The following is a 70,695-nucleotide window of genomic DNA, read 5'->3' on the forward strand; positions in this document are numbered from 1 at the left end:
TTTTTCCTTCCCTTTTTTCTCAATTTATATCCCCTGGGCTTGCTTGCTTGTGCACTTACTTGGCAAACATCACTAACATTCTTTGTTCAGCTTTGCTTTTGCCCTGAGGGAGACAGAGGATCCAGGCCAATAAAGCTGACACTGGGGGAGGCCACATGAAGGGGATGGGGGCAATGGGGAAACCAGAGAAAGGAAGAGACTTTCTAGGAAAAATCAAGGCACACTTTCTGGGGCAGGTGCCTGATCATTGGGCCTCAAAGGTGTAAGGGGGGTGCTTCCCCCTTCAACTACTTCCTGCCCAATCCCTCGCTTGAGCCCTATGATGGTGAGCATGAAGACTCAGGCCCCACCCTAGAGATGAGGAAAATGGGTCCACACTCACCCTAGGGAGACAGTTAAGCACAGAGGTGATGCTGACAGCTCCATGGTGGGCGGGGCTGCCTGCCTCAGATGTCCCAACCACAGCTGCACGTCATGGTGCTCTCTGGCTGTGGCCTGAGCCTTCCTCAGGCTGCCAGACTTTGTTTCCTCTGCCTGGAGGGAGGTTACGGAACTATTCCAACCCCCTCAGTGTGAAGAGGAGTTCAGAACACTCACTGTGACTGCTTGCCTAAGTGACTTCAACTTGTGGAGTCTTAGATTCTGCATCCACATATCAGGCATGATGGTGTACCAGAGCTGCAGAAAAGATTCAGTGACTGTGACAGCTCACCTTTTTTGAACACTCACAGTGTGCTTGTCACTGCTTACAGCAAGCTTTCAACTTCTGTTTGAGATCTACTATTATTCTCATTTAACAGATATGAAAAATGAGGCTCAGAGAGGTGAAGCTGCTGGCCCACAGCAAGAAATTTGAGTTGAGGCGGCAATATTTTTTCCAGAAACGGTCTAGAAGGAGTAAATATTTTGGGCTTTGTGGGTCAATCTCTGTTACAACTACTCAGCTCTGCTGCAGTATTGCAAAAGCTTCCATAGACTGTGTGAATGAAGGGGTTTGGCTGTATGCCAATAAAACTTTATTTGTGAACATTGAAATTTGAATTTCATATAATTTATCCATCAGGAAATAGTCTTCTTTTGACTGTTTCCAGCCAGTTAAAACCAAAAACAATAAAAAATATTTATAATTTTCAGACTGTAGCTTGTTGATCTTGAGAGCCCATGCTTTTCATTGTTATGTTATAATTAATTCATCTATTCAGTCACTCAATAAATATTTATTGAGGCCTGCAATTTTCTAGGCACTGGAGGTAGAACAGAAACAAGACAGATGAAATGTTCTTCTTTAGGAGATAATGCTTTTGTGGGGAAAATAATTGTAAGCAAGTACACAAATACACAAGAATATTCCAGATGGCAGAAGATAGTAAGGAAATTTATGGGGGCCAAAGGCGGGATGTTTTTATTTGTCTGAGATGGTAACCTTTGGAGTCCTCAGGTGATCTTAGGCTGTTGCCTGCTATGGGTTAGGACTTAATACCAAACACATTGGCTTCTTGGCAGGGCAATGCTATCAAGGGGTGAACCCTTTGGCCTCAGTATCTTTAAATCTTTCCTCCTGGTTGGTCAGATTCCTTAGAGATAGATCTTTCACCATCCCATCTTCTGGGTCCAGATGCTGAGTGGGGTGAGGGTTGAGGTGGGAAATTTTAGCTCCATATTCAAGTTCACATGTTTGCTTAATATTCCTGTATTCAGAGTGATACTTTTATCATTTACTGCTGTTCCTCTGACCAGTAACGGTACCATTTCCACTCTCTGGAGGGAAAAAAAAAAAAAGACTTTTCCATCCTGATGGGGAGTGTCAAAAAAAAAAAAAAAAAAAAAAGAAGAAGAAGAAAGAAAGAAAGAAAGAAAGAAAGAAAGAAAGAAAGAAAGAAGCTACTTTCAAATGGAGCTGGAGCTGCCATCCCAGAGGAACTGCCTTGCACATCTCATGCCTCAAACCCTTGGAATGTTATAACTGGGCAAAATAACCTTTGGGCTGGGCTTAAAGCACCCTTGTTTCCAAAAAAAACCCTGTTTAACTGTAGAGAGCAGATTGATGACTTCTAGACTGAAAACTTAAAATATTGTTTAGAATTAAGATCACTGTTATGTTATCTGCACCAATAGAAATGCCTTTCGTCTGTTGATATAATTGTTCCCCTTCCTTTCTCATAAACACCCCTTGCCTTTGTCTCCCAATAAGAACACTATTTGGGCTTCTGCCTGAATCAGTGCATCCTGAATAGCTATTCTTTTTTATTTCAAATAAATGCTGTTGGCTCTCTCTTTGAAAGGCCTTTTATTTTTTTGGTTAACATGAAGAAAAGCTGGTGTCTCTTTTGGGGAATTTACTGTCAGCAAACTCTTCTTTTTTTTTTAATTTTTAATTTATTTATTCATTTTAGAGAGGAGAGGGAGAGACAGAGAGAGAAGGGGGGGAGGAGCTGGAAGCATCAACTCCCATATGTGCCTTGACCAGGCAAGCCCAGGGTTTCAAACCGGCGACCTCAGCATTTCCAGGTCGACGCTTTATCCACTGCGCCACCACAGGTCAGGCCAGCAAACTCTTCTTTTTTAGCTGCCACCCATCATAACCTCCTTTGGAGTTGGCAGGAATCACCAATAACAGCTTTGGGGGACAGTAGTGGTGAAATTCCAAGATGGAAATAATATGTAGCTTTCCACATAGCTAGCTTAGAATTTTGTTCTGGGGTTAAAACAATCACTGAGCTGTCACTGCAGTGGGGTTTCAGAGGAGATTGAAAGTAGAGGCTGGTGCTCCGTTAGCAGTCTTTACCTAAAAGGATGGTTGGAATCAAGGCTGGCTGTTGATCTGGGCAAAGAACATTCCAGTCAGAGGGGCCGCAGGAATGAAGGAACAACCTTGGTATAATGCAGTGGATTTTCCAATTTTGGTAAGAATCAGAAACTTCTGAAGAGCTCATTCAAACAGCAATTGCTGGGCTATTTCCGTTCCCATAGTGTTGACAGATAGATTGAGGTGCTAGAATTTATAGAGCTAACACAGCAGGTGATAGTGAAGCTGTTGATTTGGACATCACACTTCATAAACCGCTCACATAACAGAAGCATTTAGCACCTGTGCATCAGTATCATTATGGGTTTCTCTCTGTAATTCCCCAGCAAGGCCCAATGCAAGAACTTCAAGCACAGGGAAGCATCTTATACCACAATCCCCCCACATTTCCTAGCCTGCTGGTGATAACTGAAGACCAATTGCCTGATCCTCCTTCCTGTTTCACACAGGGAAAGTGAGGTCTGGAGCAGGTCAGGGAGTTGGCCAGTGTGCCCTCCGGCTGGTCTGGGCAGAGCAGGGCTTCTATAGGAGTCCAGAGCTTTCTTCCCATCTCTCAGACCGGGTTTGTGGGGTTGCTTCCTCTTTTGGGTGGCATTTTGGCGGCTTCTCTGCTCCTCCTCCCGCCCCCGCCTGAGTGAAAGGGAAATTTGAATTTCCTCCATCTTTTCCTACAAGGGGAATTTCTTTACCTGGACTCTCCAGCCTTCCGCTTGTGGGGTCCAGAGGAGGCTCCTGACAGGAAGCAGTCTAGGTGGGTGGGTGGGGGCAGGCCAGGGAAGGTCCAAGGGGTCCTGGAGAAGGTGAGAGAGGGTGGGCATGGCACTCAGGGTTCCACTGGGGTTTTCTCAGGGGCTTACACTCCCAAAGAGAAGACAGCTGACGCCTGACTGTCCTGTGGCTCCTCTGCTGAATGCTGGTTTTAGGGGAGGCCCGGGGGAGCCTGGGTAGGAGTGACAAGAGTAGAGAGGAAAGAGACAGAGACACAGAAATTCAGGAAATGAGAGCAAGAGCGAGAGGGAGGGAGAGAGAGGGAGGAAGGAGGGGAGGGCAGGGAAAGACTAGGAGAGACAGAGACTGGGGAGAGTCAAAGAGACAGGGACGAGAGAGACACAGAGCGAGAGAGAGACACGGAAATAATGAGGGACAGAAAATCCCCTGCGACCCACACAGAGACAATCAACAGAGACAGGGACGAATTGTAAGAGACGCACAGACAAAAGGAGAGATACAGAATTTACGAAGAGGCATCCAGAGAGGGAGAGAGAGAGAGAGAGAGAGAACTCGGGAGAAAAAAAAGAAACAGTAGGGCGGGGATTGGAGAGCGAGAGACAGAAAGGATACTGAGAGATGGAGACCCAGGGAAGAGAAAGGGAAAGTTCGGCCTGGGAGGCGGGCGCTGGGATCCCCAAGTCTCCGCCCCGGAAGACGGGGCTTCCGGGTTCAGTATAAAGCGCGGAGCCCGAGACTGCGGCTGCAGCCGCCGGACGCCGGCCATGAGCTCCAGCTCGGACGCGGTCCCGGACCCCGAGGCCCCGCGGCCGCCCGCGCCCGCCGGCCACTCCTGCCGCCCGCTGCTGTGGGCCCTGAGCGCCTCGCTGCTGCTGGTCGCCGCCACGGGCGCTGCCTGCGTCGTCCGCGCTTGGGTGGTGCCCGGGGCGCCCGCCTCGCCCGGCCCCAGCCCCGCGCCCAGCTCGAGGCTCCCCGAGGCTCCCGAGCCTTTGCCCGACGCCCGTGCCCGCCTCCCTGACTCTCCGCAGGTGAGATACGCCCCTGCTTGGGACCCCTTCTCCATCCGGCAGCCTTGGGGCGACACCCTTCTTCACCCGGCCGACTGTCTCTTTGCTCTCGGACCCTGGGAGCACCCCTGCTTTATCCAGGACTTCGGGAGTCACCCTTCCCTTCTCCTCTCTTACTCCCACGAGACGCCCATCTGCATCTCGCACTCTAGGGGGGGACCTTTTTTCTCCATCGCGGACCCCGAGGGGCACCGCTCTTTCTTCCTCAACTCCCGGAGAACCTTGTTTTACTCTCGGACCCCGAGAGTGTCTCCCTTTTCCTCTCAAGTCCCCATCCCCACCCCAGTTCCAAGAAGGCCACCTGGAGGGATCTCGCTTCTTTTCCGTCCTGAATCCTGGCAGTGCGGTCCTTGCAGACTCGGAGAGCTGGGGCAGGTTGAGCCTTAGCTTCTGTGTGCATGTGTGTTGGTGTGTTCTTTTGGAGCAGGAGAAAAGGAGGGCCTCCGTTCAACGCCTTCGCAGAAGCTGGGGGTCACTTTTCAGGGGGCCGCGGGAGCGGTTGGGGGACCCTCTATCCACTTTCTGCCTTTCCTCCTCAGGGCGTGGGTGTGTTCGCGCAGCTGGTGGCTAGAGATGGTGAGTATTGTGAGGATGCTCCAAATGAACTATCCCTCCGGGGCTTCTCTTTCTGACCTTTGGGCATCTTCTACTCCTTAGCTGACACCCATCTACCCACCTAACACCCACCCTTTCAGCTCTGAGGCTGGACTCCCAAACCCCAGCCCCCTCTGGTCTCTCACACGGGGCTCTGGGAGGTTTATACTCTCCTTCCCACCGGCTTTCCCTCCCTCCTTCCAGAGACTGTCCTCAACATCCCTTCTCTTTCTTCTCGTTATCCTTCCTGAGACCACCCCACTCTCGTTCCCCCTCCTCCTTCTGAATCCTCTTCATTCTATCTTGTCCCCCTCCTTCCCTCACCTCCCTCTCTAAACTCTTCCTTCCACCCCCAAGAGTTCCCTGCCCTATCCCTATCTCCTTTTGCATTGTATCTTCTTGTGCACATGTCTGTTTCTGTAAATCTTTCGCCCTCTACCTACTCTTCTCTGAGCACCCCGCTTCCTGACTGCCTTCCCCCTCCCTCCCTGCGTTCCTTCCTCACTTCATCCCCAGCCCCACCTCCCTCTGGGAACCTCTTCCTTCTCAGATCCCCACCACCACCTCCCCAGGGCTGGGCTCCTGCCCTTAGCCTTGCTCAGAATGCCTGCCCCCCTCCTCCTGCAGCACTGCTGACTGAAGGGCTCCTGCACTGGTACAGCGATCCTGGCTTGAAAGATGTGTTCCTGGCACCGGGCCTGAGCTACGACGAGCACACGCAGGAGCTGGTGGTGGCTGAAGCTGGCATCTACTACGTCTTTTTGCACCTGAAACTGCAACGTGTGGTAGCTGGCGCTGGCTCTGGCTCTGTCTCCATTGCCCTGCACCTACAGCCACTGGGCACAGGGTCTGCAGCTCTGGCCCTGACCTTGGACCTGCCCTCTATGTCCTCTGAAGCCCAGGACTCAGCAGCTAGCTTCCGGGGTGGCCTGTTGCACCTGAGCACTGGCCAGCGCCTACGTGTCCACCTCAGTGCTGCAGCCGGGGCACACCCTGCCTGGCAGCTTGCACAAGGTGCCACAGTCTTGGGCCTCTACCGAGTGGCCACCAAGGTCCCCACTGGACTCCTTTCCCAACAGCCTTCATGACGTAGGTGGGGTTGCCACACCCTGCAGGGAGACTGAATCCTGCCTTGCTTCCTGGGCCCTCTAGTGATGGGCCCTGGTTTCTCTACCTCATAAGGCTGGGCAGGGGTTCTGGCTGCTGACCCCCTCCTCAAAGACTCTCCTGGTCCCTCTACCACTCCTACCCCAAGTCAAATCCTTGGTATTTATTATGAGCTTGAGCTCAAAAAGTAAGTAGACTTTATATCAGTTTGTTCAACTTATATTTATTGAGCACTTACTACGTGCCAGGTACTGTGTAGGGCTGGAGAAGCATTAGCAAGCAAAACAACAACAACAAAAAACAACTTATTTATGTTAATATGGGAGAAATAAAGACTCACTCCTAGCCCCACTCTGGGATTTGTGGGCTAGCTTTTGAGGATTCATAGAATTCTTTGTTGTGTGAGTTTCATTCATTCACACAACCTGTATTTTGAGCATCTATTCTCTGTCAGGCACTGTTTTAGGTGTTGAGGATACAGCTGTAAACATGACAGAACAAAACGCCAGCTTTTGCCAAGCTGATGTCTAATAGGCTGTTTTGACACTGTGACTGTAATTGTGTGTGACCTGGTATGACTGGGCCAAGGGAACAGTGTAAGATAGTTTATGGTGGTGGATAATAAAGTATTTATACACTTAACAACGACTATGTCTTGAGCATTCACTAGTGTTATTTAAAACTTATAACTACCCTAGGCTTTAAGGATGTTATTTCCATTTTACTATTATGTATGCTCTTGAGGTTATTTTCCTCTGGTGTAAGTATGCAGTGGAAATACTGTAGAATGCAATTCTGCAGGACATCCGCTCGCTAACTCTGTTCAGTGACATCACAATCAACCACGGGAATCAGCAAACACTACAAATCAGGGCTTGATTTATGTTGATCATCTAGACTTAAAGTGATGGAGGAACTGATGTTAAGTATCTAGACTAGACCTAAAAGTGTATCTTGTTTCTACATATTGCATAGTGAATATCATACACAAAAAATCAAGAAAGTAATGTTTTCAAACCATTATCTGATTTAGTGAAGGAGCTGCTTATGTCATATACACAGCAAATGAAATGTGGACAAACATCTTTGGTCCATTTTATCTTGGTCTTTAAAGGAAAATGAATACAATCTATATTCACTTGTTTGTCACTTGCACCCAAGGTTTGCTATGGGTACAAGAGTGGGAAAAATTAAGGCATTCTGTAAGAGTCAACTGACTATATAGAATTTGCAATAAAATGAAGAGTATCTTCTATTTTATTTGTAAATGGTATGCTACACAACCATTTTGCCTGTAAAATTCATAATAAATACACAATCCATTTTCCTCCTCTGGAAAGCTGCTTGTTAAATATGCACCAGCATGCTGTTGCTCTCTCCAGATCTAGCCAGTTCCCCCAGCCCCATAATTCTTGTTACCATGCAGAACTTCTGCTCATTGGTCCTTATTAACTGGCTGAACCCTGGCTCTCCTTACAGATCTAGGACAAAAAGGGCTAGGTGGTCAGAGACAGAGTACAGACTTTGAAGGACCTTAAGAAGAGGGATGAGGCCCTGGCCGGTTGGCTCAGTGGTAGAGTGTCGGCCTGGCGTGCAGGAGTCCCGGGTTCGATTCCTGGCCAGGGCACACAGGAGAGGTGCCCATCTGCTTCTCCACCCCTCCCCCTCTCCTTCCTCTCTGTCTCTTTCTTCCCCCTCCCACAGCCAAGGCTTCATTGGAGCAAAGTTGGCCAATGGGTGCTGAGGATGGCTCTGTGGCCTCTGCCTCAGGCACTAGAATGGCTCTGGTTGCAACAGAGCGCGCCCCAGATGGGCATCGCCCCCTGGTGGGCATGCCGGGTGGATCCCGGTCAGGTGTATGTGGGAGTCTGACTGCCTCCCCATTTCCAACTTCAGAAAAATAAAAAAAAAAAAAAAAAAAAAAAAAAAGAAGAGGGATGAGTCTGAGTGAGGCAGAGGTGGGGAGTTTGGCCTGCAGTGATCAGACAGGAAGGTGTGGGATGATAAGTGAAGACATGGAAGTGGCAGTGAATAGCATTTGCCTGGCCCATCTCTATTCACGGGCTTTGTCCCTCTTGAGTGGGAAGATCTGACACTGAGCTGACACCCATGAATATGGTCATACTAATCATTATATAAATATTATTAAATCAGTTCCGTGCTGGTTGGCAAGTACCTGTTATTTCTAGTTCCTGTTCCTGTGTACTTCCTCCGGACCCCTAAGGTGGCCCTTGTGACCAAGTATCCAAAGCCTTAATCCTCGAGGCTTTTCTAGAGTTTGTGGGTGAAATATAGTCTCCAGAATTCTTGGTCCATGGGTCTGGGTCAAATTTGATCGGTCATTGTCTGGTTTAGGCTGATTGTTACCTAATGAATAATCACCCTTGGCACTAGGTGATTCCTCCCTTCTGCACAGCTGATTGGGACAGGATGGACAAGTGACTCAAGCTGGGCCAATCTCCATAGAGAGTGGGTAGGTCTGGCCTCACAGAACTCAGGAAGTCCAACCTCCACAGGAGAGAGATACAAGAAAGGGCCCATATGCAGAGAAAGAAAGTGAGAAGAGAGAAAGATGTGTAGGAATTTGCAGGTGAGATAACAGAATCCTAGAAAGACAGAGGAGGGACCTGGGTTTTTTACTTGCCTCTTCCTGGTAACATGGGATACCCAATGCCTATTGGAAAACCCTGTTATGGGGAGAGGCAAAAGTAGGTTTACAGTTTGAGTATGAGAAACATAGTTTATTCTCATATTATTATTGATTAATTATTGTGTTATTTTCTTTAAAAATTTAAAACGATTTTTAAAATTAATTTTTAGAGAGAGGAAGGGACAGAAAGAGAGAGAGAGACATTCATCTGTTGTTCCTCCCATTTATGTATCCATTGGTTGCTTCTTGTATGTGTCCTGACCCGGGATAGAACCAACAACCTTGGTGTATCTGGAGAATGCTCTAATGACTGAGCTAACTGGCCAGGGCTATATCTGTTGTTTTAAACCACCCAGTTTGTGGTGCTTTGTTAGGGCAGCCCTAGGAAACTGCAGGGTCAGCCAAAGGTAGATTTACAGCTGTTTGTATGGAAAATAATACAGGATAATAATAAAACAACTGACATGGTCCTGGCTGGTTACACAGTGGATAGAGCTCTGTCCTAGAGCCCCGAGGTTGCCAGGTCAGTCCCAGGGTCGCTGGCTCAATCCCTGAGGTTGTTGATTTGAGGCCCAATCAGAGTACATGAAAAGCAATCAATGGCACAACTACGTAGGATGATGCTTCTCTCTCTCCCCTCTCTCTCTTTCCCACTTCCTCTCGCTCAAAAAATAAAATAAAATAAATCTTAAAAAACAAACAAACCAATCTAAAGTCATACCAACCTGAAAGAGCTCAATCTGGTCTGATCTAAAAAAACCTCCAGATTTGTATAGTTTCTCAGTTCTGGAGGCCAGACATCCAAAATCAAGATGTCCACAGGGCCATGCTCTTTCCAAAGGCTCTGAGGAAGAATCCTTCCCTGCCCCTTCCAGCTTCCAGTGGTTGCCCACAATCCTTGGTATTCCTTGCTTTATAGCTGCATTACTCCAATCTTTGCCTCCATCTTCACATGGTTGTCTTCCCTCTCTGTGTCTCTGTTTCTCTTCTCTTCCTACAAACTGAAGTCATATTAAATGTGGGACCTACACTACTCCAGTATGACCTATCTTAACTTAATTACAAAGACTCTTAATTTGCAAAGACTCTTTCCAAATAGGGTCATAATCTGAAGGAAGACATCTAGTGTCTCCTCTTGGGAGCCATGAGAAGCTTCAGTGTCCTGCTATAATTTCCCTTCTAGGGTGAGTGCTGTTCTGTCACCACCACTGGTTGGTGTGAACCAGTTGTCAACCCAGAAAGCTGAGGTCACATGTTTTAAGCCCCAAGGTGACCAGCTGTGAATGTGGCTAATCATCTTGAGTGTGGCGTGGCTGGCTTGAGCAGGGAATTGTCCACATGACCCCACAGGTCACCAGCTTGAGCCTAAATGTCACTGGCATGAAAAGTCCAAGGTCAGCCCTGGCTGGTTGGCTCACTGAATAGAGCATGGGCCCTACATGTGGACATCCCGGGTTTGATCCCTGGTCAGGGCACTCATGAGAAACAGCCATCTACTTCTCTACCCCTCTCTCTCCTGCTTCTCTCTCTCTCTTCCCCTTCTACAGCCAGTGGCTTGATTGGTTCCAGCATTGGACCCTGGCACGGAGGATAGCTCGGTTGGTCTGATTGCATCAGCCTCAGGTGCTAAAAGTAGCTCAGTTGATTTGAGCATCAGCCCCAGACCAGGATTGCCAGGTGGATCTTCGTCTGGGCACATGCAGGAGTCTGTCACTATATCCCCTCCTTTCACTTAAAAAATATAGAAAGAAAAAAGAAAGCTCAAGTTGGCTGGCTTGAGCAAGGGGATACTGGTTGGGCTTGAGCCCAAGGTCCTATTTGTGGTCAAGGCACCTACGAGAAGCAATCAATGCACAACAAAAATGAAAGCAACTGCAAGTTGATGCTTCTCACTCTCTCTTCCTCTTCTCTCTCCCTTCCTCTCTCTCTCACTCGATCTGAGAGACTGTCCTACTTTCTGGGTTACGTTGAGTCTGGGGGTTTTCCAGAGCAAGAATGCTTGGGTCCCAAGTATTTATTGCAGAGGTAGTCAACCCGGTCCCTACCGCCCACTAGTGGGCATTCCAGCTTTTATGGTGGGTGGTACCAGAGCAACCAAAGTATAAATAAAAAGATAGTTTTAATTACAGTAAGTTGTTTTATAAAGATTTATTCTGCCAAACTTAGCAAAAACCTGACATAAAGTACTTGGTAAGTAATTATTAATATATGCTTTAACTTGCTGTAACTCTGCTTTATAAATTTTATAAAGTAAAGTTACTTCCCTACTTTATAAATCACCATTACTGTAGAACCAGTGGGTAGTTAGAAAATTTTACTACTAACAGAGATACAAAAGTGGGCGGTAGGTTTAAAAAGGTTGACTACCCCTGATTTATAGGATGTTACCAAGACTCAAAGTATGCAGATAAATTCTACAGTAGCAACAATAACTATAGTTGACATTTAGTTATGTTCACTGGACTCCATCAGGAAAGTACTATTCTGGTTTTTTTTGTACTATTCTGTTTTTATTCTAATTTTATAGGCAAGGACACTGAGGCTCAAGTTATACAGTCAATAACAGAGTGGTTGACAGTAGTTCTAGAGCTGGACTTCTAAAACCCTGGAGAAAGGGTCTTTACAGAGGTAATTAAGTTAAAGGATGTCATTGGGCTTGGTCCTAATCCAATATGACTGGTGTCATTGTAAAAGAGGAAATTTGGCCTGATCTGTGGTGGCACAGCAGAAAAACTGTCAACCTGGAATGCTGAGGTTGCTGGTTCAAAACTCCAGGCTTGCCTGGTCAAGACACATATGAGAAGCAACTACTATGAATTGATGCTTCCTGCTCCACCCCTACCACCTTTCTCTCTCTCTTTCTCTCTAAAAATCAATAAGTAAAATCTTTTTTAAAAATCCAGTTTGGGTGCAAAAAGAAATTTGGAGACACACACACACAAACACACACACACATGCACGCACAAGGAGAATGTAAGGAAAGTGTGAAGATGGCTATCTACAAGCCAAGGAGTCAGGCCTGAAACAAATCCTTCCCTCACAGCCCTCAGAAGGAACCAACCTTGACAACACCTCAAAATTCTTTGGTAGCCCAAATTGACTGAATCTATGTGGATGTAGTTTTGGTCTTAATTTATTAGCTGGAGTACTCATAAAGCAGAGACGTTACTATGCCTGATTTTGGGGGCTGTTCCAGAAGCTCATGGTAGGGTGATATATGTGTAAAGCTAAAATTCACAGTTTCTTATTAGGGAAAAACCCGGTTCTTCCGGAGTTGATGTGTTTCTCATGCGAGGCTCCTTTACCACCCACACAAAGCATTTTGTTTCTAACAATTCTGGATTACCAGATATGTCAACATTTTTCCCCACACCGACAAAAAATTCTTAGACACCAAGTGGGTGTCCAAGAATTCAACTAATTCTGTCACTATTTACCTGGTGATAGCATCAGATTAAGGGCTCGATCTGGTAAGACTGCTCCCCCTGCCTCACCTTCCTCAGAAGTCGGTTCAATTAATTTGCTGGAGCAGCTGACAGAACTCAGGGAAAACACTGACTTACACTTAACTAGTGTAGCAGAAGGAGGTATGAGAAAGAGGCCCAATGAAGAGGTCTGGGAGGGTCCTGAGTGCCAGAGCTTCTGTTCCTCTGGAGTTGGGGAGCATTATCTTCCCTGTGTGGATGTGTTTGCCAACCTGGAATCTCTCCAAATCCCTCACTATCAGTATTTATGGATAGTAAGGCTTCTTCACATAGGCATGATCAACACTTAACTTCGTTTCCGGCTCTCTCCCTCTCTGGAGGGTGGGGGTTGGAAACTGGAAACTCCCAGCTTCTAATGATGGCTTAGTCTTTCTGGTGACAACCCCATCCAGGAGCCACTCAGGAGCCCACCCAGAGATGTCTCATTAGACCAAATGATGCTTCTTGTGTCTTTGTTAAATTTATGGGGATTTGGGAGCCTTGTGTCAGGAACCAGGGACAGAGATCAATAGGTATATTCTGTCTCACAACATGCTACATACATTATATTACCGATGTTAGATTCTGGGCTCTAAAATATGTCTGGCTTCTAAGGTTTGGGATCAAGGATTGTAGAATTATATGAGGCATTGGGATGTGAATCAAGACACAGCTTCCCATGGGAGTATGTGTATGTTGGCAGCAGTCCAATGAAGAAGGAGTGGAGATAAGTCTTCCGAGGATGCTTTTAAAAAAATAAACTGTGTTAAGAACTCTCAATGTGAGATTTACCTCAACAAAGATTTCAGTGTACAGTACACTATTGTTAATTATAGCCACAACGTTGTATAACAGATCTCTAGAACTTACTCATCTTGCCTAACTGACTGTACATTGAATAACTCTCCCAGCTGTCTTTTCTCGGCCTTTGGCAACCACCATTCTAGTTTCTGTTCTGTGAACTTGGCACTTTAGAAACTCATGTAAGTGGGATCCTACAGTGTTTGTCCTTCTGTGACTGGCTTATTTCACTGAGCATAATGTCTTCAAGATTTGTCCGTGTTATTGGAGAGAAGGGAGAGGAACGGAGAAAGGAGAGAGAGAGAGAGAGAGAGAGAGAGAGAGAGACAAGCATCAACTTGTTCCATTTAGTTGTGCACTTACTGATTGCTTCTCCAAGGTGCCCTGACCAGGGATGGAACTTGCGACCTTGGTGTGCCAGGACAACTCTTTAACCATTGATCCTGAGCCACCAGCCAGGTCTGGTTTCCTTCTTTTTTAAAGCTGAATAAAATTACATTGTGTGGATATATACCACATTTCCTTTATTTCTTTATCCATTCATCTGCTGATGGACATTTAAGTTGTCTCCATATCTTGGCTATGGTGAATAATGCTTCAATGAACATGAAGTGCAAGTAACTTTTTGGGACCCTGATTTCAATGCTTTTGGATATATTCCCAGAAATGAAATTGTGGCTTATATAGAACAGGAATATTAGAGTCCTACAGGGCCGAGTTCCAACCCTGGTCCTGCCATTGCTAGCTAAGCTGTGCATTCTTGGGCAAGAGCCTTCACATCTCTGGGCTTAGTGTCTTCAGTTGTAAAACTGAAACAAACTTTGTAGCTCATGAGCTTTTGGGAGTACTAAGTCAGCTAATGGTTTTAATAGCACAGTGATTCAATATATGGCACTTGATACAATATGTGAAAGATGTTATTATTTTTATATAAATTGGGTCATAGACAGATAGCATTTAAAGTCTGAATTGCATCAGGTAGGGAGAGGATTTGGGAAATGAGTTCCAGGTGTGGAAGGGTGCATGTACAGAGGGCCAGAGGTAGGAGAGTGGCTAGAGTAGGGAGATGAGGATGGGAGGGTCAGATCACTCAAGCTCGTGGATGGCAGCTCTAAGCTTTTTTGTGAGGGGCCATAGAGTAAATAGTAAGAAGACAAATGGTCAGATTAGCTTGTTAGAACCATCTCTGGCAGGGGTGTAGCGTTTGCATGGGAGGCAGAATAGAGGTCCGTGGAATCACCCTAATGAGAGACAGCAAAAGGTCTGGGATAGAGTGCTGGCTTTGAAGATGGAGAGGCACTGAATGCGTACAAAAGATAAGTGATAAAAAGAGAAGGACTTGGCAAGGCCTTAAATATGGTTGAGGTGGAGAAGCCGGCTCATGCAACTAGACAGGTGGTGGAAGCATTTAAGGATTTGGGGAACCCTAAAGATCACAGGTCACTTTGGGATAGGTGGAGTTTCCATGTGCTTTTGAAGGGACCATGTGGGAATATTGAGTCAGTTCTGTGGCTATGCAGAATGGAAATTTGAGAGTTGTTGGTTTGTTTATATAATGGATGTTTTGGGCAAGGATGAGGTCTCTTAGAAGAACAAGTACAGAAGCAGCAGAAAAGAGCATCTAAGGTCAAGCACTGAGGGGTTCCACTAAGTAATGGCTGGGTGAGAGGCTAGGTTGCCAAAAAGCCTGAGCAGGAGCAGCTGGACAGGAATGAGGGAACAGCATCTCAAGGAATCTGTTTCAGAAGAGAAGTGGTGGTCAATGATGTCCGACACTGCTGCGAGTTAAGATGAGAAGTGAAAATATTTACCGGATTTTGAATCATCTAACTCAGGTGGTTTTATAAAGTACAATACATATTCAGGGGTGCGAATGGATAGTCCCAACAGCATGACCTGAGAAATTAGTGACATTGCTTCTACAGACAGTTTCTTAAAAACAAGTTAGTATTGGGAAGTAATTTCTAATTAAAAAAATTTACATGAAAGCCTGACCTGTGGTGGCGGAGTGGATAAAATGTTGACCTGGAACACTGAGGTCACTGGTTTGAAACCCCGGGCTTGCCCAGTCAAAGCACATATGGGAGTTGATGCTTCCTGCTCCCCATTCTCTCTTTCATCTCTCTCTCTCTCTCTCACTCTCTCTCTTCTCTTTGAACTGAATAAAGTCTTAAAAAATTAAATAAAAAATGTTACATGCATAAGAAAAGTACCAAAACACTGTAATCTTTACCCAGATTCACTGATTGTTACCATTTTACCCAATTTGCTTCATTACTGCTCTCGCCCCCTTTTTCCTTCACCATGTTGTGAATATGTTAGAGGTATTTATTTGAGTCAGACAAGATCAGGATTATTGAGAAATAAAACCAAGGAAACCATGAACTCAAAGCTGGGGCAGTTTTAGGAAATTCCCAATGTAGTGTGTGTGGATTCAGAAAATGAGGGGACATTCTGGGGCATTTATCAAGGTGATTTATCAAGAAACATGGGAGCTGGTCAGGTTAAATTTACTCTATCTTCTGCCTCAAATATTAAGCAGATCCAATGGTATAATTTGTCCTGAGGTTAATCAGTAAATAGAAAATATCAAGTTGCCAGCAGACCTTTCTTGAGTCAAATGATAGCAAATAGAATGGGCAAAAGAGCTGGAACTTTCAAACTCAAAGATGAGCCGGCAACTAACAGTCACCAGGAATGTGACTAAAAATCTACACACCGAGAGAGACACATTAACTCCACAGCAGCAGAATAGAATCAACCCCTGAAGAAACAGAGTTAACAGAACAACTCAAGAACAAGTTTAAGTCCTCTTCCTAGAAAGATCTTATATTACATTAAACAATATTTAAATACATACAAATAAGTACATATATAAAGTACAGTCAGGGCACATAAGGAGTCAACCAATGATGGCACGGATAAGGGGACAACAAATCGATGTCTCTCTCTCTCTCTCTCTCTCTCTCTCTTTCCCTTTCTCTTGTTCTCAAATCAATAAAAATTAATCAATTAATAAAAATAAAGTTGAGTGGAACCATTCAGTATCAAACTTTGAGAGATATATGAAAATTTAAAGATTAAATATCATTGATCATTAGCATTCAAAGATGTGGAGGTGCAAAAGAATTGACTTACCAGGATGAGATTAGAGAATATGTACTTTTTAAATTCACTTATTTATTCAACAAAGAGTTTTTTTTTTTAATTTTTTTTTTTTTTAACAGTGACAGAGAGAGAGTCAGAGAGAGGGATAGATAGGAACAGACAGACAGGAATGGAGAGATGAGAAGCATCAATCATTAGTTTTTTGTTGCGCATTGCAACACATAGTTGTTCATTGATTGCTTTCTCATATGTGCCTTGACCATGGTCCTTCAGCAGACCGAGTAACCCCTTTCTTAAGCCAGCGACCTTGGGTCCAAGTTGGTGAGCTTTTGCTCAAACCAGATGAGCCCATGTTCAAGCTGGGGTCTCGAACCTGGGTCCTCGGCATCCCAGTTCGACGCTCTATCCACTGCGCCACCACCTGGTCAGGCTGAAGAGTTTTAATGTACCAGCATTTTTCTCCCTCCCTCCAACCTCCATCTCATCTATCAGAAGGAGGAAGAATTGCTTGCTGGCTATTGGAGGAAATGTTCTGGTCAGCATTGTCTACCTAGTAAATATTTTGATTCATAATATAATAAATATTTTCCTTTTTTTTGCTTTATTATTATTTTTTATTTTTTAATTACAGTTGACAGTCAATGTTATTTTATATTATATAGTTTAACCATAGTGGTTAGACTTTTATATAACTTAGGAAGTGATAACCCTGATAATTCTAGTACCCACCTGGCACCATACATAATTATCACAACATTATTGACTACATTCCTTAAGCTGTACTTTACATCCCTATTACTATTTTCTTTTTACATTTAAAAAATTTATTTATTTTTATTTATTGATTTTTGGAGAACAAAAGGAGGGAAGAACGAGAGAAAGAGAGAAACATTGACTTGTTGCTGCATCCATCCAGGCATTCATTAGTTGACTCTTTTTTGTGCTCTGCCCAGGGAACAAACCTGAAATGGTGGTGTATGGAGACTATGTTCCAACCACCTGAGTCACTTGGACAAGGCCTTATGATATTTTATGACTACCAATTTGTACTTCTTAATTCCTTCACTTTTTTTCATCCAGACCTCCAAACCCCTTCCTCCTGGCAACCATTGTCTGTTCTCTATATCTATGAATCTCTTTCTATTTTGTTTGTTTCTTTTGCTCTTTAAATTCCACATATAAGTGAAATCATGGTATCTGTCTTTCTCTGTCTGATTTATTTCACTTAGCATAGTACCTTCTAGGTCAGGGGTTGGGAACCTTTTTAGCTGAGAGAGCCATGAACGCTACATATTTTAAAATGTAATTCCATGAGAGCCATACAATATGTTTAACACTAAATACAAGTAAATGTGTGCATTTTATGTAAGACCAACACTTTTAAAGTACAATAAGTCTCTGAATTCTTTTTAATAATGTTGTTATGCTATTGCTAACCAATGTTAGCAATAAATTACTTCTTACCATTAATAAACAGTAAAGTACTTTTTACCATTAAAGTAACTTCTGGTGCTGCATGGTTTTGCTGATGGCTTTGTAGTCTGGTTGATAGGTGGTGAGGTTAAGCTTCATGCAGGTGTTGAGACTTTCATCCGTTAAACGTGATCGTAGGTTGGTCTTAACATTCTTTAGATGTGAGAAGGACTGCTCACATGCATATGTAGAGCCAAACATAGTCAGTACAGCAATACTCACACACTGCAGTGTGTGGTATGTGATGGGAAGGGCGTTCCAAGTTTTGACAATCAGCTGGTCTGCGGGTTGAAGTTTTTAAATTTCTCCCCACTTGTGTTTGCTCGCCAACTCTGCTTGCTGTCGTGTAAGTCTTTCCAAATCTTCAATCAGTGACTTGAACTTATTCACCCACATGTCTGAGGCCTTCAGGTCAGCAGCCTGTAGCTCAAAATCTCTGATGGAGACACCGGGGATGTAACTCAGGTCGGCGCTGTCCGCTGCACACTCGTGTGGATGGGTGATGAACTTAAAAAGATGAGTGCGCTCACGAAATTCTCCAAAGTGTGCTTTGAATGACTGCAGGAGATTAGATGTGAAGCCCGCTAGCTGCTGGTGATCAAGATGTTGAGCAGGGTCATTTGCTGTGCATGCATCTTTAAACTCTCCCAGTTTTTCAAAGTGTAGTTAACGACCTGTTTCAATGTCGGTGATGAAGAGTTCCAGCTTGTTTTCAAATGCAAACATTGTTTGTTGAAGGGATAAGACTGTATTTCCAATGCTTTGCATTTTCACATTGAGCTGGTTCAGATGTTCAGTCATGTCCACAAGATAGTAGAACTTCAGGAGCCACTCAGTGTTAACTAACTCAGGATGCTCAATATTTTTCATTTCAAGAAAAGTCTGGATTTTGCTCAGACAAGCTACAAAACGGCTGAGCACCTTCCCTCTTGACAACCAACACACATTGCTGTGCGGAAGCAGACCAGGATGATTATTCCCAACTTCATCCAGCAGCGTTTTAAACTGGTGATCATTTAAAGCTCGGGCAACAATAAAGTTGACCACCTGAATGACCAGCGACATCACCTCACCAAGCTGCTCACCACACATCTGAGCACAAAGCGCCTCCTGATGTAGGGTGCAGTGAAAACTTAGGATGGGTCTCTTTTCATGTTCATGAAGAAGTGCTACGAATCCTTTGTTTTTCCCCACTATGCATGGAGCACCATCATAGTGCTCCAGTGCATGAAATAAGTTTATCCATCGGTAGATTTTTTTCTTTAGCAAACTCAGTGAAAGACTTGAATAAATACTCCCCTGTTGTTGTCTCTTTCATAGGCAAAACAGCAAGACTTCCCTCATGTAGTGTGTCACCGACAGCATACCTTGCAATCACACTGAACTGGGATAAATGGCTTACGTCTGTTGACTCATCCAAAGCGAGAGAAAGAATGGTGCTGCATTTATGTCCTTCACTTGTGTTGCCTCAACTTGATTTGCCATCATGATGGTACGATCGTGAACAGTTCTTGCCAATAGAGGCATGTCTTTTATTCATTTGATTATCTTGTCTTTATCCAAAAAGTCGTCAAAAAGTTCATTGGCAACATCAAGCATGAATGTTTTGGCATACTCCCCATCTGTGAATGGCTTTCCATTTCTCACAATTGCTAAAGTACCAGCAAAGCTAGCCAAATTCCAGTCACCTTGTTGGGTCCAAACACAGAGTTGCTGCTGACTAGCTTGCACTCTGCACAGTAGCTCTTGACATGCTTTCTTCCTGCTGTCCCCTGCTGGATATTTCGATGCAAATGTAGTATGGCGTGTGTCAAAGTGCCGCTTTATATTTGACTGTGTCATCGATGCAATTTTATTATTGTATATTAGACACACTGCAGAACCTGCTTTCTCCACAAAGGTGAATTCCTCTGTCCATTCCTGCTGAAAACTATGATACTCCTCATCTTTTTTTCTTTTAGCCATCTTCTTCATCAAAAAGGTTTCTGCAATTAGCTAGCTGACTACTTGATTAAAAGGAGGGAAGTTTACTTCCTGACCTCACAATGACCCGTGTACATTATGCATTATCCAATAAAAATTTGGTGGTGTCCCGGAGGACAGCTGTGATTGGCTCCAGCTACCCGCAACCATGAACATGAGCGGTAGGAAATGAATGGATTGTAATACATGAGAATGTTTTATATTTTCAACGTTATTATTTTTTATTAAAGATTTGTCTGCGAGCCAGATGCAGCCATCAAAAGAGTCACATCTGGCTCGCCAGCCATAGGTTCCTGACCCCTGACTTATTGGATGATTCTTGTATGTCCCCTGACCAGGGATTGAACACATAACCTTGGCGTATGGGAACAACAGTCTCACCAACTGAGCAACGCAGCTAGGTAATATCTCATTGTGGTTTTAATTTGTATTTCTCTGATAATTAGTGACATTGAGCATCTTTTTATATTTATTGACCATCTGTATGCCATCTCTGGAGAAATGTCAGTTTATGTCCTCTGCCCATTTTTGACTTAGATTTTTTTTATGTGAAGTTGAATAAATTTTTAATAAATGTTGGCTATTAACTTCTTATTGGATGCATTGTTGGCAAATATAATCTCCCATTTAGTAGGTTGTCTTTATGTTTTGTTGATTATTTATTTTTCTGTGCAAAAAATTTTAGTTTGATGTAGTCCCATTTGATTATTTTATTTTTGTTTCCTTGCCTCAGGAGATATATCAGAAAAAAATATTACTAAGAGCAATGTAAGAGAGTTTACTGCTTTTTTTTTCTTCTAGGAGTTTTATGGTTTCATGTCTTAGATTTAGGTCTTTAATTTTGAGTTTATTCTTGTATATGGTGTAAGAAAGTGGTCTATTTCATTTCCTGCATGTTTAATTTTTTTGAAAAAAATTGTTCAGATTTTTTTTTTGAAAAAAATCTGTTCAATTTTTTCAAAGTCATTTATGGAATAGACTGTCTTTACCCCGTTGTATATTCTTGCCTCCTTGTCATATATTAATTGACCATATAGGTATAGGTTTAGTTCTGGGCTCTCTATTCTGTTCCATTGATCATGTGTCTGTTTTTATGCCAGTACCATGCTGTTTTTATTTATTTTATTATTATTATTATTATTATAATTATTCTTTTTAGTGAGAGATAGACAGACAGACAGAGACAGGAAGGGAAAGAGATGAGAAGCATCAACTCATACTTCTGGCACTTTAGTTGTTCATTGATAGCTTCTCATAAATATTGTACCATGCTGTTTTAATTACAATGGCCTTGTAGTATAGTTTGATATCAGGTAGCATGATTCCTCCTTCTTTTTTCTCAAGATTGTTGTGGCTATTCGAGGTCTTTTGTGGTTCCACATAAATTTTAGATTTATCTGTTCTAGTTCTGTGAAAATGCCATTGGTATTTTTATAGTGATTGCATTGACTCTATAGATTGCCTTTTAGTATGGACATTTTAGAAATGTTTTCTTATTAAGATAAAATAATTTGCCTGACCAGATGGGGGCACAGTGGATAGAGCGTCAGACTGGGACATGGAGGACCCAGGTTTGAAACCTTGAGGTCTCCGGCTTGAGCGCGGGCTCATCCCGCTTGAGTGGGGACTCACCAGCTTGAGCGTGGGGCATGGGATCATAGACATGACCCCATAGTCACTGGCTTGAGTCCAAGGTTGCTGGCTTGAGCTTGGTGTCACTCACTCTGCTGTAGCCTCCTGGTCAAGGCACATATGAAAAAGCAATCAATGAACAACTAAGGAGACTAAGGAGCTGCAATGAAGAATTGATGCTTCTCATCTCTCTCCCTTTTTACCTGTCTGTTCCTATCTGTCCTTCTCTTGGTCTCTCTCTCTCTGTCTCTGTCACCAAACAACAACAACAAAAAGATAATTTATTTTTTAAGATAAGCTTTCCCCTTTGTGATACTAAAAATACATATATCCAGGCTTGCTTTTTTAAAAGAATCTTATTTATTGATTTTACAGAGACATGAGAGAGAGGGATGGGGGAATGAGAAGCATCAATTCATAGCTGCTTCACTCTAGTTGTTCATTGCTTGATAGCTTGTCATATGTGCCTTGATTGGGCAAACCCAAGGTTTTGAACCAGTGACCTCAGCATTCCAGGTCAACACTCTATCCACTGCACCATCACAGGCCAGGTATCCAGGCTTGCTTTGGTGGGACAGACCTGGAAGATGTGTCCTGGCCCAGAAATAAGAGCAAGGTTGCTGCCATTCACCCTATTTGTTTAGATGGTGCCTTGAGAACCAATTCAAATCCTATCTTTTTCTTCAGAAGGGCAAGCAAAGTTATAAAAATGGGGGCTCAGTAGCAGCTAAATTGGCTTCTTCTTCCTGGTTCCTAGCTATTGCCCACTGCTGAGCCTACAGTCAGGAACTCTCATCCTTGGTCCCCTGAACCTCTTCTCTCTCTTAGCCAATTCCAACTCCTGTTCACCTTTAATGTTTGCCTTAAATATCACTTACTGGGGTACCACTTTCATAACCCCTGCCCTAATTAAGCAAGATCTCTTTGTTCTATAATCTTGTAACTCCCTGAGCTGATGCTTTTTAAAATCTTATCACAATTACCTTTAAACCTGTTTATATTTGGTAATAATTTGTTTGCTGCCCTCCCAGAGTCTATCTAGCTATTCATCAAAACTGTTCCCTTTTTATTTTGGACATGCATAGCTACTAGACTGTGTTTCCTGGCCACCTTTGCTGCAGGTTGACTGAGTTCTAATCAACTAACTCTGAGGGAAGTAATGTGCTCCACTTCCATAGCTGGTCTATAAAAACTCCTTTAAAATTATTCTTTATTACCTTTCTTCTTCTGTAAGTGAGTCCACTGATATGTTGAACCATAGTGTGGAATAAGCCTGAATCCCTGAGTCACTGCTTGGAGCACAGCTTCCTGACAAGCAGAAAACACCTGTTTTACACTTTATACAGGCAAGAAGAAAACTTCTATTGTGTTAAGTCACTGAACTTTGGGGTTTATTTGCTACAACAGCTAGAGTTATCTTAATACACTCTGTCTCTTAAGCTGATGTTTGGCTCATTGAGTGTTCAGATATTTTGTTTATCTCTTCAGATGAACTGTCAACCCTTCTCCTTCTAAGAGGAAGATCTTTATTGATGGCATGAAGATCCTTTCACAACCCTGGCTTCCAGATGGATTTAGCTCAGGGAAGATTCTAAAAAGGGATGTAGAATAGGAGATGATTGATTTTTATTACCCAAGGTTCCTCGCTGTCAGGGCACCTGATACTAAGAAAAAATTATCTTTAACTTGAGAAGCAGCAGGAAGATGGCCTCATGTCCTTTCAGTATCATTGCTTAATATGTGTGTTACTTGGGTTGTCTAGGAGGAAGCTGATGCTGAGAAGTGTAAGAAAATCATTGAGAGAGAATGACTCACAAATGGAAATAGGAAAGAAGCAGGACTGGGCAGAAAGAACCTCAGGCTACAATCCAGCCAAGCCAACATGGAAATTGACAGTAAAGCTGACTCATAAAAGAATCCCTCATGGGTCAGAAGCCTTAGTACCCTTGCTGTGATCATTATGGTTGAGCCGCTGGCGAAGAGCTAGATCTGTAGCAGAGCCTGAAGGCAGAGACAACTAGAAGTGCTCAGGGAACTGCATTTCTTGTAGCAGAATAGTAGGTTCTATCTTTAGCAATATCTGAGTGATGCATCTCATCAGGCTTATTTAAAATTTATTTAATCATCTTACCCTGACTGGGTAGCTCAGTTGGTTAGAGCATCATCCAGATCTGCCAAGGTTGAGGGTTTGGCCCCCAGTCAGGGCACATACAAAAATCAACCAATGAATGCATGGTTGGGTGAAACAGCAGATCAGTGTTTCTCTCCCTCTTTCTCTCAAATCAATGAAAAAAAGAGTGTCTGGCCAGTTGGCTCAGCTGTAGAGCATCAATCCAGCGTGTGGAAGTCCCAGGTTCAATTCCTGGTCAGGGTACACAGAGGAAGGGCCCATCTGCTTCTCCACCCTTCCCCCTCTCCTTCCTCTCTATCTCTCTCTTTCCCTCCTACAGCCAAGGCCAATCTATTGGAGCAAAGTTGGCCCCAGCACTGAGGATGGCTCTATGGCCTACACCTTAGGTACTAGAATGGCTCTAGTTGCAGTGGAGCAACACCCAGATGGGCAGAGCATCACCCCCTGGTGAGCATGTCAGGTGGATCCCAATCGGGTGCATGCGGGAGTCTGTCTAACTGCCTCCCGCTTCTAACTTCGGGGGGGGGGGGAGAAATATAAATAAATAAATAAATAAAAGGAAAAAACCGTTAAACAAAATTTATTTAATTATCTTGAAGAATGTGTCTCTTTAAAAAGTCATGAATTGAGCTTTAATTTACATTCAATACAATTCAGGTATATTAGGTGTACAATTAAAAAAAAAACACATCAATTTGGGACCGGAGATTGCCAAAATAGAGCTCAAGAGTTGAACATGGAGACCTCTTCAAAGAATTTTGGGGAACCTGACCAAATGATCAGAGTCTGTCTTTAATACAAAGATGAGGAAGCTCCTCCCAAGTGACCTGGGCCAATCCCAAGGCTCACCTGTCCTATGTTCCCAAGCAAACCCTGGTGCTTCTGTTCCACAGGAGACCTTTTCTTTCCAGGGAGTCTTTGTGTGAATAAGATGAGCACAGACTCCATGTGGGCATTTTAAGGCTAGGAGTCAAAGCATTTTTCTTCCACAGCAATGGCTATGTGTTCCATGGCCCACCTCTAGTATATTCCTTACCGTGTATTTGTAGACTTAGGACCACAGACCTTTGCTATGTCATTATCATACATCTAATGTTCATCCTGATGTATGATTCAGATTCTGTGCCTGGAAATAGTGCCTGTATTTAATAATACCTACACATAAAACAACCCACTGTTATAACTGGTGTGGTCACAAAACAATGATCTTTTGTAGACCAAGCAAATATTTGTCATGCATCAAATTCACAGCCATCCTGGCCTATGATGGTGCAGTGGATAGAGCATTTACCTGGAAAACAGAGGTTGCTCATTTGAAGCCCTGGGCTTGCCAGGTTAAAGCATATAAGACAAGCAACCAATGAAAAGCTAGAGTGAAGCAACTACTTCTCGTCACTCCATCCTCCTTTTTCTTTAAAATCAATAAATAAAATCTTTAAAAAAATTCCCAGGCAGAATCCCCAAGATAAAAAAAAAATTGTGCAAAAAAGAAAAAAGAAAAAAAATTGCTCAAGACATATAATAACTTAACACACATACACATGCACACACTCACACACGGCTTAAAAGAACTGTGCTTGGGAAAACACCACTGAGGGCACATTGTGTAAAGCTGCTGTCCCGGGTGGTTTGTTTAAAAAAATCTATCAAGCAGGGCACAGCTGGTTATTGGATGAGGAAAAAGAAAGACATGCTGTGTCAACCAGAGAGCATTAAGGTTTTTCAGGCTGTATAAATGTTACACTGCTGTAACATTTAAGTTTCATCCTATTCTCAGGATGAAAAGTCGGAGCTGAAATATGATATCAAACTAGATGCAAAAAGTATTCAGCAGCCATCTTGTGAGGTCAAACCTGGTACCCAGATATGCAAGAAAGCTTGTAGATCTTGCCCCATATGTGAATTTCACAAAATATTTCTATTTTCTCTGCTGTTTTGATATTGATGATTTGCTGATATTCCTCCTGAATTTTATCTCTACGGTCTTTTACTAGATGCTCATGTCCTCTCCCAACTTGTTGGAGAGTAGGTGTGACCTGGACAAAGAGGCTCTGTAAACGCCTAGGAGTGAGGCTGACTTTCCCAAGTATAATCTTCTTTCTGATTAAGAGCAACTTTTTAAAACATTAAACATATTTTTCAATTACATTTGATACTCAATATTATGTTAGTTTCAGGTGTACAGCATAGTGGTTAGATGTTTATATAATTTAGGAAGTTATCCTCCCAATAAATCTAATACCAACCTGGCATCATATATAAAACATCATATAAGTAGAAAATGTACTCGTGTTTGTATCAGCTATTTTCAATTTTATTAGCATTTAGATATTGTAAAATTATATGTGAACATGTAGAGTCTTTAGATTCCTTCCAGGAGAAAGGACAAAGGCTATGGGGTGGTCTTTTTTTTTAAATTTTTTTAATATGCACTGTATCTTTAAATTTCTTTTTTCTATTTATTGATTTTTAGAGAGAGGAAGAGAGAGAAAGAGAAATATTGATTTGTTCCACTAATTTATACATTCATTGATTGATTCTTGTATGTGCCCTGACTGGGGATTGAACAAACAACCATGGCATAACAGGACAGTGCTCTAACCAACTGAGCTACTTGGCCAGGGCTTTGGGGTGGTATTTCTTTTTTTATTTTATTTTTATTTTTTGGTATTTTTCTGAAGCTGGAAACGGGGAGAGACAGTCAGACAGACTCCCGCATGTGCCCGACCGGGATCCACCCGGCACGCCCACCAGGGGCGCTGCTCTGCCCACCAGGGGGCGATGCTCTGCCCCTCCAGGGCATTGCTCTGCCGCGACCAGAGCCACTCTAGCGCCTGGGGCAGAGGCCAAGGAGCCATCCCCAGCGCCTGGGCCATCTTTGCTCCAATGGAGCCTTGGCTGCAGGATGGGAAGAGAGAGACAGAGAGGAAGGAGGAGGGGGGTGGAGAAGCAAATGGGCGCTTCTCCTATGTGCCCTGGCCAGGAATCGAACCCAGGTCCTCCGCACGCCAGACTGACGCTCTACCGCTGAGCCAACTGGCCAGGGCGGTATTTCTTTAAACTAGTATTTTTTGGGGAACATAACAGTTTGAAATATGAGTCACATTCACAAGCCATTTATTTATTTTTTAAATGAATTTATTGGGGTGACACTGGTTAACATAATTATATAGGTTTCAGGTGCCCAATTCTACAACACATCCCTGTACAACATATTAGTTGTTCACCCCCCTCAAGACAAGTCTCTGTCCATCACCATTTATCTCTGTGTACCCTCCTCCACTCCCCTCCATCACTACACTGTGTCCATGAGTTTTTTCTTTTGTCTTTTTTTGCTCAATCCCTCCACTGCCTCTTACCCAGTCCCCCACCCCTGACAGATGAGTGAAATCATATGGTACTTGTATTTCTCTGACTGCTTATTTCACTTAGCATAATGCTTTCCAGGTCCATCCATGCTGTCATAAAAGGTAAGATACCTTCCTTTTTATGGCTATGTAGTATTCCGTTGTGTGCATGTACCACAGCTTTTGATCCACTGATCTACTGATAGACACTTGGGCTGCTTCCAAATCTTGGCTACTGTAAATAATATTGCATGAACATAGGGGTGCATATATTCTTTTGAATTAGTGTTTTGAGTTCCTTGGGATAAATTTTCAGAAGTGGAATCACTGAGTTATAAGGCAGTTTCATTTTTAATTTTTGAGGTAACGCCATACCACTTTCCACTGTGGCTGTACCAGTTTGCATTCCCACCAACAGTTCATGAGAGTTCCCTTTTCTCCACATTCTGGCTAACACTTGTTTGTTGATTTATTGATGATAGCTATTCTGACAGGTGTGAGATGATATCTCATTGTCATTTTAATTTGCATTTCTCCGATGATTAGTGACATTGAGCATCTTTTCATATGTCTATTGTCCATCTATATGCCCTTTTTGGAGAATTGTCTATTCAAAGTTCTTTGTCCATTTTTAAATTGGATTGTTTGGTATTTTTGAGGGGTTTTTTTTGGTGTTGAGTTTATAAGTTCTTTTTAAATTTTGGATATTAACCTCTTATGAGATTTATCATTGGCTAATATTTCTGTAATTCAGTGGGTTGTCTTTTTATACCAGCTTTTTTTGGAGGGGGGGTAACAGTTTGACTAAGCTATAATTCACATTCATAAGCCATTTAAAGTGTAAAACTCAGTGGATTTTTTTGTACCCAGAGACTTGTCTTTCTGGATATCTCATTTAAATACAGTCGTACAATATACAGTCTTGTATGTCTAGCTTTTCTCACTGGGCATTGTGCTTTCAGGTTTGTCTGTGTTGTTTGTGCTTCCTTCCTTCTTATGCCTGAATAATATTCTATTGAATGAATATAGCACAGTTTCTTTCTCCACTCATCAGTTAATGGAGATTTGGGTTGCTTCCACTTTTATGAATAATACTGTTATAGATATTCACATGCAAGCAAAGATCAGTTTTGTATCTATTAGCAAATTTATTTTAGGGTTTTTTTGACTGAGTGTATAAATTGTGTCCCTTGAATTTAAACCTGTCTTACCACTTTACCGGTTCCTTCATTAATGAATGAATGAAATAAAATCTTTGACACCACCAGGCCAGGTGGTGGTGCAGTGGATAGAGCATTGAACTGGGACACAAATGACCTAGGTTCAAAACCCCAAGGTTGCCGGCTTGAGCGTGGGCTCATCTGGTTTGAGCAAGGCTCACCATCTTGACCCCAAGGTCCCTGGCTTGAGCAAGGGGTCACTCGGTCTGCTGTAGACCCCGGGTCAAGGCACATATGAGAAAGCAATCAATGAACAACTAAGGTGGCGCAACAAAGAATTGATGCTTCTCATCTCGCTCCTTTCCTGTCTGTCTGTCCCTATCTGTCCCTCTCTCTGTCTCTGTCACACACACATAGAAATCTTTGACACGTGTTTATTTTATAATAGTATGACCATAGTGGTTTTCACTTTCAAAAATTGTACTTGAACACTTCACTGAAGGCCATAGGTCTCCTCTTGTAGCCCTCTGCTACCATAAGAGCAAAACACTGGGGTCTGGTAATTGCTTCCTCTCCTAGCCCACACAAGCAGTGGCTAGCCCTAGACCATCCTGGCAGGCTCCCATAACCTGTCCACACTGTTGAACATGGTTCCTCATTTAAACACAGTGAAGGTGACATTTGTTTCCTGTCTGGATCTGACTGGCATTGACTGACACTACAGGTAACATCAGGGGGTATAGTTCACACAGTAGCCCTAGCAGACACAGTAGTGCATAATAGCACGTTCTCACTAAATATTTGTAGAATGAATAAGCCAAAGGGCACGCAAAGGCATCAATTTGCAGGTTCTTGAAGGATTTTTTTTCTATCTGCTGCTATGAGTTTTCAAGGTTAAATGTACCTAAAGGTTAAGAAATTTCTTTATCATTTGTGTTAATAGCAAAATGGTTACTGCAAGGAATCGTTCCTTCCATATGGCATAGATATGACTCACAGATGTCCCTGTTTATCTGTGACATGGCCAGACTCATACCCCTCAAATTTCCATTCTCTGCCTCATAACTGATGAGCTGAATTTATTGTCCCCACTGACCAATCAGAACCATAAATATAGAGAACTCTTAGAGACTTATGGTCAGAAGATTCATCTATTCTAATAGTCCCTAATTTTTCAATGTGGCACAAGACATATACTAACAGACCCCAAAATATTTAGTTCAAATAAGAAGCCAAAACAGGTAAACTGAGACTTATGTTTAGCAATTAAGGTTTCAGTATATTTCTTTATTTGGAAGTGATCTAAACAGTCAACATATATCTATTATTTAACTAAGTAAAACTTGAATGTTTCCAGTTACCAAAAGGATTTTAATACCATTTTGTTTTTGTTAGAGTTGATTATATTTTATTCTTTCTTATCACCCAACTCCTTTTGTATCTGGCAACCCTCAGTGTGTTCTCTATATTTATGGATCTGTTTTGTTTTTCATTTTTTTTGTTTTGTTTTGTTTTTAGATTCCACATGTAAGTGAAATTATTTGGTATTTGTCTTTCTCTTATTTCATTTAGCATAATATCCTCTAGGTTCATCCATGTTATCACAAATGGCAACATTTCATTCATTTTTTATGGCTAAATAATATTCCATTGCATCTATGTACTACATCTTCTTTACCCAGTCTATTGATGAACATTGCTTTTGCATTTTGGCTAGTGTAAGTAATGCTACAGTGAACACAGGGGTACATGTTTGTTTTTCTTTTTGAACTAGTATTTTTAATTTTTTTCTGATAAAGAAACCAGAAATGGGATTGCTGGATTGTATGGAAGGTCTATTTTTAATTTGAAACCATTTTAAAGTAGATATCTGATAAAACATAATAGCTGTTGAAAAAGTCATTTGCAAACTTTATATCTATTTAATTCACTTGTGCTTAATAATTTTGTTCAGATTTCTTGTGAACATTTCATGTAAAAAATGAATAAGGAAACCTGAGTCCAAAGTGTAGCTGGGGAAGCCAGGAAGGGAGCACACTCTCACACATGTCCCACTCACCACAGTTTGCATAGTCAGCAGGAAGAAAAAAGATTCCCACATGCATCCATACACCACCTCCCACCACCTGCAGCCAGTGAAAAGCTACCCCTCTCAACTCTTGTTTTCCTCCAATGACTTTTTGTTCTAAACAATCCTTCCCAATTTTCTCCCCAAACCCAATAAAAACTGACCTTGCCTTTGTCTCTTCAGACTTGCCTTGGGTTCATGATAGTCTGCTTGTCCTGAATTGCAATTCCTCTGCCGTTTCTGAATAAACACACTTTTTTTCTTTAAAAAATTGCTTTGTGCTCAGTTTAAGGTTAACATTACTTGTTGATCACAGGTGGGATCCAAGGAGACCCCCAACTTCTCTGAGCAAACTGGTGCTAGTACCCATAGAGGTAATTGAGCCCAACCAAATATCTCTATCAGTCCACGACAGCAGTGACTCCTTAGTTTGCCCTGTCAGTAATTGTACTGAAATTCCAAATGCCACTGCATTCCTAAACTATTCTACAGGTTCCTCTTATAAGATTAGAAAACTAATTCTCATACACCTCTCTCTTGACTCAATTTAACCTAACACTAGAATGGGAAATTGAGACCCATCTCAAATATATAAAATGAGCAGCTAACACAAACCAGTCCATTTGTAGGCTTGCTGTAGTCCTATGTATCTGGGTAGTCTTTCGATATTTAATAACACAGTAGTTGAGCCTTGTATTTATCATATTTCTTTCAATTTAATCTTGCATAATCATTAAAGTATTTTTATGCAAAAAAAATGAGTATCTTATTTTGGCAGCACTAAAAGAAAAAAAACAAAACCACTGTATTTTTTTAAAAAGATTTTATTTATTGATGTTAGAGAAAAGAAAGAGAAGGCGGAGGATGAACCGGAAGCATCACTCACTAGTGGTTGCTTCTCGTATGTGCCTTGACTGGGCAAGCCTAGGGTTTCCTATTGGAGACCTCAGCATTCCAGGTCAATGCTTTATCCACTGTGTCACCACAGGTCAGGCAAAACCCACTGTATTTCTACATTAATGTGGAAACTGTGTTAAAATTTTCTTATCAATCAAATACATTTCAAAAGAAAGTATGTTCCATGAAGGTTCCAAAGCACAGGCAAATCTTAACACAGTAATACAGGAATCTGTAATAGTGAATTTGACTCTGTTCTGACCAGGTGTTTAATAAACATATCTTTTGAATTTTAAAACCAGTGAAGCAATCCCTTTTTAGTAACTGTGTAGATAGTGACACTGGGCTTGTTCCATTAATACTCAACAATTTCATTATAATACTTTTTGCTGCTATGACACTTAAATAAACTTGGCTGTGGTTAAAATAAGTTCTAAGAGTGGAAAAGTATAAATGTTCCAGGTAAAAATATTATTAGATGCAATTTAAATAAAATTTCCCCTCTTCTTTTACAGTAATGATTGCCTTCAGCAATCATTTTACAAATACAAACTGAACTTTCAAAACCCAACTCCCAAAATGAAAACTTGTGTTTGAAAGCTTAATCAGGCATAAAAGGAAAAGATTACTATACTTGGGCACTTTTTACAAGAATTTTTTTTATTAAAGCAGAAATCAGTTCCTAAACTCCTTTATTCAATTGTCTGTCTTGTTCAGACAAATATAAAAAATAGAAGACTGTCATTTTCGCTTTTGTCATTGTGATTTTTCACTGCAGTCTTCTATAACTTTTACAGAGTTCATGGTCTTAAATATCTTCCTGCCTTCTGTCTTAAGTAGGTGGGGAAATGGCTGGCATAAACTTCTCACTGATAGAGTTTCTGGAAACATGTACTGTTTGTTACTATATTTAAGAGTGGCTCGATTTGGGTAGTCTGAGTGGATGGTCTACAGGTTTTCTTGTTGTGCATACCATGGTCTCTAACATGAAAAATTCTAGGTCCCTGAGGAACCATCACTTCTCAGAATTTTGGAAGACAAGATACAGTCAAATACTGAAGGGTCTAGCCCAGCGGTTCTCAACCTGTGGGTTGCAACCCCTGCGGGGTCGCCTAAAGCCATCGGAAAATACATAATGCATATCAGGTATTTACATTCCAAATCATAACTGTAGCAAAATTACAGTTATGAAGTAGCCACCAAAATTATTTTTTGGTTTGGGGTCACCGCAACATGAGGAACTGTATTGCGGGGGTCACGGCATTAGTAAGGTTGAGAACCACTGGTCTAGCCCCAGTTATAATCATGTTAAATACAGAAAGTGTCTGTGTAGTCAATTAGCTTCTAATAACCATCCTGGGTCAAGGCTAGACCCATAATGTGCTCTGTGGATTTCCAAGTTTTCATATCTACTTTGTCAGCAATGCCAGAGAAACTTTGGCAGTGAAGGTTCCCAGGGAGAGAATATCAAACCCAGGACATTCTTGCTGCTTTAATTTCTACATCTTTCTGAAGACCTAGTAAAAGCCTGAGGCTAAGTACTGATCCCCCTCTAGGAAAAGTATGAGGCCAGCATAGTCTCGAAGAACGTTGACCCCTTCCCATACAAAACGCAGCTTCCAGCACCAGTGGTGTTTTGTTTCAGAGAACTGGCTTCTCTATAATGTCCAAATGTATTCCATCTTTATTATTATTATTAATTTTTTTTACAGGGACAGAGAGAGAGAGAGTCAGAGAGAGGGATAGATAGGGACAGACAGACAGGAACGGAGAGAGATGAGAAACATCAATCATCAGTTTTTTGTTGCGACACCTTAGTTGTTCATTGATTGCTTTCTCATATGTGCCTTGACCACGGGCCCTCAGCAGGCTGAGTAACCCTTGCTCGAGCCAGTGACCTTGGGTCCAAGCTGGTGAGCTTTTTGCTCAAGCCAGATGAGCCTGTACTCAAGCTGGCAACCTCAGGGTCTTGAACCAGGGTCCTCTGCATCCCAGTCCGACGCTCTATTCACTGCGCCACCGCCTGGTCAGGCTCCATCTTTATTTTTAAGTGCTAAATTTAAAAATAAAAATGGGGCCTCACCTGTGGTGGTGCAGAGGATAACGCATTGACCTGGAATGCTGAGGTTGCAGGTTTGAAACCCTGGGCTCACCTGGTCAAGGTACATATAAGACAAGCAGCCAATGAACAACTAAAGTGAATCAACTATGAGATGATATTTCTTAATATACCCACCTCTCTTCTCTCTCTGTAAAATTAATAAATAAAATCTTTAAAAATGAAGATGGGATGCATTAATCATTTTAAAATTTTGTACTTGTTTCCTGTTGAGTCTCTGAAGACATGATGTTAAAATAGAGTGATGATAGCTAATGCTTCAAGATGATTTCTAATGCTTACACGTAGACAAAATGGGATCTCAAAATGTCCAAGAACCCCTTCTTCTACCTTCCTTGTTATTCGAAAGTGGCCTCTCTGGTTTCCAGTCACCCTTGCCCTCTTTTTTTATCTAAGCAAGAGGAGTGGGAATAGAGAGACAGACTCTCATGTACCCCAACCTGGACCCACCCGGTGATGCCTGTCTGGAGCCAATGCTCTGCCCATCTGGGACCATGCTTACAGCCAAGCTATTTTTAGCACCTGAGGTGGAGGCTACATGAAGTCATCCTCAGTGTCCAAGGCCAATGTGCTCAAATCAATAAATCCATGGCTGTGAGAAGAGAAGAGAGAGAGAGAAAGAGAGAGAGAGAGAGAAAGAAAGGAGGACGGGGAGGGGAGGAAAAGCAGATGGCTATTTCTTCTATGTGCCCTGACTGGGAATCAAACAGGGGACTTCTACATGCCCAGTTGATGCTCTACCACTGAGTCAACAGGCCAGGGCCACTCCTGCCTTATTTTTGTGGGACATGACTCTCAGGAAAGATCCTTCTTGGCTCTGAGGGACACAGAGAAAGAAAGAAAGAAAGAAAGAAAGAAAGAAAGAAAGAAAGAAAGAAAGAAAGAAAGAAAGAAAGAAAGAAAGAACGGAGGGAGGGAGGGAGGGAGGGAGGGAAGGGAAAGGAAAGGAAAAGAAAAAAAAACCAGTTGATAAATAAATAACCAGACACTGATCAGTGATATTTTCAGAGAAATCTCTTGGTAAGAAGGGGGAAATGTGAAACTACCACTTTTCTCAGTTTCTATAGCAGGAAGAAAAATGATTCTCTCATAGCACATTAAAAAACAAAACAAAACTGACTGCCACCTAGTCAATGGAAAGCTGCCATTCTTGTTTTCCTTCAATAAACTTTTGTTCAAAACAACTCTCCCCAATTTCCTCCCAAAAATTGACCTTAGGCAGCTTGACCTGTGGTGGCGCAGTGGATAAAGCGTCGACCTGGAACGCTGAGGTTGCTGGTTAGAAACCCTGGCTTCCCTGGTCAAAGCACGTATGAAAGTTGATGCTTCTTGCTCTTTTCCCCTTCTCTCTCTCTCTTTTCTCTAAAATGAATAAATAAAATCTTAAATAGCACCTGCCCTGACCTCCTTAGGCATGATAAGACTGGGGTCCTCTTAGGGCCTTAGAAATATGTGCATGTGTGCATGGTGGCTGTGTGTGTGTGTGAGGAAGTGTGTGCACGTTTTTTTTTTATTAATAATTTTATTTTTTTAATGGGGCGACATCAATAAATCAGGATACATATATTCAAAGATAACATGTCCAGGTTATCTTATCGTTCAATTATGTTGCATACCCATCACCCAAAGTCAGATTGTCCTCTGTCACCTTCTATCTAGTTTTCTTTGTGCCCCTCCCCCTCCCCCTTTCCCTCTCCCTCTCCCCCCTCCCCCCGTAACCACCACACTCTTATCACTGTCTCTTAGTCTCACTTTTATGTCCCACCTATGTATGGAATAATGCAGTTCCTGTTTTTTTCTGATTTACTTATTTCACTTCATATAATGTTATCAAGATCCCACCATTTTGCTGTAAATGATCCGATGTCATCATTTCTTATGGCTGAGTAAGTGTGTGCACGTTTGTGTGCCTGTCAGTCTACAGTTGAGCCTGAGAGTCCACGTGACATCTCAATCTAAAGAAAGCCCAGGCATGTCCGGGCTTGTCCTCTGAGGGATGTTGCAACCTATTTTCACAATGATAATGAAGAAGCCTTACAGTATAGAGTTAATTCTAAGGATAGAGCCATGCAACCAAATACATATATACATATTTATTAAAAAGCATATTTACTAGTGTTAAAAAAATAGCGTTAAAAAACTTTAAAAACAGAAAAAAGAGAGAACAGTATCTCTCAAAAATCTGTGCAACATTTAGGTGTGCACCCACTGAACCCCAAAGAAAGTCTCATCGGCATTCTGGGATGGCAGCAGTGGGACAGTTAAGTTGGTGCAGAGAGTATCTCCGGCCGCCAGGTGTGAGAGACGCTGGGAAGTGACAGTGCAACCGAGTTGGAAGTTGAGACGCAGTAGGGTAATGGTGTGGGTGGCTGGGGAGCAGATGCCCACAGACAGGATGGCCCTGTGGGACGTGGTCGACTTCAGAGGGGAGGAGCAGTTGGCTAGGGTCACCTGGATGTGCAGCCGATAGATGCCGTCACGCTGGATACGCAGCTGCCCATTGTCCAGCTGTGGTCCGTGCAGGAAGGAGCGACCCAGTGCGGGGCCTCCCTGCCAGTGCAGCCTGGGGTCCTGCTGCAGTCCTGGAGGCAGAGAGTTGGGGGGAGGAGAATGGAGGTTTAGGGAGATGGAGGGCTATAGATTGAATGTCCAAAATTTTTATGTTGGAATCTAACCCTCAAGGTGATGATTTTAGGAGGTGGGGCCTTTGAGAGGTGATTAGGTCATGAGAATGAAGCCCTCTTGAATGTGATTAGTGCCCTCATAAAAGGGACCCCATGTCTAGTGAGGGATGAGTGGATAAAAACATGGTATATATATATGCAATGGAATATTATTCTGCCTTAAAAAGAAGGAAATCTTGCCATTTGTGGCAACATAGATGGAGCTTGAGGGCATTATGCTGAGTAAAATAAGTTAGACAGAGAAAGGCAAACACCCTGTGACCTCACTGATATATGAAGTCTAAAAACAAACAAACAAACAAACAAACAAACAAACACCTAATGAATTCACAGATACAGAGAATCAATTGGTGGTTGCCAGAGGTGGGGGTTGAGGGTGGAGGTACAAAATTAGTAAAGGTAGTTAAAAGGTACAAGCCTCCAGTTATAAAATAAAAAAGTCCTGGGAATGTAATTACAGCATGGCGACTATGTACATATAATTATATATTAATACTGTATTGCATATTTGAAAGTAGCTGGGAGAGTAGATCTTAAAAGTTCTCATCATAAGAAAAACAATGTGTAACTACGTGAGGTGATGGATGTTAACTAGACTTACTGTGGTGATCCTATCACAGTAGATACAAATATTGAATCACTATGTTGTTCACCTGAAACTGATATATTTCATGTCAATTATATCCAATACAGATATGTAGAAAGACCCGAGTCCACCAGGTGAGGGAGGACGCACTGAATAAAAGAAATGTTCTTCATATGCTGCCTAGCGTGTGGTATGCTGTTATAATAGCCTAAACAAAAAGGAACAGGGGTTCCCACACTACAAAATGGAATGAACAGAGTCCCCAAAACTCTGGGGATGAGAGGAAGAGGGTTACAGAGAGGATGGGAGGGGATCATCCTATGACTTACTCCCTCACCTTCCTCACATCTTTGTTCTGATCCCACCTCTTTGGGGATGACCTCACTTTCAACACCAAGCCTAACCCTGGCATGCTGATCCCCCTCCACTCTCCACTTCATTTTTCTCTGAAACATGAAATGTGCTTTACTTGGCATGCTACATGATTTTCCTATTCTTTTACTTATTGTCCCTGCAGTAGAAGAAAAGTGAATGTTTGCTCTCATCCCTATTGTGGCACCCAGAACAGTGCCTTGCAAGCTGTAGTGTAGGTGCTCAAATAACATTTGTGGAACGGATGAAGGGAAGTTAGTGATTGCTATTAGTGAGTTTTAGTTGTTTTTGGCTCTCAAGGCAGATGGTAAAATGTGAAGGACTGAGGGAAAGAGTAAGGTAGCACTCGCCCACGAACACACTTCCATTTCTCTCTTTCTTTCACTCTTTATCTTTCTCATATTCTCTTTCTCTAATTTCTCTTTCTTCCTCCCCCTTTCTCTTTCTCTATTTCTACCTCCCCTATTTTTCTATCTCCCTTTCTCTTAGTCTTTCTTTTTCCCTCCCTCCCTTCCTTCCTTCCTTCCTTCCTTCCTTCCTTCCTTCCTTCCTTCCTTCCTTCTTTCCTCCTTCCCTCCCTCCTTCCCTCCCTCTCTTTCTTTTCTTTTCCCTTTCTTTCTTTCTTTCTTTCTTTCTTTCTTTCTTTCTTTCTTTCTTTCTTTCTTTCTTTCTTTCTTTCTTTCTCTCTCTCTTTCTCCTCCTCTTTTTCTTTCTCTCTTTATTGCCCTTCCTTCCTTCCCTCCTTCCTTCCTTCCCTCCTTCCTTCCCTCCCTCCCTCCCTCCCTCCCTCCCTCCCTCCCTCCTTCTTTCCTTCCTTCCTTCCTTCCTTCCTTCCTTCCTTCCTTCCTTCCTTCCTTCCTTCCTTCCTTCCTTCCTTTCTTTTTTTCTTTCTCTTTCTCATTCTCTCCCTTTTTCTCAGCTTCCTCTATTTCTCTTTCTCAAGCACATGTGAACATGCGTGCACACATACACACACGCGCGCGCGCACCCGCACTTTACCCATTTACCCATGTCACTTGTGTAATTCAGCTGGAGCTCAGCTATGTCATACTGGAAGAAAAGAGAAAACAGGACAATCAGAGCTCCCTTTCCACTGTCCACTCTGTTATGTACCCTTTAGTCCAAGGGGCTGATTTGTGAATTAAAAAGAAGAAAAAAAAACCCTCTTAAAGACAAAGTATGTTTGAACCATTCCTGGAGCATAAGAAAGAACCTTAAAAAACTTAGGGCCCTTGCTGGTTGGCTTAGTAGTAGAGTGTCAGCAGGTGTGTGTGTGTGTGTGTGTGTGTGTGTGTGTGTGTGTGTGTGTGAGATGTCCGGGGTTCTATTCCCAGTTAGGGCACAGAGGAGAAGCAATCATCTGCTTCTCCACCCCTCTCCTTCCCCCTTCTCTCTCTTGCTTTCTTCCCCACTCCTCAGCTATGGCTCTATTGATTGGATGAGTTGGCCCCAGGCACTGAGGATGGCTCCTGCAGCTTGGAGGCCTCACTTCTGGTGCTAAAAATAGCTCAGATGCACAGAGCATCACCCTGTAGGGGGCTTGCTGGGTGGCTCCCAGTTTTGGTGCATGTGGGAGTCTGTCTCTCTGTCTCTCCTCCTCCCACTTAATAATAATAATAATAATAATAATAATAATAAAAAACTTAGTTTCCTGGACAGAACGGAGAGGCGGTGAGGTGTGCACCTGCCTCTCTCTACCGCAAAGCCTTCTGCCCAGACCCCAGAGGTGACCCCTGTGGGGGTATCGGGCTCTCGGGTGAACAGGTGCAGTTCTTCCTGTCTTTGCCCTCACCAACCCTCCCTTCCCAGCTTTGTGAAGCCCCCAGCAGCCTCTGAGTCAGCCTGAGCTGGGGGAACACCAAAGCCAAGTCATTGTCTGCACCACGTCCAGTGCACCTTTTCTAGATGCAGCTGCTCACGCAGGGATCCCCACCCGGGATTTACCTTCAGACAGGGCTGTCCCCGAGCTCAGACATCAGAGCAGCCATGCCTCTGCCTTACGTCCCTGCTCTAGTCTCTATCTCTTGCTGTTTCACCCCTTAAGTGATCTCTCTTCCCGACTGATTTTTAGTCACCATTTTGATTTTGTCTTTTTGTTGTTGTTAATCTGTCTTTTTCTGTCGGTCTGTGCTCCAGCTGGTCCCTTTTCCTCCAATTCTCTTCCTAGTTGCTCACTCGCCTCCACACCCACCAGGCCAGGGCCCTCCCAGAGGTCCCCAAGCTCCCCAGCAGGTGACCAGTGTGCGTTCCTTTCATTTTCCTCTTACCTCCGGTAACTCAAGACCATGCAGCCTTGAGAGGAGCAGGTTGCAGAGGATGCAAACGAAGGCCGGAAACATCAACACAAGGATCAGAATGCGACCCCAGGACAGGCAGCGCCCCGTCCAGGTGGGGCCCTCCTCTGCCATCCTCCTTGTCTTAGGGCACCAACGTTCCATCACTGTATGCTGGCAGTGTAGTGCACAAGGGTACACACAGCTTGCTCAGGAAGTGAATTCAGACCAAGATTAATGTACTGTGCCCGCCCCAAACTGCCACACCCACCGTGGGGGTGTCCATGTGTTCTGACAGTGTAGGGAAATTCCCTCTCGCTTTAGAAGATCCCTTGGGCCAAGGAGTTGTTTGTCCGTCAGTTTTCTCATTTCACTCCCCATGCTCACCTTCTGGTACTCATTCATTCATTTATTTAACAAACTTTCACTGAAGCATCTATGTACTATAGACCAGATTCTGTGCTGGGCACTGGGGTATAGCAAGCACCCAGGAATGGTAGGGGTTGGGGAGAGGCTCCTCAAACATCCAGATGCTCCTTTCCATCTTCCCAGCCTCCTTGGCACATAGTGGGGCCACACCTGGTAGGACCACATGGTTCACCTGCCCAATAAGAATAGAGTAGAAGCAGACAAACGGTCCCTTCCTGTCCTGATCTTAGAAACATCACACATTGCCCTGCAGTTCTCTCTTCCCCTTGGCCCTTGGAGTCCACCTGTTTTTGATGACTGTAGTGGGTTGTGTCTACCCAGAAATTTGGTGTGTGACCTCATTTGGCAATAGGATCTTTGAAGTGTAATTAGGTCAAGATGAGGTCATACTAGATTAGAGTGGGCCCTAAATCCAATGACTGGTGTCTTTATAGGAAAAAAGGACACACTGAGACAGAGAAAGATGGTCATGTGACATCAGAGGAAGAGATTGGAAAGATGAATCTACAAGCTAGGGAATGCCAAGGATTGCATCTGCTAACAGAAACTAAAAGAAAAAAAAAAAAGCCACTGCCTGCCAAGACTGATTTCCTTAAGATATAAATAAATTTGTAGTTAAGCCATTACGAAGTGAAAATACTCTCTAGAAAATAAAATGAATATGGACAGCCAGATTATAAACTGCAATGCAAACGCATTGTGACACAGTCTCATTCACATCCAGAGAATTAGAAATAGAATCGGAGACTGGGATTTGAAATGCATCCGAACATTTGGAAGTACAGTTTGGGGAAATCAATCAAGCTGCCAAAATACACATCCCCTTCCATCCAGCAGTTTTGCTTCAGAGAGTTTATTGCATGAGTCACATGCACTTGTATGTGTCACAAACACAGATGCACACACACAAAATTCACTGTGGCATAATCTGTAACAACAAAGAGGGGGGAAAACCCCCAAACTATTTATTAGTGAGGGCTTAGCCTCTAGCTGAAAATCTAGCAGGTGCAGCCTTTTGGGCATATTTGCATTCGCAGAGCCTGGGTTTTCCACTGCTTTGGATTACAGGGTTGGTGTCACTGTGGTGGGGTCTGTGGACTACAGTGATAGATCGTTCTCTAGACTGTGTGGTTGTGTGCAGGGCGGAGGCTATGAAAGCAGAGCTGGCTGTGTCTTCACGCAAGATGCTGAGGAGAAGGGACAGGGCAGGCCTTCCTCCCCCTGCCAGCTAAGTTGTTTCACTACTTCTGAAAAGTCAGTGGAGTCCAGGCACAGTGCAGAGTAGGAAACTGAGAGGAAAAGTCCCCAGAGACTAATCTAGAAGGGAAATCACCTGTTTAAGGCAACCTCTAGACACTTGAGGCTTGTTCTTGGCTGCCTTCTGCTTCTTTGCCCAGGCAGCACTCAAAACCAGCCACACCTATTTACGCCCCTGAGCAGTGAAAACAGCTTGAACGTGAGAATTCAGGCATTCTAGTTTTCTAACCTGGCTTCCCCTTTACTGTCCCTTTGCTGTGATGTTCCCAAGTTGCCAGAGGACTATGCCTTGTGGTGTTCTCCTTTGCAGAGTTGTGAACAAGAAGGAGACAAACACCCCTTGACTACATCCCCTCTCCCTTAACTAATACAACTAATACCATGCTTCCCACTTCTTGGATTTCAACTAGGAGAGGGTGCGTCCAGACACCCCGTCCTAGCAACGATTCCCCCTACTCCATCCCCGTCTCCTCTCTAGGACTGGAAGAGTTGGGATTTTCCCATTTTTCCATCCTAAGGGCTTGTATGCCTCAAAGGCTAAAAGATTAGATTCTAAAGCCAGCCAGCCTAGCAGGGTGAAGTGAATGAGACACTCAGGTGCAAAAGCAAAGAGGCACCTCAAACTCAGTGATCAAGTTAAATAATATTCTAGTGTCATTTTTATTTTTGTTTTTTTTATTTTTATTTACTTTTTTAGATTTTATTTATTCATTTTTATTAGAGAGATAGGGGAGGGAGAGAGAGAGGGAGAGATAGAGAGAGAACAGGGGGAGGAGCAGGAAGCATCAACTCCCATATGTGTCTTGACCAGGCAAGCCCAGGGTTTTGAACCGGCGACCTCAGCATTTCAGGTCGACGCTTTATCCACTGCGCCACCACAGATCAGGCTCTAGTGTCATATTTTTAAAAGCCAAATATATTGCCAAAAAATGTGCAGGATAGGTTTCTTTTTCTTTTTTTAACAATTGTTTTTCTAGTGAGAGCACATTTAAGATCTGCTCTCCTAGCAACTTTCAACTATACATACAATACAGTGTTATGAACTATAGTCACGATGCTGTACATGACATCCCTTGGTTGATTGATTTTATAGCAGGAAGTTTGTACCTTTTGACCACCTTCACCCCAAATGTTTGAAATAAAGATCGGATCTGACTCTATGCTTCAATGACTCACATCACTTCCCTTACCCTAATCCAGAACCTGGAGCCTAAATTTGATTTCTGTCTCCATCACTTACCAGATGTGTGACTGTGGCAAGTTACTTAACCTCTCTGTGCCTCAATTCCCTGGAGGTAATAATGTTATCTCATAGACTTGCTATAAAAAGAGTTAATATTCATCAAGTATGTAGCACAGGGTTAGCATTTAATAAGAAATTGGTGGAAGCGCCCTGGCCTGTTGGCTCAGTGGTAGAGCATTGGCCCAGTGTGTGGATGTGCCGGATTTGATTCCTGGTCAGGGCACACAAGAGAAGAGCCCATCTTCTTCTTCACCCCTCCCCCTCTGCTTCTCTCTCTCTCTCTCTCTCTCTCTCTTCCCCTCCTGCAGCCATGACTCAATTAGAGCGAGCTGGCCCTGGATTCTGAGCATGGCTCCATGGCCCCTACTTCAGGATCTAAGAGCTCAGTTGCTGAGCAACAGAGCAACGCCCCAGATAGGGAGAGCATCGCCTCCAGTGGCTTGCCAGGTAGATCCCTGGTGGGGCGCATGCAGGCATCTGTCTCTCTGCCTCTCCTCCTCTAATGAATAATGAAAAAAAGAAATTGGTGGTAGCTATTATTATTATTATTTTACTACTACTACTACTATTGTTATTATCATTATCATAACCTCAGCTCTCTGACATATACAGTGTGTCCGTCAAGTCATGGTGCACTTTCGACCGGTCACAGGAAAGCAACAAAAGACGATAGAAATGTGAAATCTGCACCAAATAAAAGGAAAACCCTCCCAGTTTCTGTAGGATGATGTGGCAGCATGTGCACATGCGCAGATGATGACATAACACCATGTATACAGCGGAACAGCCCACAGCCATGTCATTCGAGATGTGGACGGTACAGGGAAAGTTCGGCATGTTCTGTGGCTCGCTAAATTTGAATCTGTGACCAAAGTGCAACGTGAATATCGGCGTGTTTATAACGAAGCGCCACCACATAGGAATAACATTACTTGGTAGGATAAGCAGTTGAAGGAAACCGGCAGTTTGGTGGAGAAACCCCGTTCTGGTAGGCCATCAGTCAGTGACGAGTCTGTAGAGGCTATACGGGATAGCTACCTAAGGAGCCCTAAAAAATCTGTGCATGAGCCCACATTGAACTGCACTGAATAGGTATGAAACTGGGAGAGTTTTCCTTGTATTTGGTGCAGATTTTACATTTCTATCATCTTTTGTTGCTTTCCTGTGACCAGTCAAAAGTGCACCATGACTTTATGGACACACTGTAGTAATCCTTTTAATTTAATTTTATTTATTTTATTTTATTTTATTTTTTTCTGAAGTGAGAAATGGGGAGGCAGAGAGACAGACTCCCACGTGCGTCCGACCGGGATCCACCTGGCATGCCCACTAGGGGGCGATGCTCTGACCATCTGGGCCGTTGCTCCATTGCAACTGGAGCCATTCTAGTGCCTGAGGCAGAGGGCATGGAGCCATCCTTAGTGCCTGGGCCAACTTTGCTCCAATAGAGCCTTGGCTGTGGGAGAGGAAGAGAGAGATAGAGAGAAAGGAGAGAAGGAAGGGTGGAGAAGCAGATGGGTGCTCCTCCTGTGTGCCCTGGCCGGGAATTGAACCAGGGACTTCCACACATCAGGCCGTCACTCTACCACTGAGCCAACCTGCCAGGGCTATTTTCTTTTTTTTTTATATACTTATTTTTGTTGTGTTGACAGGGTTTCAAGTGTCCCATTCAATATAACACTCTTTACATACTGCATGGTGCTCCCTATGCCTCTTTCCACACTCCTTTTCCCCTATACTACCTCCCCTTACTTTCATCCTCCCTTTCCCTCTGGCTATTGCTACCCTATTGTCTGTATGTATGTGTTATGTTATGTATATGTAATTTTGGCTGTTCCCTTTACCTTCTTTGATCCCATCCCCTCTTCCTCCTTCCCTCTGACAGCTGTCCATCTGTTTCCTGTGACCCTCCCTCTGTTTCTCTTTTGTTCCGCAGTTTATTGTGTTCATTAGATTCCACATATAAGTGAGATCATACGGTATTTGTCTTTCTCTGCTTGGCTTATCTCATTTAGCATAATAACCTCCAGGTCCATCTATGTTATTGCAAAAGGTAAGATTTCCTTCTTTTGTATGGCTGTTTAGTATTCCATTGTGTAAATGTATCACAGCTTTTTAATTCACTTTTCACTGATGGTAACTTGGGCCATTTCCAGATCTTGGCTATTGCAAACAATGCTACTGTGAACATGGGGGTGCATACCTTCTTTTGAATTAATGTTTTGGGATTCTTGGGATATATTTCTAGAAGTGGGATAGCTGGGTTATAAGGCAGTTCCATTTTAAATTTTCTGAGGAAATGCTATACTGTTTTCGACAGTGGCTGCACCAGTCTGCATTTCCACCAGCAGCACAGGAGGGTTCCCTTTTCTCCACACCCTCATCAGCACTTGTTGATTTGTTAATGAAAGCCATTCTAACAGGTGTAAAGTGATATTTCATTTCAGTTTTATTTTGCATTTCTCTGATGAGTAATGTTGAGCCCTTTTTTCATATGCCTATTGGCCATCGGTATGTCTTTTTTTGGGTAAGTGTCTATTCAGATCCTTTGCTCATTTTAAAACTGAATTGTTTACTTTCTTGGTGTTGAGTTTTATAAGTTCCTTATAAATTTTGGTTGTTAACCCCTTACCAGACATATCAGCAAATATGTTCTCCCATAGAGTGGGTTTTCTTTTTATTTTGTTAATGGTGTCTTTTGCTGTGGAAAACTTTTAGTTTGATATAGTTTCATTTGTTTATTTTGTTCTTTATTTCATTTGCCTAAGGAGATATATTGGCAAAAATATTGCTTCAAGAGATGTGTGCAAGTCTACTTCCTTTCTTCTAGGACGTTTTTTTTTTTTTTTAAAAAAAAAAACAGGGATGCACCCAGCAACCTTTGTCTGGGGCTGATGCTCAAATCAACCAAGCTATCCTCAGTGCCTGAGGCCGATTCTCAGACCAACTGAGCCACTGGCTGCGAGAGGGGAAGAGAGAGAGTAGGGGGAGAGGGAAAGGAAGAGAAGCAGATGGTCACCTCCCATGTGTACCCTGACCAGGGATCAAACCCAGGACTTTCACACTCCAGGCCGAAAAACTTTCCAGTTTTTTTCTAAGCAGGTGTGGCCTGTAAATGATGTCTGTGACTCTTCTTCCTGTTCTAACCTGAAGATCACTTCAGGCTTGGTCATGCGACACCCCACAAAATTGAGGTGGCAATAGCTTTTCAACATCATACCTATGTATAGAATCTTCTGAGCAGGATCCAGGTGCTGCCATTCCTCCCATGTGAAGGCCACAGTCCCATCTTTGAATGACACTGATTGATGAACCATGGTTTTGAGACTTGCAAGGGATGACCAGTCTTCCTTTGGGATCCTCTTTGCAAAAGGAGAGGCTCTTGATCTCTAGATGAGGAACCCACGGATGCAGCCTGCCTGGGTTGTCTTGGATCCTTCTGTCCGAGAGGGCTGACTGGAGAGACAACCAGATGCACCAGACCAGATGGACCACTGCATATCCAGAGGAGGTACTGGGGAGGCAGCTGGAGAAGTGGCTGTGCCCGTGAGAAGAAAAGTGTATCTCAGACTACTCTATTTTTTTATTTTTCAATTCAGTTGGCATTCAATATTATATTAGTTTCAAGTGTACAGTATAATGGTTAGATATTTATAAACTCACAAAGTGATTGCCCCAATAAATCTAGTACCCACCCAACACCATACATAGTTATCACAGTATTATTGGCTATGTTCTCTATGCTATACTTTAAATCCTCATGACTATTTTGTAGCTGCCAATTTATACTTCTTAATCCCTTCATCTCCCCAATCCCCAGCTTCCTAACCCCTTTCCTCTCACAACCATCAGTTTGTTCTCTCTGCCTATAAGTTTGTTTGTTTTTATTGTTTATTATGTTCTTTAGATTCCACATATAAGTGATATCGTATGTATTTGTCTTTATTTCACTTAGCATGATACCCTCTAGGTTCATCCATGTTGTTGCAAATGATAGGATTTCATTCTTTTTTATAGACAAGTAATGTTCCTGTGTATGTGTGTGTGTGCGCGCATATGTGTGTGTACAGGGGGTCCTCGGGTTACGACAGTCTCAACATACAATGTCAAATATACAACATTCACTCCCATAACAAATTGAGATGTGAGTGCTTCGAATACGCCATTAGCATCATATCTATGGACTAGTTTGGCTGCGCGCAGCAGAAGAATATGCAGTAATGTGGCAAATGAATGAGGGAGTTGGCATACCCAGTATGCTTACTTATGCCATTTCGGATTGTTAAAAGCATGAGTGTTCCATTTGTGTTAGGCTAGGTTGTGTTTTGACTTATGCCAAAATTCGGATTATGCCACTGTTGTAGGAACGGAACTGTGTCATAACCCAAGGACCCCGTGTGTGTGTGTGTGTGTGTGTGTGTGTGTGTGTGTGTGTGTGTATCTTCTTTATCCAATTGTTTATCAGTGAACACTTAAGTTGTTTCCGTATCTTGGCTATTGTATATGAAATGTCCTTCTTTGTGTCTTGTTATAGGCTTTTTTTTTTAGGTGAAAGGAAGGGAGATAGTGATGCAGACTCCCACATGTGCCCAGATCAGGATCATCCAGCAACCCCCGTCTGGGGCTGATGCTTGAATCAACTGAGCTATCCTCAGCACCTGAGGCCCTTGCTTGGACCAATTGAGCCACTGGCTGTGGGAGGGGAAGAGAGAAAGGGGAGAGGGAGGGTAAGAGAAACAGATGGTTGTTTCTCATGTGTACCTTGACTGGGAATCAAACCTGGGACATCTATATGCTGGGCTGACACTCTGTCCACTGAGCCACCAGCCCAGGGCCTATATATAGCCTTTGTTTTAAAGTCTATTTTGTCTGATATAAGTATTGCTAACCCAACTTTTTCTTTCATTTCCATTTGCATGAAATATTTTTTCCTATCCCTTTACTTTCAATCTGTGCATATCATTTGACCTGAAATGGGTCTCTTGTAGACAGTATATGTATAAAGGTCTTATTTCCTTCTCTGTTCAGTCACATATGTCTTTTGATTGGAGCATTTATCCATTTATATTTGTTTTATATTTTTTAAAGATTTTATTTATTTATTGTATTTTATTTATTTTTTTAATAAGTTTATTTATTTATTCATTCATTCATTTTTTAGAGAGGAAAGAGGGAGAGGAGGAGTAGGAAGCATCAACTCTCATATGTGCCTTGATCAGGCAAGCCTAGGGTTTCAAACCAGTAACTTCAGTGTTCTAGGTCAATGCTTTATCCACTGCGCCACCACAGGTCAGACCTATCCATTTACATTTAAAGTAATTATTGATAGCCATGTAATTATTGCCATTTTATTACTCATATTTTTGATATTTTTTCTTTCTTCTTCTTAAAGAAGTCTTTTTAACATTTCTTGTGGTAATCAACTCCTTTAGCCTTTTCTTGTCTGGGATGACAAATAGTGACCATAGAAGTCTTTCATATATGAATGTCAACACATAATTAGAGTTTAAAGAATTTATAAAATACTTTTTTTGTTGTTGTCAAACTTAGGTTTTCAGGACTGTTGCTTTTATAGGAGCTAAAAATCTCAAATTTCATTGTCAAAGCTGATATTTCGTCTGTCAACGTAAAAAAAAACAACAAAAACCAAAAAAACAACAAACTTCCAAACCTGTAAGAGTTTTTATAAGTTTATTTGAACCAAACTGTCAATAATTGTCAGGAAGCAAAGTCTCAATGAATTGAGAAAGTGCTCCAGAAAATAGAAGTTTCACCACTTATTTTATACATCAGAATCAAAGGGGAAGGCATAAGGGGGTCACATGAAATTGATTGGTGACAGATTAGGGAGGCAGGAGAAGGCAAAGCTGGTAAATCTCTGGATTGGGTAAAAAGCAAAAGTGTATATGCTGAAACTTCTTTACATAGGTGGGAACAAGACAGTTAACCGTTAATGGTTCACATAACAATGACAGTGAGGGGTATATTGGCTTTGGGCTCCGGTGGGATGTCTGACCTCCTTACATTCCAAAGGCATGTTATCAGGTGCATGGTTGTAGATGCAAAAGACAGCAGACAGGCTTGAGTAAAAGCAAGCATTACCTTTGTTTAAAGAAAGTTCTTCTCTAGGACATGACTACCCACCATGAACTGCTTTTAGGTAGAAAGGTTGATTTAGACCATCCTGTGTTTACCTTAGTTCCCTGATGGCAAGGCCCTTGTGTAGGCTTTCCCTGAGTTTGTCAGATTAATTTAGTGGACACATCTTGATTTATTTAAACAAACAAACAAACATTTTTTCATCCACACCTCCTTCCTCTGAAGCTTGTGTATTGGTCAGGGTAGGTTATACTGTAATAACAAACATTTCTTAAAAGGTTTATGCAATAAACCTTTATTACTTGCTCCTGCTATATACAGGTCAGTGAGGGGTTCAAACCTGCTTATGATAGCAGAAATGTCATGAGCCTGAAATAAGAAAAGCTGAAATTGTTAGGTGAAAAACACCAGTCACTATCAGAATCCAGTCATTAAGTCACCAAAAACTCAGCTCATTCTCCTTCCTATGTGCAAAATGCAGTCCCCAGTCCCTGAGAGAGATGGCCTCAAAGTCCTACCTGTTTCAGCATCAAGTCAGTAGACCAGAATGATGTGGAATAGTCTCTGCATCAGGGGGTAAGGAGTGGATCTCAGTAGCAAGCCTCAAATTGCCCCCTTCCTTGCCCAACCTAGTGTGGCTCATCAGGAACTCACAGCACGCACTTCCATCTGGGAAGGTAAAGACTAGCAATTCTAATATCCTGCTGGACAGGTATCACCAGGACTCTACCTGGGAGTGAGGGTGGACTCTAATTCCAGTGCCTATAACCATGCCTGGCACATAGTCGGTGCTTAATAAATAGTTATTGACTATTGTTATTGGCCAAATGTCCACAAGATGAGATCCATCAGCCATGCTCTGACTCATAGGGACTCTTAACTTGCTGGCTCCGGATTTACCACCATGTACCTTTTTATTCAGATACAAGCTCCTTTGTTTTATCTTAAATATATCTGCAAAGACCCTGTGGGGCAGCTGTATTAGGCTTGCTCGTGGAGTTACCAGCTGCAAGCACTTTGCCTGGTTGGTGTGTGGGTGCATAGCAGTGCCACGCTTGTATGGCCTATATAAGTCTATGGGTGCTTGCAACTCAAGAGAGATGGGGGACTGCAAATGCATGCAGATTGCCTGCCCAACACTGTGAGGGGCCATTTTGCTGTTTGTTTGCCTGAGAGGCGGTTTTCCCCTGCTGTTGTGAAGCCTTATTAAACGGAAAGGTCCAACGCTTTCCAGCTCCGCAGTTTTTCTACCATCTGCCTGAACCCAGTGTGAACCTGCCTGGCCTTCGCCACCGGCATTGCATCTGGCGCAGTGGGCAGGATTCAAAGCAGGTGGGTATGGAGCTGCAGCCACCCTTGAGGAGTGGGCTAGAGGACTGGTCATTGTTATGGCTCCCCGTGGCTGTCCTTTTGAGGACCATGGGCTCGCTGCTTTTACAGCCCTGCGACAGGCGACCCGAGGTTGGGAGCTCCAGAATGAGCTGCAAACCCAATGGCAGCAATGGCTTGAACTGGAGCGAGCTCTGGAGAAGGAAGTCAGACGGGTTTGTGAGTTGCAGTTTGCCCTGGAAGTTGAACATTGGCAGTGGCAGTTGTTGGAGGAACAACTGCAGGTTCAGCTTCAGGCTGAGAGCCAGCAGCTGCAGGAGCCGAGGATGGGGCAGTGCCAGTGGAATGACTCTGAGTCAGCGGGAGCAGTCGTTTCCAGCTCCTCTTCTCAGGATGAGGAGTCTCGGGCTGAAGCTGCCTTCCACACACTCAGAGCTGGGCCAGTGGTCAGCCAGAAGGCAAAAACCCAGCAGCAAAGAGTACCTACTAAGCCCCTGGTAGGCTTGTTGCGATTGTGGGACATAGGGGTGGATGGCATCATGCTCTCCGGAGCAGAGATGGAGAGGTTGGCCACTGTTGCCACGCGCTCCTCCTTGGGGCAGCGTCTTCAGAGTTGCTATGACCACAGGGATGAGGGGGAGGCCTGAGGCTCTATGTGAACCTAGTTGCCTGTAATGGACCTTTACCTTGGTGATTTGCACAGACAGCTGGGCTATCATGGACTGACTCTTGGACTGCAATCAGAGAGGGGGCACCGGCTCCCTTGTTGGATGGACATGCCGCCTTTGGACAGTATGAGACCCTGATGGGGGGGGGGCAGCTCCAGTGGACGCCCTATTGCACTGGGAAGCTGCTCTCACCCAGTTGCAGAGATGCACCAAGGACATTTTTGGTTTCAGTGGACATGGCCCTGGACTGTTCAGGCTCCCCAGCTAAGATGGGTGCCCTTGTTGGCACCGTAGGGTAGGGAGTTGGAGGTGGGTCTCCAGTTAACTCCCTGGGCAGAGTGCTCAGGGAGACATTGTGAAGGGCACCTTTGTAATTGTTATTTTTTGGAATGTATGTAATGTACCTATTGTGAGGCGAGCAACCCTAAAGGGGTGTAATGTGGGGCAGCTGTGTCAGGCTTGCTCGTGGGGTTACCAGCTGCAAGCACTTTGCCTGATTGGTCTGTGACTGCATAGCAGCGCCACCACGTGTGTATGGCCTCTATAAGGCTATGGGTGCTTGCGTTTGAGAGAGATGAGGGATTACAGATGCATGCAGATTGCCTGCCCACCATTGTGAGGGGCCATTTTGCTCTTTGCCTGAGAGGCAGTTTCCCCTGCCTGTGTGCTTGTTCGCTGTTGTGAGACTTGATTAAATAGAATGGCCCAACCCTTTTCCAGCTCCGCAGTTTTTCTACCGTCTGCCCGAATCCACTGTGAACCTGCCTGGCCCTGGTCACGGGCATTACAGACCTATTTCCAAACAAGGACATATGCACAGGTTTTGTTCTGGTCTCTTCCATCTGCAGGTTTCTGGTCTTCTGTCTACAGAGAATATCAGAGGCCTCTCTGATATTGTGATATAATAAGAAATAACATATTCGGTCTTCATCCCTCGTTCTTGGCACAAGAGCTTCTAAAACCCTTGGAATTTCCTGAATGATGAGGTTAAGAGGAGCATCTTTTATTGTTCATAACAATGCCCTTTCAAACATACCTGAGTTTATGCATTGAAGTGACTCTTGGTGGGCACTAGATAGCTTCAGGGTAGGGGCTGGATCCCAGAAGAAACATGTAGTTACAGAATTGGAACTTTTAGCATTCCCCCTCCACCCTCTAACCTTCAAGAAGGGGAGAGGGGATGAAGATTAAGTTAATCATCACTGGTCAATAATTTAAATTAATTATACCTATGTCAACCTAAAAATAAAAGGTCTTTCAGAGTGAGAGGCAAACAAGTGTTTATTTGAGATAACAAGAACAGCTATTGGGTGAGCACTGATTCTGGCAGAAGCCCAGTGTTTCAATTAGGAGACAAAGACAAGGGGTATTTATAGGAAGGGAATGGAAACAGTTACATCACTAGAAGGAAGGCATTTCTATTGGTGCAGCTGACATAATATAGTGATACTAATTCTAAAGAATGTTTTTAATTTTCGGTCTGGTAGTCATCATATCTGCTTTCTTGTTATCATTGCAAACAGTTGTTTGAGACACAAGGTTGCTTTAGTTTCAGTCCAAAGGCTATTTAGCCTAGTTAAAACATTCCAAAGATTTGAAGCATAAGATGTGCAAGGCCTCTGGGATGGCAGCTCCAGCTCCATTTGAAAGTGGCTTCATATATATTACTCTGATGAAATAAAACCTTAATAAATACCCCCATCCCCAGATCCTGACAGCCACTGACTTATTCTGTCTCTGTGGGTTTACCTATTCTAGACATTTTATACAAATAGAATTATGCAATATGTGGCTTTTGGTGTCTGGCTTCTTTCAGTGAACATCAGGTTTTCAAGGCTCATCACATTATAGTGAGTGTCAGTGATTTCCCCATTTTCATATATATAGGTCAGGAGTCATTATCAGGCCTCTTTATGAAAAGGCCTTCAGCCTGACCAGGTGGTGGCACAGTGGATAGAGCGTCGGACTGGAGGACCCAGGTTCAAAACCCTGAGGTTGCTGGCATGAGCGCAGGCTCATCTGGTTTGAACAAGGCTCACCAGCTTGAGCCCAAGTACCTGGCTTGAGCAAAGGGTCACCCAGTCTGCTGAAGCCCCCAGGTCAAAGCACATATAAGAAAGCAATCAATGAACAACTAAGGTTTCACAATGAAGAATTGATGCTTCTCATCTCTCTCCTTCCTATCTGTCTGTCCCTATCTGTCTCTCTTTCTGTCTCTGTCACAAAAAAGAAAAAAAAGAAAAAAAGAAAAGGACTTCAACCTGAGCTATGAATGCAGCGAGGCACAAAAGCATGGCCGGTGAGAAGCGTCTCCACTGCAACACCCTTGAACACCTGCAGTGCATCAACTGTGCATCGAGTGTCCTGTGAAGAAGGCAACTTTCCCCCATTAAGCTACTTATGCTCAGTTGTTTCTTTGACATCTATTCACTGGTGTGGATGGTTAGCTTGACTCCTTTGCATGCCGTGTAGGTCAAGATTACTTCATTTCCCTGTAGCTTCAGTTTCCTTCCAAATTTACTATAAGCCAAAAATAACCAAACCACAGCATCTTAGACACAGATAACCTCCCTAAATAGCTAGTTGTTGGGCAAACAAGTGTGTTAGTCTTGCTGGCTTGTATTTTGCCTGATTGGTGCATGAGCACGGGGCACACCATGTGTGTATAGTTTAAGTAAGGTTGCAGGTGCTTGCCCTCAGGGTGGCAGGTTGTAGATTGAGGATTGCCTGCCACCATTGGGAGGAGCCATTTTTTGCTATTGTTTGTGGAAGAAGGGTTTTTTTCCCCCTGGCCTGTTTGCTTATCAGCCTTGTGAGAGAGGAGCGGTTTTCCCTGCCTTCTTGCTGTCTGCTGTTGAGAGACTCTAACAAACAAAATGGCCCACCATTTTCCGGCTTCGCAGTTTCTCTACCATCTGCTTGAACCAGTGTGAGCCTGCATGGCCATGACCACTGGCATTATTACACTAGTTCAATGAGATATTAAAAAGAATTTTCTAAAACTTTAATTGCCCTGGTCCGGTTGCTGAGTTGGTTAGTTAAAGCATTGTCCCGATACACCAAGGTTGTGGGTTTGATCCCCAACCAGGGCACATACAAGAATCAACCAATGAATACATAAATAAATGGAACAACAAATTGACGGTTTTCTCTCTCTCTCTCCCTTCCTCTCTCTCTAAAGTTAATAAATTTTTAAAAATTTAACTTATTTTAAAAAACGAGTTCACCTGTTATTTCCACCCCCACACCCCTGCTTCTTGCAACTACCAATCTCTTTTCTGTATCTATAAACTTGCTGTTTTTAGATTTCACATATAGGAGAGATCAGATGGTTTTTGTCTTTCTCTTTCTACCTTATCTCATTTAGCATGAGAATGTAAAGTTTTGAATTTTGTCAAGAGCTCTTTCTGAACCAGGGGTCCCTAAACTTTTTATACAGGGGGCCAGTTCACTGTCCCTTAGACTGTTGGAGGGCTGGACTATAAAAAAACAAACAAACTATGACACACTGCACATATCTTATTTTAAAGTAAAAAAACAAAATGGGAACAAATACAATATTTAAAATAAAGAACAAGTAAATTTAAATCAACACACTGACCAGTATTTCAATGGGAACTATGGGCCTGCTTTTGGCTAATGAGATGGTCAATGTGCTCCTCTCACTGACCACCAATGAAAGAGGTGCCCCTTCCAGAAGTGAGGCGGGGGCAGATTAATGGCATCAGAGGGTCGCATGTGGCCCGCTGGGCCATAGTTTGGGGATCCCTGTTCTGAACCAATTGGAATGATAATGCGTTTTATCTCTTCATTTTCTTAATGTGGTGTATTACATTGATTGACTTTTGTGTTATGAATCATCTTTGCATTCTGGAAATAAGTCCCATGTGGTGTATGTCTCTTTTAACATGCTGCCGGACTGGATTTCCTAGTATTTTGTTGGCAGATTTCTGCATCTATATTCATAGGGGATGTTGATCTGTAATTTTCTTTTCTTGTAATGCCATTGTCTTGCTTTGGTGACAAAGTAATGCTGTCCTCAGAATGAGTTAGAAGTGTTCCTTCATCTTTAGTATTTTTTGGCAGTGGGAGGCGGGGGAGTTTGAGAGAGATTGATGTTAATTCTTCATTAAATGGTGGAATTTACCACTGAGGCCATTTGTTCTTTTTTTATTTTTCTTGGGAGATTTTTGATTAGTGATTGTTTACTCTTCTTCCTTGTACTAGGTCCATTAGATTTTTTATTTCATCTCGAGTTAGTTTTAGTAGATTTTGTATTTTTAAAAATCTGTCCCTTTTAGCTAGTTTATCTAAATTGTTGGCATAAAACAATATCTTATTTATATTATATAAAGGGTACTTAATAGTATTCTCTATTATATTATAATCCTTTTTTATTTTTGAAAAATCAGTAATAATGTACTAATTTTTATTTCTGATTATGATAATTTGAGTTCTCTCTCTCTTTATTAGATAATATCAGGTTTCCATAGCAGTTGGCATTATCTCTTGGTGTGGTTAGTCTTAAATTTAGCTGTTCTATGATGAGATCCTTATGTGACTATTTATTCATTTTAAGTGAGAGGAGGGGAGATAGACAGACTTGTCTGGGATCCACTTGCAACCCACCTCTGGGAACGATGCTTGAATTAGCTGAGCTATCTTCAGTGCCTGGGGCTGACGCTCGAACCAATCAATTGAGCTGCTGGCTGTGAGAGGGGAAGAGAGACAGAAGGTGGGGAGATAGTTGCTTCTCATGTGTGCCCTTAATGTTTATTGAAGCATTATTTACAAAAGCAAAGATATCGTAGCAATCTACAAGTCCATTAACAAATGAATAAATAAACAAAAGTGATATATCCAGACACTGGAATATTATTTAGCTGTACACAGGAAGGAAATTCTGACACACTGCATCGTGGATGAACCTTGAGGATGTTACACTGAGTGAAGTAAGCCAGACACAAAAGGACAAACACTGTGTGATTCCACCTATATGAGGTCCCTAGAGGAGTCAGATCCATAGCGACAGAAAGCTGGTGGTGGGAGCCAGGGCCTGGGGGAGGGGTATGGGTGATTTAGTGTTTAATGGGGACAGAGTTTCAGTTTGGGAAAAGAAATGAGTTCTAGAGATCTAGTAAATAGTTGAATGCATACAGTTAACAAAGCTGTATTGTGCACTTAAATTTTTAGAATAGGGCTGACCTTAGGTTAAATGTTATCACACAAAAAAAGGAACGATGAAAATTTTAGAGGTAATGGTTAAACTTAGAGCATTGATTACGGTGACAGCTTTATAGGTGTTTGTCTTCAAACTCACTGAGCTATATCCATTAAGTTTGTTCAGTTTTTAAAGAATTTAAAATTATAGTTGACAATCAATCTTAGTTTTATTGATTATAGATGTACAGCATAGGGATTAGACACATAATTTACAAAGGGATCCGCCAATAATCCTTGTATTCCCTTGGCACCAAACACGGCTATTACAACATTATTGACTATATTCCTTATGCTGTCATGCAAAGCTTTTTTTTTTTTTTGTATATCAGTCACATACCTCAATATAATAAGAAATGTAAGATATTTCAACCACTAAAAATAAAAAATGAATTTACAGTCCTTTCAAACTTTTTGCTTTTCATGATACTTGAGTTGTTTTTGTTCCTTTATACGAGTAATTCTCATTTCATTTCAAAGACTGTGAAAAGATATTTTAGTCTAACGTTTTCTGCTCATTGGTGGGTGCCTACTTCGGGGAGGGGCGAACAGTTCCCCTTGCCGGGGCCCGCGGGGAACACGAGGTGCCAGCCCACTCCTCACTGGCTCGGGTCGGAAGACCTGGAAAAGGGCAGAGACAGGTTGCCAAGGAGTTTTTCGCGGGTTTAAGGGCGGACGGCGTCTTTATTGTCTGGAACAGAGGTCCCCGGCAGAGTCACCTCTACGGGCCTTCGGGACGTGTGGACCTGTCGCCCGCGGGACGCGAGCATAGGGGCGGCGTCGGCGGGGTCCGGCGGGCGGGAGGGCTGGACGCGCGCGGCTGGCGAGCCCCGCAGCTCCACCGCCCCTGGGCCGCGGATTCGGGCCGATAGACTCCACCTGGGTTGACAGTGCCGACCCGCGTGTGGCTGACTGATGATCAAGGTCTTATGAAATTAAAAAAAAACAAACAAACACGTTTTCTTTGGTCAAACATATATCTGCGTAAGATTATGTATAATTTAAAATAAATAGGACGTTAAAAAAATGTGTAACCGAAATCTTGCTTTGACCATTGTGCGGAGAACGGCCTGTAGGGGGCGACAGTAGATACAAGAAGACCGGTCCGGGGGCTTTGGAAACGAAAAAGACTGAACAACGTTAGGCTTTGAGAGATAAAATGGATAAATTCAAGGGTCTCCAGAAGTGTCTGAAAGAATAGGAATAAAGCGAAGTCATTTCTGAACTAAGTCAACAAAGAAACTGTAATAATAATAATTTAAAAAATCTGAAACAAGGCAAGGCAGGAGAGGAAAAGCAATATGAAAAAGAGAAACAATCAGAAGCCCAAAATAAATCCATACATATCAGTAATTGGAATTAATGTAGAAGTTCCACGCAGTGGCCCCAGAGCCTGTGTTGCCACAGTGTATCTGAAATTGAATGGTCTGAATCAAAACATGCTGTTAATGTGAAATGCAACCCAGAATTTGAAGACCTGAAATAAAAAAGAAAGTAAAATACCTTTTTTCATTTTTAATTGAGAGAAAGGAAAGGAGAGCATCACTTGTGGTGGAGCAGTGGATAAAGAGTTGACCTAGAATGTTGATCGCTGGTTCAAATCTCAGGGCTTGCCTGAGGCATACAGGAGAAGCAACTACAAGTTGATGCTTTCGTCTCCTCCTCTCCCTCCTTTCTCTCATCTCTCCTCTCTCTAAAACCCAATAAGTAAAATATTTTAAAGAAAGGAAGGGAGAGAGACAGGGCAAGAGAGGAAGAGAGAGTGAGAAGCATCAACTAGATGCTCCTCCTAGCTGTGTATTGATTGCTTCTTGTACATGCCTTGCCGGGCTTAGATCCATGATCTCTGGCTCAAGGCAAGCCAGCAACCCTTGCTCAAACTGGGGACCTTGGGTTTTGAACCAGCAACCTCAGCGTTCAGGGTCGACACTATCCACTGTGCAACTACCAGTCAGGCAAGAAGGTAAAAATATCTTACTAAAATTTTTATATTGATTGAATTTTAAAGAGATAAAATTTTGGATATGTTGTTTAAAACATATTATTAGCCTTACCAGGCAGTGGCACAGTGGACAGAGCATCAGACTGGGACATAGAGGACCCAGGTTCAAATCCCTGAGGTTGCTGGCTTGAGTGCAGGCTCACCAGCTTGAGCATGGGGTTGCTGGACATGACCTCATGGTTGCTGGCTTGAGCCAAGGTCACTAGGATGAGCAAGTGGTCATTTGCTCTGCTGTAGCCCCCCAGTCAAGGCACATATGAGAAAGCAATCAATGAACAACTAAGGTGCTGCAACGAAGAATTGATGCTTCTCATCTCCGTCTGTCTCTCTGTCTCATCCCTCTCTTGCTAAAAAACAAACAAAAAATATATATTATTAAAATTAATTTCAACAATTTTTTTAAGTGAGAGGAGGGGAGATAGAGAAACAGACTCCTGAATGTGCCCCAACCGGGATCCACCTAGCAACCCTAGTCTGGGGATGATACTCTCCACTGGAGGGAAAGAGAGAGAGAAGGGGGAAAGGGAGGGGAAGAGAAGCTGGTGGTAGCTTCTCTTGTGTGCTCTGACCGGGAATCAAACCCCAGGACCAAATTATACCACTTTTTAAAACCTTTTGATTGTGGCTGCTAGAAAAATTTAAATTACAGAGATGCTTCACATTATATTTCTTTTTTTTTTCTTTTGTATTTTTCTGAAGTTGGAAATGGGGAGGCAGTCAGACAGACTCTCGCATGCGCCCGACTGGGATCCACCCGGCATGCCCACCAGGGGGCGATGCTCTGCCCATCTGGGGCATCGCTCTGTTGCAACCAGGGCCATTCTAGCGCATGAAGCAGAGGCCATAGAGCCACCCCTAGCGCCTGGGCCACCTTTGCTCCAGTGGAGCCCTGGCTGCGGGAGGGGAAGAGAGAGACAGAGAGGAAGGAGAGAGGGAGGGGTGGAGAAGCAGTTAGGCGCTTCTTCTGTGTGCCCTGGCCGGGAATCGAACCCGGGACTCCTGCACGCCAGGCCAACACTCTACCACTGAGCCAACTGGCCAGGGCCACATTATATTTCTATTGGACTGCAGTGGTCTAAATACTCAAATGAAAAGACAAATATTGTTAAGCTTGATAAGAAAAAGCAAAATCCAGCAACATGTTTACGTTTAAATATAAACAATATAACAAGTTGCCAAGTGAAGAATATAAATAGCAAGAAAGAAAGTTGGTTTAACTCTGTTGTTATTACACATAGACTTCAATGTAGAAAGCATTGCTAGAGATAATTAAGACTTGTAATGAAAATATAACAATTCTAAATGTGTATGTGCTTAATAATATAGTCTCACAATCAATGAAGCAAGAAAATGACAGAACTACTCAAACATGCAGATACTAAGATTTGAGATGTGCTATTGTAAAATGTTGTGCAGAATTTGAAGACCTGGAATGAAAAAAAAAACACAGCACCTTACATTAGATAATTGCTCCACCAAAGAGGGAAAATTTAAAAGCACCCCTCTTGAACTTGATAGCTTAAGAAGACACAAATTAAAGATTTTAACAACATAATGAGCAAGCTTGATATCATGGCACATATATGGGACATGCACAGAGCCACTGTAAAATACAGAATAAAGGCTTGGGAAGCTGTTAGGAATGTAAAATGGTGCAGCCACAATGGAAAACAGCATGGTAATTCTGAGAAAATTAAAAGTAGAATTATTATATGGGCCCTGGTTGGTTAGCTCAGCAGTAGAGTGTTGGCCTGGTGTTTGGAAGTCCTGGGTTCAATTCCCGGTCAGGGCACACAGGAGAAGTGACCATCTACTTCTCTTCCTTGACCCCCCCTTCTTTCTCTCTCTTTTCCCCTCCCACAGTCATGGCTCGAATGGTTTGAGCAAAGTTGGCCCTGGGTGCTGAGGATGGCTCCATGACCTTGGCCTCAGGTGCTAAAATAGCTTGGTTGCAGAGTAACGGAGTTGTGACCCAGCCAGACAGAGCATTGCCTGCTAGGGGCTTGCCAGGTGAATCCTGGTTGGGCACATGCAGGAGTCTGTCTCTGCCTCCCCACCTCTTATTTAAAAAAAAAGAAAAGAAAAAAATTATTATTTGACCGAGAAATTCCACTTCTGAATTTATACTGAAAAGAATTAAAAGCAGGGCCTCAAAAAGTGATATTTGTATCCCCATGTCAGAAGAGCAGGGTGATTCATGACAGCCTGAAGGTGGAAACAACCCAAGTGTTCATTGACAGATGAATGGACAAGTAAAACATAGCATATACCTATAATGGAATACTACTCATCCTTAAAAAGGAAGGAACTTTTCTGAGACCAGTTATAACATGGATGAACCTTAAAGACGTTATATTCAGTGAAATAAGCCAGACAAAAGGATAGATGCCGTATGGTTCCACTCACATGAGGTCCCTAGAGGAGTCAGAGTCATAGAGACAGAAAGTAGATGTTGGGAGCCAGGAGCTGGGGGATGCGAAGGGAGATGGGGAGTTAGTGTTTAATAGGGATGGAGTTTCAGTCTGAGAGAATGAGAAAGTTTTGGATATAGATGGTGGTGATGGTTGCACAACAATATGCATGTACCTAATGCCCTTGAACTGTGCCCTTAAAAATGGTTGAAATAGTAAATTTGGTTATGTATGTTTTACCACAATTAATAAAAAAGATTTTATTTATTGATTTTAGAGAGCAGAGAGAGAGAGGGAGAGAGAGAGAGAGAAAGGAGGTGGGAGGAGTTGGAAGCATCAACTGGTAGAGCTGCTTCTCGTATGGGACTTGTCTGAGAAAACTTGGGGTTTTGAAGCAGCGACCTCAGCATTCCAGGTCAAAGCTTCATCCACTGCACCACCACAGGTTGGGCAATTTTTTTTTTTTTTTACCACAATTTAAAAAAATTCTTTAATATTAAAAATGCTTGAAGAAACTTTCCTTCCTTCCTTCCTTCCTTCCTTCCTTCCTTCCTTCCTTCCTTCCTTCCTTCCTTCCTTCCTTCCTTCCTTCCTTCCTTCCTTTTCTCCCTCCCACCTTCCCTCCCCTCCCCTCCCCTCCCCTCCCCTCCTCTTTCTTTCCCTTTCTTTCTTTCTTTCTTTCTTTCTTTCTTTCTTTCTTTCTTTCTTTCTTTCTTTCTTTCTTTCTTTCTTTCTTTCTTTCTCCTACTTTCCTTTTCCTCTTTGTTTAAAAGCAGTCATTAGGAAGCCTTGTAGTTTTTAAGGGTAAGTGTGGCCATTTTGTTAATTGCCACCAAGAGGTAATCAAGAGACATGAGAAACTCCAAACTTATGATATGGAAAAGGAAAAAGGCAGATAAAATTCATTAACAAAACAGGACACAGGTATGCGATGTTTTCATCTCCAGCACTGAAAATCATGACATATCAAACTTCTGACCAGTGTCCAGAGTAACACTCAAAGGAAAATTTATAGCTTTAAATGAAAGTCAGTGAGCTAGGTATTGAATTTTAGTGCTAGAAAAGACTAACATACAGTAATTATGGAGCCTGCAGAGGTTGAAATAAGAATACCTGAGTAGGGATGGAAGGAGGGGGAGGGGGAGGGGGTGGGGGAGGGGCACAAAGAAGACTAGATAGAAGGTGATGGAGGACAATCTGACTTTGGGTGATGGGTATGCAACAGAATTGAATGACAAGATAACCTGGACATGTTTTCTTTGAATATATGTACCCTGATTTATTGATGTCACCCCATTAAAATTAAAATTTATTTATATATATATAAAAAAAGAATACCTGAGTAAGTGACGTCAGAGAAATGGCACCGTAAAAAGTGATACTGATAAATCTCCCGAAAAATTCAACAAGATCTTCAACCAGAGACAGAAAAATCTATCCTTGGAGCCTCCAGCAGTTCCACACTAAATGCAAAGGTAGAGGCAGCAGCAACCCCATAGCTGTATCATCAGGCTGCTAATTCAGGAAGAAAAGACTAGGAGAAAGGCTCCGGGAAAACGGACTCTCTCATTGTCGGAGCCTGCAAATGCTAATGAGCCTCAACTGCCAACGAGACTGAAGCCCAATATATGACATTGCCATAGAGACTTATCAACTGCAAACCTCTACCTGAGCGTGCCACAGGGGCAGAACCCGGGGTACAGAGTCACTGACCAGGAAGAGGGAGAGAAAAGAAAGAGCAAGAAGATAACCTCTCAAAATCAAGAATAATCCACAGACTTTATAACCTATCCCATTTTATTATATTTGTTCGTTTGTTTCTGTTATCTTCTTGTCTTGATTATTGTCTTCCATTTCCAATTTGGTCGTTTAATTCTCTGCTGGTCTTACTCTCTCCTCTCCTTGAGCTATACTACCCATAAGTGTTACATCTCTCATTATCTTTCCTTTCCTCTTCCTTTTTCTCTATGAGGGTTGCACTCCAAAACCCTTAACTCTCTCTCTCTCCTTTTCCTCTTTTTTATTTTTTCTTCTTTTTGTGTTTTCATCTTTCTTTTTTTCTCCCTCTATATTAGTTTCTTTTTTTCTCCTTTACTTTTCCTCTCATTCAATCCTCAATCACAAACAAATTATTTTATTTGGGACTCAAATTTTTCTTTGTGGCGCTTTGGGGGTTTTTTACTTCGCTTTTTTAACTCACTAGCAGTGCTCCCAACCCTGGCTCTCCATTTTATCTAGTTATTTCTCCACTAAATACAATAGTAATTTAAATTTTTTTTCATTTTTCCTGTTTCCCTCTTATTCCTCTCATTATATCTATTAGTTAACCATCACCAAAAAGCAAATCATTTTACTCTTGACCCAAATTTTTTCCTTTTTTGCATTTTGTGGGTCCATACCCCCTTTTTTTGCCCCTTTATCACTTCTCCCCAATGCAGGCCCTCCATTATAGGTAGTTTTTGTTCTATTTAGTGCAATATAATTCACAGTTCACCACAAGATTTTCTCAAGAAGGAGGGGAGAGGAGAGGAGTGGAAAAAAAAGGGAAATAATAATTTATTTATATTTTTTAAAACTTTTTATTCTTTATTAATTCTCATTAGTACTATCAACAGAACCACTCTCAGATGCCATTAAGGAAAAGGAAATCAAATATCATGGATACAAAAGACAGAGAGGTAGCACAGATAGATGAGGAAAAATCTATAGAGAAAAAATTTAATATATTGGAAATCTAGGAGCTAAATGACAGAGAATTTAAAATAGAAATCCTAAAAATACTCAGAGATATACAAGAAAACACAGAAAGGCAATTTAGGGAGCTCAGAAAACAACTCAACAAACACAAAGAGTATATTACCAAGGAAATTGAAACTATAAAAACAAATCAAACAGACATAAAAAACTCAATTCACAAGATGAAAAATGAGGTAACAAGCTTAGCTAATAGAACAGGCCAGATAGAAGGTAGAATTAGTGAAATAGAAGACAAGCAACTTGAGGCACAACAGAGAGAAGAAGAAAGAGTCTCAAAAATTAAAAAAAAATGAGATAGCCCTAGAGGAATTATCTGACTTCATCAAAAAGAATAACATAAGAATAATAGGTATATCAGAGGGAGAAGAGAGAGAAAATGGAATGGAGAACATATTCAAACAAATAATAGATGAGAACTTCCCAAGCCTGTGGAAAGAACTAAAGCCTCAAATTCAAGAAGCAGACAGAACTCCGAGTTTTCTTAACCCCAACAAACCTACTTCAAGGCACATCATAATGAAATTGGCACAAACCAAGGACAAAGAAAAAATTCTCAAGGCAGCCAGGGAAAAGAAGAATACAACATATAAAGAAAGGCCCATTAGATTATCATTGAATTTCTCAACAGAAACTCTACAAGCTAGAAGAGAGTGGATCCCAATATTTAGTCCTGAAAGAGAGGAACTTTCAGCCACGAATACTATACCCATCAAAACTATCCTTCAAATACAAAGGAGAAATAAAAACAATCACAAATACAGAAAAGATGGGGGAATTTATCATCAGAAAACCCCCACTCCAGGAATTACTAAAGGGGTTTTTCCAACCAGATACAAAGAACAAAACAAAACAAAACCAGAAGTAAAAGCTCTACCAAAAAAACAATAAAACCAAATTTAAACTGTGACAACAAAAACAAACAAAAAGGGGAGAGGACGGAAACTAACAGTAGGAAAGGACGATGGAGTACAGAAGTACTCACAAGATAGTGCATTACAATGAACAGGGTAGGAACGCTTTTCATTACTTAATGTAACCACCATTGAAAAAACCACCACAGAAGCACATGATTTTTAAAAAAAGATAGCAACAGAGGAAAGAAGTATGGAATACAACCAAACAAAAACAAAGGATAAAAAAACAAAAGAGAAGAATCAAACAAGATACAAAACGGAACAGAAAGCAATGTATAAAATGGCAATAGGGAATCCACAAATATCAATAATTACACTAAATGTAAACGGATTAAACTCACCAATAAAAAGACAAAAAGTAGCAGAATGGATTAAAAAAGAAAATCCAACTGTATGCTGCCTACAAGAAACTCATCTAAGCAACAAGGATAAAAACAAATTCAAAGTGAAAGGCTGGAAAACAATACTCCAAGCAAATAACATCCAAAAATAGGAGGCGTAGCAATACTCATATCTGATAATGCTGACTACAAGACAGCAAAAGTACTCAGAGACAAAAATGGTCATTTCATAATGGTTACGGAGACACTGAATCAAGAAGACATAACAATTCTTAATATATATGCACCAAACCAAGGAGCACCAAAATATGTAAGACAGCTACTTATTGACCTTAAAACAAAAACTGACAAAAATACAATCATACTTGGAGACCTCAATACACCGCTGACAGCTCTAGATCGGTCATCCAAACAGAGGATCAATAAAGTTATATTGGCCTTAAATAAAACACTAGAGCACCTGGATATGATAGACATCTACAGGACATTTCATCCCAAAGTGACAGAGTATACATTTTTCTCCAGTGTACATGGATCATTCTCAAGAATTGACCACATGTTGGGCCACAAAAATAACATCAGCAAATTCAGAAAAATTGAAGTTGTACCAAGCATATTTTTCGATCATAAAGCCTTGAAACTAGAATTCAACTGCAAAAAAGAGGAAACCCCCCCCCCCCAAAAATGTGAAAATGGGCTCTGGCCGGTTGGCTCAGTGGTAGAGCGTTGGTCTGGCGTGCAGAAGTCCCGGTTCGATTCCCAGCCAGGGCACACAGGAGAAGCGCCCATCTGCTTCTCCACCCCTCCCCCTCTCCTTCCTCTGTCTCTCTCTTCCCCTCCCGCAGCCGAGGCTCCATTGGAGCAAAGATGGCCCGGGCGCTGGGGATGGCTCTGTGTCCTCTGCCCCAGGTGCTAGAGTGGCTCTGGTCGCAACAGAGCGACGCCCCAGAGGGACAGAGCATCGCCCCTGGTGGGCAGATCGTTGCCCCCTGGTGGGCGTGCTGGGTGGATCCCGGTCGGGCGCATGCGGGAGTCTGTCTGACTGTCTCTCCCCGTTTCTAGCTTCAGAAAAATACAAAAAAAAAAAAAAAATTGAAAACGAAACAACATATTTTTAAAAAATGAATTGGTCAAAGAAGAAATAAGTGCAGAGATCAAAAGATATATACAGACAAATGAAAATGACAATACGACATATCAGAATCTATGGGATGCAGCAAAAGCAGTGATAAGAGGGAAGTTCATATCACTTCAGGTCTTTATGAACAAACAAGAGAGAGCCCAAGTGAACCACTTAACTTAACACCTTAAGGAACTAGAAAAAGAAGAACAAAGACAACCCAAAACCAGCCAAAGAAAGGAGATAACAAAAATGAGAGCAGAAATAAATGAAATAGAGAACAGAAAAACTATAAAAAAAATTAATAGAACAAGGAACTGGTTCTTTGTAAAGATCAACAAAATTGACAAACCCTTGGCAAGAATTACCAAGGAAAAAAGAGAAAGGATTCATATAAACAAAATCCAAAATGAAAGAGGAGAAATCACCACGGATATCATAGATATACAAAGAATTGTTGTAGAATACTATAAAAAACTTTATGCCACTAAATTCAACAATCTAGAAGAAATGGATAAATTCCTAGAACAATACAACCTTCCTAGACTGAGTCAAGAAGCAGAGAGCCTAAACAGACCAATTAGTAGGGAAGAAATAGAAAAAAACCATTAAAAACCTCCCCCAAAGTAAAAGTCCAGGCCCAGATGGTTATACTAGTGAATTCTATCAAACATTCAAAGAAGACTTGGTTCCTATTCTACTCAAAGTCTTCCAAAAAACTGAACAAGAAGCAATACTTCCAAACACATTTTATGAGGCCAATATAACCCTCATACCGAAACCGGGCAAGGACAGCACAAAAAAAGAAAACTACAGACCAATATCTCTAATGAATACAGATGCTAAAATACTAAACAAAATACTAGCAAATCGAATACAACAACATATTAAAAAAAATACATCATGATCAAGTGGGATTCATCCCAGAATCTCAAGGATGGTTCAACATACGTAAAACGGTTAACGTAATACACCATATCAACAAAACAAAGAACAAAAACCACATGATCTTATCAATAGATGCAGAAAAGGCATTTGATAAAATACAACACGATTTTATGTTTAAGACTCTCAACAAAATGGGTATAGAAGGAAAATATTTCAACATGATAAAGGCCATATATGATAAACCATCAGCTAACATCATATTAAATGGCACAAAACTGAAGGCTTTCCTTCTTAAATCAGGAAAAAGACAGGGTTGTCCACTCTCTCCACTCTTATTTAATGTGGTGCTAGAGGTTCTAGCCAGAGCAATCAGACGAGACAAAGAAATAAAAGGCATCCATATTGGAAAAGAAGAAGTAAAGTTATCACTTTTTGCAAATGACATGATCCTATACATCGAAAACCCCAAAGAATCCACAAAAAGACTACTAGAAACAATAAGCCAATACAGTAAGGTCGCAGGATACAAAATTAACATACAAAAGTCCATAGCCTTACTATATGCCAACAATGAAACATTTGAGAACGAACTCAAAAAAATAATCCCCTTCACGATTGCAACAAAAAAAATAAAATACCTAGGAATAAACATAACAAAGAATGTAAAGGACCTATAATGAAAACTACAAAGCATTGTTAAGGGAAATCAAAAAGATACAATGAGATGGAAGAATATTCCTTGTTCTTGGATAGGAAGAAGAAATATAATCAAGATGGCCATATTACCCAAAGCAATATACAAATTTAATGCAATTCCCATCAAAATTCCAATGACATTTTTTAAAGAAATGGAACAAAAAATCATCAGATTTATATGGAACTATAAAAAACCCCAAATATCCAAAGCAATCCTAAAGAAAAAGAATGAAGCTGGGGGCATTACAATACCTGACTTCAAACTATATTATAGAGCCACAACAATCAAAACAGCATGGTATTGGCAGAAAAATAGACACTCAGACCAATGGAACAGAATAGAAAGTCCAGAAATAAAACCACATATATATGGTCAAATAATTTTTGATAAAGGGGCAACAACACACAATGGAGAAAAGAAAGCCTCTTCAACAAATGGTGCTGGGAAAACTGGAAAGCCACATGCAAAAGAATGAAACTTGACTACAGTTTGTCACCCTGTACTAAAATTAATTCAAAATGGATCAAAGACCTAAATATAAGACCTGAAACAATAAAGTACATAGAAGAAGACATAGGTTCTAAACTCATGGACCTTGGTTTTAAAGAGCATTTTATGAATTTGACTCCAAAGGCAAGGGAAGTGAAGGGAAAAATAAATGAATGGGACTACATCAAACTAAGAAGTTTTTGCTCAGCAAGAGAAACTGACAACAAAATAAAGAGACAGCCAACTAAATGTGAAATGATATTTTCAAACAACAGCTCAGATAAGGGCCTAATATCCAAAATATACAAAGAACTCATAAAACTCAACAACAAACAAACAAACAATCCAATAAAAAAATGGGAAGAGGACATGAACAGACACTTCTCCCAGGAAGAAATACAAATGGCCAACAGATATATGAAAAGATGCTCATCTTCATTAGTTATTAGAGAAATGCAAATCAAAACTACAATGAGATATCACCTCACACCTGTTAGATTAGCTATTATTAACAAGACAGGCAATAGCAAATGTTGGAAAGGCTGTGGAGAAAAAGGAACCCTCATTCACTGTTGGTGGGAATGTAAAGTAGTACAACCATTATGGAAGAAAGTATGGTGTTTCCTTAAAAAACTGGAAATAGAACTACCTTATGACCCAGCAATCCCTCTACTGTGTATATACCCCCAAAACTCAGAAACATTGATACGTAAAGACACATGCAGCCCCATGTTCATTGCAGCATTGTTCACAGTGGCCAAGACATGGAAACAACCAGAAAGCCCTTCAATAGAAGACTGGATAAAGAAGATATGGAATACTACTCAGCCATAAGAAATGATGACATCGGATCATTTACAACAAAATGGTTGGATCTTGATAACATTATACGGAGTGAAATAAGTAAATCAGACAAAAACAAGAACTGCATTATTCCATATGTAGGTGGGACATAAAAACGAGACTAAGAGACATGAACAAGAGTGTGGTGGTTACGGGGGAGGGGGGAGGGAGAGGGGAAAGGGGATGGGGAGGGACACAAAGAAAACTAGATAGAAGGTGACAGAGGACAATCTGACTTTGGGTGATGAGTATGCAACATAATTGATCAAAAAGATAACCTGGGCATGTTTTCTTTGAACATATGTACCCTGATTTATTGATGTCACCCTAGTAAAACTAAAAAAAAAAATACCCGAGTAATGATTTTATTCACCAATGTGGCATCTACTCACCCATAATGGTAAAAAGGTAGATGAAATATCTAAATTCCTAGAAAACCATAGCCTTAAAACCCCAAATCAAGAAAAAATACAGTCTGAAGAATTTAAAATTCATTAAAGAAATTTAATAGTAACTTTAAAACCTTTCTTTACACACACAAAAAAAATCACTTCCCACAGTAAGACACCAGATCCAGATGCATTTATCAGTGAGTTGTGATAAATATGTGAGTAGCTAGTAATTCTAACTGTATACGAACTATTCCAGAATATAGAAAAAAAATACCCACATTCAGTTCTTTGAAATGGACTGTATGAGTCAGAAAAATCTCCCTCCAAAACACAGATGCAAAAATCCTATATAAAATATTGGTAAATTAAATCTGGTAATGTATTACCAGCATCAATAAATGTAAAACACTTAAAAATGGATCAAATTATTTACAAAGAAAATTATAGGCCCTGGCCAGTAGGCTCAGTAGATAGAATGTTGTCCTGGCATACAGACAACCTGGGTTTGATCCTGGGTCAGGGCACACAGGAGAAGCAATCATTTGCTTCTCTCCCCCACCTCTCCTCTGCCTCTTTTCCTCCCACAGCCAGTGGCTCGATTGGTCTGAGCTACAGTCTTGGGCACTAAGGATAGCTCATTTGGTCCAAGCATCAACCTTAGGTGCTAAAAATAACTCACTTGATTCGAGCATTAGCCCCAGACAGGAGTTGTCAGGTGGATCCCAGTTAGGGTATATGTGGGAGTCTGTCTCTCTATCACCCTTCCTCTCACTTAAAAAAAAAGAAAAGAAAATTATGAAACATTATTTAGAAATGCTATAAGGACCATGTTTATTGATTGGGAGACTCAGTTTTTTTTTTAATTAAATGAGAGGCAGGGAGGCAGAGAGACAGACTCTCACATGCATCCCCCTACCGGGCAATGCTCTGCCTATCTGAGGCATGAGGCCACTGCTCCATTGCTTAACAACCAAGCTATTATAGCACCCAAGGCCAGGCCATGGAGTCATCCCCAGCACCAGAGGCTTAAACCATTTGAGCCATGGCTGTGGGGAGCAGAGGGAGAGAGAGAGAAGGAAAAGAGTGGAAGAACAGATGGTCGCTTCTCTGTATGCCCTGACTGGGAATCAAACCCAGAACTTCCACATGCTGGGCCAATGCTCTACCGCTGAGCCAACCCGCCAGGGCCAAGAAGACTCAGTGTTATAAAGATATCTGTATCCTCCAATTGGATCTACAGATTCAATGCAGTTCCAATAAAAATCTCAACAGGGTTTTTTTCATGGAACTTGATAAGAAGAGTAGCGCATTCTACATAACAGATAATTCTGAAGAAAGACAAGAAGGGCCTTGACTTTCCAACATAGCAATGTGGACTGGTATAGGTATAGACACATTGGCCAATGGAATAGAATTTATCTACCTGGCTTCCTCTTGGGGAGTGAAGGGTGCTTTCAGAAGACATTCCTTGTCATCATGATGATGGTAACATGATTACCTATTGCTTCCTCTAAGTTAGATATAAATCTGGAATACATATTAGCCCTGATTTTTTTTGTTTGTTTTGTTTCTTAGTTACACAGATTTTAACCTAAAATTGGGGCTACATACGATAATGAATGCCTACATTATATGAGTTAGTGTTTATTTTATGCCAAAATATGCTGCTGTTACTAAGTTTAGAATTTGATTTAGAATATATGTGTGTATTCATCCATTTATCATGCTGTCACTCTAATCGATACACCCATCCATCCATCCAATTGACCATGCACCTGTCCACTCATCCACCCATCCACCTATTCACTGCCTGTCCATGCATCTATCTATCCATCCATCCACTCAACACCCAACAACCTGTCCATCTATGCACCCATCCATCCATCCACTCATTCTTCCATCCATCCATTCCCTTCCTCTGTGTCCCACAGAGCTGAGCTTCATCTCTGTCCCCAAGGGTTATCATATTTTCATCTCTTGCCCCAGAGTCTACTTTTGGGATTAAACATCCTTGCAACAACAGCTCACCATTATTACTCTGGCTTTAACTTCTCTCTTCCTTTTCGTATCTAGAAACTTTTCTTTCTTCCTTGCAAGCTCGTCTATATGTTACAGTATTTTATTATACTTTACTCAGCACATCTGCATGTTTGTAGTAGAAATTGGATCTGTCTGTGTCAGCTGAGGTTCTTCTAAATAAGTTAGGTTTTGAGGAAACAGCTTCTGAAATGGAAATGTTGGAGATTCAACCTGGCTTCCTATTGGGAATTGTTAATTGCAAAATGCTGTCAGGTTCAACACCGGAAGGGAGCTGGACCAGGCAGAGGGAGAACTTGGATAGGAAACAGGAACAACACAGCCCTCAGTGGATCTCACGGAGGCTCTGAAGCTGGGGCGGTTCTTCAGAATTATCTTTTCTTATCCCCCTAGTTTTGGCCAAACCCCAAATCTCTTTATCACTTTAAACTTTCAGAGATTGATGCCAGGAAGAGACTCATGGGCTATTCTTGCTTTCTACTTGGGAAGATGTGAACATGCAAAGTCA

The 70,695-nt window shown here is 42.2% G+C and overlaps 2 protein-coding genes and 1 pseudogene across 2 annotated transcripts; 1 reads left to right on the top strand and 2 right to left on the bottom strand.

Moving 5' to 3' along the window:
• Nucleotides 1–4,242: 4,242 nt before the first annotated feature.
• On the top strand, nucleotides 4,243–7,488 carry TNFSF9 (TNF superfamily member 9). Its single transcript, XM_066361001.1, has 3 exons — nucleotides 4,243–4,563; nucleotides 5,142–5,178; nucleotides 5,824–7,488. Exons 1-3 carry the CDS (start codon nucleotides 4,300–4,302, stop codon nucleotides 6,282–6,284), a joined length of 762 nt encoding a protein of 253 aa, XP_066217098.1. The 5' UTR covers nucleotides 4,243–4,299; the 3' UTR covers nucleotides 6,285–7,488.
• Nucleotides 7,489–31,786: 24,298 nt separating this feature from the next.
• Nucleotides 31,787–33,632, bottom strand: LOC136388265 (alpha-1,6-mannosyl-glycoprotein 2-beta-N-acetylglucosaminyltransferase-like; annotated as a pseudogene).
• Nucleotides 33,633–35,329: 1,697 nt separating this feature from the next.
• Nucleotides 35,330–39,186, bottom strand: CD70 (CD70 molecule). Its single transcript, XM_066360204.1, has 3 exons — nucleotides 39,046–39,186; nucleotides 37,795–37,828; nucleotides 35,330–35,718 (listed from the first exon to the last, which is right to left on the bottom strand). Exons 1-3 carry the CDS (start codon nucleotides 39,184–39,186, stop codon nucleotides 35,330–35,332), a joined length of 564 nt encoding a protein of 187 aa, XP_066216301.1.
• Between the last annotated feature and the right edge of the window lie 31,509 nt (nucleotides 39,187–70,695).

Source organism: Saccopteryx leptura, chromosome 1 (genome assembly GCF_036850995.1).
Source record: "Saccopteryx leptura isolate mSacLep1 chromosome 1, mSacLep1_pri_phased_curated, whole genome shotgun sequence".
NCBI lineage: Eukaryota > Metazoa > Chordata > Mammalia > Chiroptera > Emballonuridae > Saccopteryx > Saccopteryx leptura.

Coding starts and splice junctions, on each gene's coding strand:
- CD70 (XM_066360204.1), bottom strand. CDS start 39,186: ATGGCAGAGGAGGGCCCCACCTGGACGGGGCGCTGCCTGTCCTGGGGT. Junction 37,829..39,045: donor ATGGTCTTGAGTTACCGGAG/GTAAGAGGAAAA, acceptor CTTTTCTTCCAG/TATGACATAGCTGAGCTCCA. Junction 35,719..37,794: donor GCTCCAGCTGAATTACACAA/GTGACATGGGTA, acceptor CTCTGCCTCCAG/GACTGCAGCAGGACCCCAGG.
- TNFSF9 (XM_066361001.1), top strand. CDS start 4,300: ATGAGCTCCAGCTCGGACGCGGTCCCGGACCCCGAGGCCCCGCGGCCG. Junction 4,564..5,141: donor GCCTCCCTGACTCTCCGCAG/GTGAGATACGCC, acceptor TTTCCTCCTCAG/GGCGTGGGTGTGTTCGCGCA. Junction 5,179..5,823: donor GCAGCTGGTGGCTAGAGATG/GTGAGTATTGTG, acceptor CTCCTCCTGCAG/CACTGCTGACTGAAGGGCTC.